Raw genomic sequence first — 54,317 nt, forward strand, 5'->3', positions numbered from 1 at the left:
CCACAATTTGTTTAGTAATTCCCCAATCAATGAGCATCTACTGTTTCCAACTCTTTGCTATCACAAAATGTGCTATAACAAATATTTTGGGGCTTTCTTCTTATCAGTAGCTTCCATGAGGTATAAGCCCAGTAATTCAATCTTTGGGTTAAGGGGTATGGAGAACTTATTTACTTTACATAATTACAAACTGTTTTCCGAAATGGTTGTGCTAGTTCGCAGCTGCATCAACAATTCTCCAGTGTGCCTACTTTCCAACGACTTCTCCAACATTGACTATTGTCACAGCTTGTCATCTTTGCCAATTGACAGAATGTGAGGTAAAACCTCAGAGTTGTTTGCATTCACATTTCTCTAATTATTAGAGACTTGAAACATTCTTTTAGGTGGTTGTTAATAGTTTGCAATTCTTCTGAGAACTTTTTGTTCATATCCTTGACTATTTATTGGGGAAAGGCTATGTGCCTCACACATGCAAATATATGCGTATATGACCACCTCCCATATATAACATATATGGAATCTGGTAACTATGTATTTTGGAGGCCAAACTCTTACCAATTTGAATACAAAGAACTTCCTCCCCATTTAACTACTTCCTTTATTTTTGGTGCATTAATTTTGTCTATGCATCTTTTCAGTTTCACACAATCAAAGTTAGGTATTTTGTCTCTTGCAAATGCTTCTATCCTTTTGGTTAAAAATATATCACCTGCCCCGAGTTGTGAGAGGTATATGATTAGTTTCTCTTCTAATTTTCTTACAGCATAATTTTTAATACTGAGTCACACATACATTTAGAATGTATTGTAGAAGGAGGTGTACAGTGTTAGGCTGTCGAATTTCTGCTAGACTGGTTTCCCAGTTTTTATCAAATAGAGTTTTTTCCTTGAGTAATTTATATTTCTCATTTTCTCCAGTACTAGGTTATTGAGTTCCATTGTTTCTGATTCTCCTTTTCTACTCTGTTCTACTGATCTACCTCACTATTTTTTAATCAATACCAGACGTTTTTAGTAACTGTTGCTTTATAAGACAATTCGAGGTCTGGAAGTGATATTCCCTGGGTATCCCTGCCTTTTTTATGATTTCTTTTAATATTCCAGATCTTTTGTTTTTCCAAATGAACTATTTTATCAAGTTTTATAAGACATTCTTTTGATAATCTGATTGATCTAGAGCTTTAAAAGTGTTAATTAACTTTGGCAGTACTGTCATTTTTGTAATATTGGCACTGCCCAGCCATGAGCACTGACTGTTCCTCCAGTTCTTTATTTCTTTAAGGAGGGCTTTGTAATTGATTCTATACAAGTCATTGGGGGGGGGGGTTTGGTAGATGGATCCCAGGTATTTTATGCATTTTTTTCATTACTGGAATGAGACTTCTTCTTCTATTACTGTCTCTTAGATTCAGTTATATAGAAATGCAGTTGATTTTTAACGGTTTATTTTGTAGCCTGTTACTTTGCCGAAGCTATTATCTCAATTGCTATCTTTGCTGGTTCCCCAGGATGTTCTAAGCACATCATCATATCACATCATCAGCAAATAGGGATAGCTTTATCTCCTTTACTCATATTTATACCTTTAATTTGTCTGACTGCTGTTGTTATGCATTTTCAGAATAAACATTTATTAATTAAGCATTTACGATGTGCCAAGCACTGTGCTAATTGCTGGGGACACAAAAAGGAGCAAAAGACAATCCCTGCCCTCAAGAAGCTTACAGTCTAATGGGGGAAGACGACATGCAAACAATTACATACAGAGCAGACTATATATGGTATAAACAGGAAACAATAGTGGGAAGGCACTGGAATTAAGAGGGGTTGAGAAAGGCTTCCTATAAAAGATGAGATTTTAGTTGGATCCTAAAGGAAGCTAAGAAGTGGGCAGGCGGAGTGGAGGAGGGATAGCATTCTAGGTATGGGTGAGAGCCACGGAAAATGCCCAGAACCGAGACAGGTCAGGAGGCCAGCGTCACTGGATTGAAGCGCACCTGGAGGGAAGTAAGGTGTAGGGACACTAATAAGTTAGGAGGGAGCCAGGTTATGAAAGGCTTTGAATGCCAAACACAACACTTCGTATTTGATGCTGAAAGCAATGGGGAGCCACTGAAGTTTACTGAGTCGGGGAACGATACGGTCAGACCTATGCTTTAGGAAAGTCATTTTAGTGGCTGAATGGAGGATGGAATGGGGAGAGAATGAAGGGAGGCAGACCCACCAGCAGGGTATAGCAGTAGTCCAGGGATGAGGTGATAAGAGCCTGAACCAGGGTAGTTGCAGCATCAGACAAGAGAAGGGAGCGTATTTGAAAGATGTTGCAGAAGTGAAATCGACAGGCCTTGGAAAATGCTTGGCTGCTAGGTGGCATGGTAGATAGAGTTTCGAACTTGGAGTCAGGAAAACCTGAATTCAAATCCAGCCTCAGACACTTACTAGCTGTGACTCTGGTAATAGTCATTCAACCTATTTGCCTCAGTTTCTTCATCTGTAAAATGGGGATAATAGCACCACCTTTCCAGGCGCTATGATTATTGCTGTTGTAATGCTCAAATGCAATAATTGTAAGGTGCTTAGCACAGTGCCTGTCACACAGTTGGCATTATATAAATCCTGGCTATTAGTATTATTAGGGGGTGATAGTGAAGTGTGAAGGATACCTCCTGGGTTGTAAACCTCAGAGACTGAGAGGAAGGGATTGTCCTTTACAGTAACAGGGATAATAGGAGTGTGGGGTGGGGTCGGGGGAAAGGTAATGGTTAGATGTCTACTGGACATCCAATTGGGATATGAGAGATTAAAGATCTATTTCCTTTTTCTGAGATTACATTAAGATCTCCATTTGGTGAAATAATAAGTTTGGGTATCTTATATTTTTGAAAGCATTTCTCTGTGCTCTTGGTTTTGCTAGCATATAACTCTGCATCGTAGGTCCTAATTATTCTTTTTACGTTTTTCTGGCTTTGTTGTGTTTTCACCTAGCTCATTTGCTATTTTGATTTGATTTTTTGCCCTCTTCCTTTTTATTAGATTGGCTAACTTATATAAAATGTAATTCCCTCATTTGTCCCCTTTGTTTTGAACGTTGGTTCTTGCTTTGGCTGACAGCATGATTCTAACGCCTGCTTTTTTGGAATCACTTCATGGAGTAAATTTTTTTCCAGGCCCCCATTTTTATTCTGTGCTTTTAAAAAACTTTTTTGTTAGCAAGAGATTGTGGGCTTATTTTTTTTTAACTGAATATCACTTTTTGGTTTTATTGAATTGTTTAATTCATCACATTCATAGTTTTGAGAATAAGGTTTTTATTTTCCTCCATTTGTCTCTAATATTTTTTCCAAATTTTTTTTTCCTTTCCATTGTTCACAAAAGTATATGTTCAGTTATTTTAATCTTTTTAAAGGCAGCCATATTCCACTGGTTCTCTTCCCTTAACGCTTACATTCCTCCTCACCTCTGTCTCCCATTTACTACTCCTTTCTCTGGTTGTGGAGTCTTGCTTATTGGTTCCTTTTTCTTGCTTGCTTTTATCTGCTTATTTAATTTCTCCCCCTCGGTCAAGCAGAATCCCTCATTCCCCAATTTTTCCATTATATTTAAATTTTTTTTCACTTTTCTTTTCTCTTCGTTATTTATCTTCCCCTTCTCCCTATTCCAGACTTTTGGGTTTTTTTTGCTTCATTTCCCATATAGTCTTTTGTTTTCTTTATTCCTCATGGAATTAGAACTTTGGATTTCTTTTTGTCTGTTTCTCTTAAAACAGCTTCTGTTATTACTTTTAGATCCTACCCCTTGCAGCCCTAACCCCCTTTTATTTTGTCTTACTTCTGGAAATAACGATTCCTACAGGTGATAGAGAGGATACTACCCTATAGTAGAACTCTTCCTATGTCCCTGACTGTCAGTCCATTTTTGACCTTCGTCCTACTCTTAGTCATTTGGCCTTCATTTGCCTTAAAGTTTTTTCCTCAGGTCCAGGGCTTCCCAATCTTTTGGATGTCTCTCATTTCCAGGAGCTCTGATTCTCCTACTCCTGATGCAGGATGAATGGCCTAAGCACCAAATCCCTGCAAATAATATCCATTGAAGCGGATAAAATCCCCGTCTCTTCTTTCATAACCCTCATCAGTGGTACTCCCTCCCCCCACCGAAACAAGGTTTCCCCGTTTCTTAATCCCTGCCTTTGCCTCCTTGTCCATTCTCCTGTAGGTTCTTTTCTTCCTGAAAGACTGAAGTAGTTTTGCCCTTCATTGTTAGCCTCTGATGATTAGGGCACATTCTTATTTTCTTCTTCCGCTTTCTCTTTTTATGTGCCCTCCTACTTTGTAATTGAGTCTCCCACAAAACAAACAAACATTGGTTTGCCTGTAGGTAAGGTATTGTAAGGTTTGGTTTACAATGTTTTGGACTAGCTTCTCCATCACCACTTCTCTTTGACTTCTGTGTTCACCCTTGTCTCCTTGTGTGCATTTAGAAAGAAGGCCCCTGGGGCAGTTAGGTGGCATAGTGATACAGCACCAGCCCTAGAGTCAGGAGGACCTGAGTTCAAATCCGGCCTCAGACACTTAGCACTTAACTAGCTGTGTGACCCTGGGCAAGTCACTCAACCCCTCTGCCTAGCCAAAAATTTAAAAAAAGAAAGAAAGAAGGCCCTGAATAGTCACTGTTATTTTGTCATTTTTGGTTTGTATTTGTTTACCCTTCTTGTGTTTCTGTTGTCTGGGGCATTTTAAAAGGAAATAATCTCTTCAGGTCTGTTTTCTTTCTAAGATTATTTCAAATGCCCATTTGTTATTGAATATTCATCTTTTAAAAAAATTTATAGTTAGGCTTAGATTTGTAGGACAGGTCACCGTGCCATCTAGCTGCCCCAAGCTGAAGTTACAAACCTGGAAAACTGAAATAATGGTGATGACTTCGATAGCAACAGGCAAGTTTGGAAGATAGGCTGCTCTGGGGCAAAAAAGAATGGTTTTGGTTTTAGACATGTTAGGTTTGAGATCCTTGACTCTCCAAGGCTGGGCATCCCTGGTAAGCTTGGCCCGCAGAGAAGGGGTTTTGGCTCCTTTTCTCTCAGGCACACGCAGCTCTCTGGCCACCTCTGTGCTGCGCTCTATGCTGCCTTGTCTCCCACATGCACACTCCAGCTGTTCCTCTTTCATCCTCAAAGCTCAGGAGATCAGCGGGGAGAGGGATGGTTAACCCCCATATTCCATGAAGCAAAGTTCTTGGCAGCTGCTTGGGTTCACTGCTCCATGTGCTAAATGGAAGCTCTAAGTATTCAGGTTCTCCTCCAGTGTTGTGATGGAATGTGTTGTGTCATCATGGTATCCTGTGATGTTATGTTTGTGTTTTACCTTGCACACTATTTCTGCCTTCTTATCCTGTGGATTCAGCTTTGGTGTTCTAGACACAACTGATAATTTCTTTTTTTGTGAAGTTGTTAGGTTGGAGATGATTTAGAAAAACAACTCTGCCATTTTCTCCCATATGTTTACTTATAAATTATTTCAAAACAACTGCTGCCACTGGATGGCAATGCAAGTAACTCCGAGTCTCAGCACCCTCCATTGTGCACAGCAATAGCCGAAGGGTACGAACTGTTACCCTACTCATTTGTTGATTGGCATGCGATGGGACCTTCTATTTTGTCTTATTACACATATGTACTGTCTCCTCAATTAGGCAGATGATTAAGGGTAGGAAACATGTCTGGTTCTCATTTGTGTGCACAGCAGTGACCTGAACATAGTCCCATTCAACATATCTGATGATGAGATGCAAATAAGGTGGGAGCTGCTTACCAGATGCTGGTGCACTGCCCCAGTGAAATGGAAGACAGACAGAGCGAAAAAGGAAAGAACACAACAAAACGGGTCGGTTTCTTTTCCAATTCAGGAAACTTGACACGAAAACTGCAACTGTTCTGGGGAAATGAACCTAGTATATCAGACCCTCTCAGGTCTTTTAAGGCTTCTTTGCTTCACTGTTCTCTTCTTACCAGGAATTGTGGGGTGGAGGAGGGAGAAATAAAGAAAGAGAATATGTGGGGCTCAGAGTCTGGTTTCTGTGGCTGGCACACCTTAAACTGTAAGATCACAGAATCTCTGAGCCGAAAGAACTGTAGAAATCATTCAGATTATGTCTCCTCCTGTCACTTATCCCTCAACTACCTAGAATCTGCACTGCCCTTCTGCTTGGTGCCATACCTGGTCTAGAAGAGCAATACCTGTCTTCTGGACCCCTGTTGTTCTAGAACAGAACCTGCAGAGCACCTGGAGTCTCCTTCTCCTTGGGGAGGGACCACTGGAAGGTGGCGAAAATACAGTCAGCACCCCGATAATTCTGGCATCCTGGGATAAAGCTCTGGTGGCCTCATGCTAGTTATGGCTTTGGTGATTAGAGGCAGAAAATAAGGCAGAAGGCTGCAGCATCCATTCACCAAGACTGTGGTGCTATCTTCTCCATAAATACCAGCCGAGGAACCAACAGTTGATGGGCAGGGGCACTTTCAAGACTCAGTAGCTCAGTTCAACAAATGTTTACTAGTGTTTCTCTTGAATAAGACAATATCACAATGAGAAATAAGCCATCCATAAAGTGCTTTCAAGGTTCCTAGGTGCTTACCTCACAATTATTCTATGAAGCACAAGGATTAGCCCCATTTTAGAGATAAGGAAACTGAAGTTCAGAGGAGGTGAAATGTGACTGATTGGCCCAGGGTTAGATTGCTGGTAAGCATCAGGACTGAAGGGCCAATACTGTGTGATGACAAACAGTCTTCTAACTGGCTTCCAAACAGGAAGAGCTGGTACCTCTGGAGTGGCTGAGACAGAACTGAGAGTTTATAAACCCTTCTCTCATCTCTTTTCCATCATTCAATGTCAGGAAAATTGGATAGCTGTATCAAAAAAAAAAAGTAGTTTGTATCCATACTTAACACAGAAAACTCTTGACAATCTAAACACTGAAAAAAAATTTTTAAGCACTAAGCTGGACAGACTCTATAGTCTCTAGGCAAGAGGATGTCCCCCAGAAGGGTTACGGTGACTATGGGCTCAGACAGAATTTCTTTATCTGTGAGTGTTATAAACTTGTTCCATATTCCACATTCATGTCATCTACGCAGATGATTCTCAGATCTATTTATCCAGCCCCAATGTCTTCCCTGACCTCCAGTCTCTCATCTCCAAAGGTCAATTAGGCACCTGGAACTAGATGTCCCATACACATCTTAAACTTAACACAACCCCAACTCATTCTCTTTCCCTTCTTCCTAACTTATCTATTATTGTCAAGGTTAACTCCATCGTCCCAGGCACCCAAGGCTCACAACCTAGAGGCCCTTCTTGACTCCTTCCTCTCTCAGCCTCACATCCAATCTGCTGACTTTACCTTTGCACCGCCTCTCACATTCACCCCATCCCCCTCTGACACTGCCACAATGCTGGTGTGGGCCCTGACCTCACACCTGGACTACCGCAATAGCCTTCTGGCTGGTCGTCCTGCCTCCAGCCTCTCCCCATGCCGGTCCACTCTCCACTTGGCCACCAAAGGGATCTTCCCAAAGTGCAGAGCCAACATTCCATCTCCTATTCAATGAACTCCAGTGGCTCCCTACTGCCTCTAGGACCAAGGACAAAGCTCTCGGACCTTTCTCACCTTCTTACCCTTTACACAGTCTGTGACACTGTGACGCCAGCCTCCTTTGCTGTTTCCTGCTCACAGCCCTCCCTCCTCCACACTGAATTTCCCCAGGCTCTTCCCCAAGCCTGGAGCACTCTCCCTCCTGGCCTCCACCTTCTGGCTTCCCTGGTTTCCCTCTGACTCACGTGATTTCCTTCAAGTCTCAGCTAAAATCCCACCTGCTACAAGAAGCTGGTCACCCTTGCTGTTGTTGCTTTGGCGAGGCAATAGAGGTTAAGTGACTTGGCCAAGGTCACACAGTTAGTAAGGGTCAAGTGTCTAAGGCCGGATTTGAACTCAAGTCCTCCTGACTCCAAGGCCAGAGCTCTATCCACTGCACCACCTAGCTGCCCCCTCCGTTATTTTTAGTGTCTTTTTTCTGTGATTTACCTTAGATTCATGCTCAATCTATCGGTACAAAGTTGCCTGCATGTCCCATTACATTGTGAGCTCCCTGAGGGCAGGAACTGCTTCTGCTGTTCTTTGTAACTCTAATGATTAAAGATAGCAGTAGTGCCTACCACACAGTAAGTGCATAATAAATTCTTATCGACTTAACTTTCATGCCTTGGTAGCCTGAGAAACTTTCAAGGGAATTGAATACTTACAGGGGAGGAATAGAAATGAGTTAAAATTCAGATATTCCCAGGGCCTGAGTCCTGGGTGAGGGTAATATAAATCACAGAAATGACAATTTGAGAAGCTGTCAAAACAGAATGTGGTCCCTGTGATCTCAGAGCTATGGGTTCTGAGCCATTATTTTGCCTTTTACTTTTGCACTCTGACAGAGATCTGTTTGAAGAACTTAGAATACTTTACTAAGGTTGTGCATTACTGACAGTACTTGGACACTTAGAGATACTGGCTCCCTGACCTCGAGACATTTAATCTAACTGTCCCCTTCTTGGGCAGGTGAGCTAAAAACCTGAACACCTCCTTCTTGATAGAAACTACCTGCCATGTATGAGTGGCTGCCTTACAACGTGGTCTTGACAGTGAACAGGCTGACATATGCTGACTTCCTCTGTGATGTAATTCTTTGACATTTGCTTATGTCATAAGAAAGCATGTAAGTTTTGAGGGAGAAGTGGGGCCACACTTCACTTTTCCATTAAAAAAACAAACAAAACAAACAAACAAAAAACCCCAGGCCATGAGGGCATATGGAGAGAGCCAAGACATATTCATCTGCTACATGGAAGAAGGGTGATTTAGAAAGAGATAAAAATAGGTGGGTTCAGGCACTCTTGGCCCTCCTGTGGCACTACAGAACTAAGGAGCAAGGGAAAACAAGGGAGGAATTCCAAGGGACTAGGAATGTGGAATTAATGCCACGCTCCTAGGGAGAGGAGTGATCTGGGAAGTTGTGACCAGATATGGCTGGGTTCAGCATCTCCAGAGAAAGGGTGAGAGTGAGGATATTGACCTTGACGCTTGAGAGAGCACATATTTTTGGACCTGACAGGCTTCCTACCTCCTGGAGAGTTCTCCTGGAAAACAAGCCAAGGCTCCTCTTCTTCCTGGCATTGCAACCCACAGTCATCATTTTGTTCTTCCGACTCCCCAGCAACAGCGGAAGTCTGAAGAATCCAAGAGAGATGCAGGTGCTGATCCTTCTTCATGGCGCTCTGGCTCCTCCCTCATGGGGCCATCCTTCAGCCAGCACCCAGACGTCTTCTATCTGGCTTTCTTTAGGAGCAGCTTTGCCATGCTGCAGGAGCACATGCAGGACCTGGTCCGCTCCATCTGCCTGTGATATGACTGTCCTTGGCAACTAGCTGGCCCTGGATCCAGAAAACAATCTGACCTCTTCGTGTGGGAGACAAGGAGGGCCTCGTGCTCTCCCCCTGCCTGTGGCGCCTTTCTGCGTGGAGTTGGAATGCAGGCCTTTGTGCAGAAAGCAGCCCTTCAGTGGGATGGTGAAGGCCTGCAACTCCTACAGCCACATGGTGCTCAAGGAGGGGTGCTTCTTCAACCCCAAGGGCCTCTACTCACTGCTGACTGACCCGGCTCCCAACCTGCACATTGTTTAGCTGGTATGTGACCCCTGGTCCATGTTCTGTTCCCGAGAACACATAAAAGGCAAACTGATGTTGGATGATCGCATTTGACCGGCCCTATTACTTGATGAAGGTGATTTGCCAAAGCCAACAGGAGATCGATGAGGCCGCACAGCAACACGAGGGCCCTCTGCAGAGACGCTACCTCTGAATGCACTATGAGGATCTGGCCCGGGGCCTCTGCTCCAGGCCTCCCAGCTATACAATTTCTCACAATTACAAGTCTTGCCTCAGCTCCAGTCCTGGGTTCAGTTCATTACTCAGGGGCAGGGTTTGGGAAATCATTCCTTCTACCCAAATTCCAGGCACAGCCACAATGTTTCCCAGGCCTGGCGCTGCTCATTGCCCTATAAAAGGGTGACCCAAATGCAGGCTATCTGTGGTGACTGATGGGCTACCAGCCAGCTTTGTCTGAACAAGAGTTGAGGAATCTGTCACTGGATCTGCTATCTTCCCTCAGGCCCGCTCAGCTGGGCAGCCCAAGGGCTGACTGAAAGCCCAGCTCTATATACAGCAGCCCCAACCTCCACTACAGCTAACTGGAGGCTTCAGAGCCTACAAGAGCCCATGGATAAATGTTATAGAACACCACACAGGGAAAACACATTCTCAGTCCACATTCTGTCAGAGTAAGAGGTATTACCAAGAAACTGGGCTCTGCCACAAGCGGGAACACCATGGATATCGGCACATGTACCACGCGTTTATCTTTTAAAACCTAATTGTTTTCTCTTTAAACATTTTTTGCAAGAAATCAAAAGATAAACAAAATTCAAGTATGCCTCACTTTATGAACTAACATGTTTCTAAAATACTTGTTAATGAATCAATTCCATCTCAGGCTGTATTCACACCCTGTTTTGCTCTTTAGCTTTCTGTAACCTTCACTTTGGGATGCAGGAGGACAGAGAAGGCTACAGAGCTATGGTGTGCCCTGCTTCAAATTCCTCTAGTTCTCAATGGCTTGGGAGAGTGGAGACTTCTGAAAAGGTGGCCTGGAACACAGGGTTCTATTTTGCTTCAGGTTATTATGGCAGACTAGGGGGTCAAAGAGAGGAGGTTTAAAATAACAATAGGTAGCATTTATATAGTGCTTAAAGGTTTGCAAAGTGCTTTACAAATATTTTCTCCTTTGACCCTCCCCGCAACCCTGGGAGGCAGATGCTCTTGGAAAAGAAAAGTGACTTATCCAGGGTCACACAGCTAGGAAGTGTCCAAGGCCAGATTTGAACTTGGGTCTTCCTGACTCAGGTCCAGTGTAGAGCGTGATAAGGTGCATCTCTAAAAGTGTGGTTGTACAGCAGTGAGAACCTAGTTATGATTAGGTAACATGTATGCAATGACTTCATTCAGCAAGCCTGTGGCAATTTCTCCAGAAGGGTTCAATAGTACGTACATAAGACAAAGTAAATGATGATGGTAAGCCAGGGCCGGTGTTTGTTAGGGCAGGACTAACAAATGGACAAGAGAGCAAAAGATGCAAGGGCACCTCACGACCAAGTTCCCCTTTGCTGACCTGGGGCAGAGGCCGACTGCTGGATCTGCAGCTGAGAGATGTGGCTGACTAGATATATCAGAGACTGCTGAGAGCTGACTAGAGGTTACAGAGTAGGTTACAGAAAATTCCTCTGTTCCACCATATGCTGGAAAATGATTCAGACTTAGACTGGATTTAGATACCATGGATTTGAGGCCAGTTATCTATCCATTGAGTCCTTCTGCCTCTTAGCATAGATACGCAAATGAATAGTCAAAGAAATAAGATTCCAATTGTGAGCCATAGTGACAAACACAGCCAGAGGGTACCAGGTCCCTCTTTCCTTTCTTCACCCACCTTTTGCCCTCTCTGAACTCACAGAGAAACAACAGGAAGTAAGAGGGCTCCCAAGGTGAGGTCCTGAGGAGGAGCAGGGGGTTGCAGAGGTCTTACTGGCCCAACACTTCTTATTGAATGCCCCCTCAACCTCATGACCTGCACTGTCTACTTCCATGTCTTGGTTCATTGACTGTCAGTCCTGGAAAGGGTGTGAAGGGCCCACTAGTTTACTAATGCCTTGGCCAATACGGCCAGAAATTCTGGGCCAAGAAGCCTTGGGCAGACTTACTGAAGAGCCAGAACTTGAAGCAGAGAACCTTGGAGCTCAGCAGCCTCCTTGGCCTCTGCTCTCAGCTGGGCAGCTTGTGTCCCAAGAGCTGGTCTGGCCTTACAGACAAGGATATCAGCCGGGCCTAAGTCGTGCCCTAGCGGCCAGGAAAGCAGCTTCCTCGGGCTCTTTCAGTTTCTAAAGTTCATACACAGATAGGACTTGACACTGAGGAGCTTCCTATTTGGTGTTTTCAGTGACCGGCTCGGCTTCCAGATTGCATAATCTAGCGTCCCCTATAGGCTTCATGCAATATTTACTGGGAGGTTTTTTTTTTTAAATCTTAAGCACATTTACTTTGGGGATGTTCTCCTCTTCTAAAGACACCAGATTGCCTTTTTTCTTGGATTCCTGTACATCTAGTGCTATATTCTTCATTCCGAAACCGTAACTTTCTTCTATGTCTAGGTTATATCTGTTACCCATGTATTTTAAAGGAAATATCCTTCACTCTAGAAAGCACAGGTGTTTTCATAATCTTTTATACAAAGGCAGAATTTATTTTTGTATTTAAGGCTATATTCTTCTTCCTACAAATAACAACATCTAACATGTATATGGCATTTTAAAGTTTATAAAGCACTTTAACTATGTTATTATAGATGATCCTTACAACAACTCTGTGAGGGAGATGCTATTATTATCTCCATTTACATAAATGGAAAGTAGAATCAGAGAGGATAGGTAACTTGCCTGGGGTCCCACAGCTAGTGAGTGTCTAAGGCAGGATTCAAATTAGGGTCTTTCTGATTCTAAGGTCAGTGATCTGCCCATTAAGCCACGTCCCCAACTATTTCAAATCTCAGCCGTTTCAGATGGCATGTTTTTCTTCTGAAACTAACATCCTTCATCCCAGAGAACTTAAGAACTTCTGCACCATCCCAGTACTTAGCAAAGAGCATGAAATAGCCATTCAAGAACTTCTTGCTCTAATGAACTGGACGGAACTGGAATGAATGCTTAAGGACAATTCAATCATTTCTCATCTGAGGACCCACGAGGCCCAGAGAGTAGAGTTACTTACCTCAAGCTGCCCCACTGTAAGGAACAGATTGGGCATCCACAACCAGGGTCCAAATACCATCATTCCCCCACCATGCCACACCGCCTGTGGGATGTTTTCTGCTTTCTTGAATCTTGAAAAGGAAGCATTTCGCTCTCAGTTGTGGCTCTTTACAGAAAAAGGACCACTTTCTGTTCACTGCCAGCACCAAGTCCTGCACGAGCCTGAGAAAGCAGCTGTGCCTATATAAGCACTTGGAACAGAGGCGTTCCAAGGTTGGGGGAAATGAAGGTGAGCAGCAAAAGACTGACAGGATTTATTGAGGGACGAGATGCAGAAAGCCATTCTTGGGGGGTGCCTCCTCATTTCAGTAACATCTCAAACTAGAGAGTGGTGGGACCCTGGAGCTTCTCTGTGAGGAAAGGGTCGGCTGCATTCTTGTCCTCGTAGCCCCTAGTACCCAGCACAATTCTGGTAAGTCCTATGTACTTAATACATCTTTGGTGAGTGGACTCTATGTGGTCCCTTCTGGCCCTGAATTTTCTTTCCAAGGTCAGAAAAGATGGTCAAGTCACATGGGTTACCCTCTAGCAGAAGGTAACAATTGACGGGCCTTCTGTTAAACCAGTGTTTGCTGGATTCTCCTTGTTTTCTGGTTTCATGGCAGGAAAGAGAAGAACCTCCTAGAAGGGAGAAATATGTGCTATGCTTAGGAAGCTGCGTGTAAATTCTTCTCCTGCCACTATCCCACCTTAACATTTTTCTCTTCCTCAGCAGATGGCTGGAACTAAAGGACTTCCCAGGGAAGTGCGCAGAGCACACACCTTGACAGAGAACAGAAATAGCCCAGTTTCCTTTGCCACTAGCTGTTAACTCTAAGACATTAGCACTATCTCAGATCAGAAATTTTCACAAAATAGATGGAAAGGACAGACTTCTTTTCTGTTTCTTCATAACAGGAGAAGCAGAATAGAGAACTCAAGTTAGGAGGGGAAAAAGCCACAGAAAATGTGTCCTTTTCAGAACATAAGCTCTCTAGCACGAGATGGGTAGAGTCAGCTATTTACCTTAATATTATTAGAGTCTGTAAGAAGCATAGTGAGTCTGTCAATGCCCATCCCCCAGCCAGCTGTTGGTGGAAGCCCATACTCCAGGGCAGTGCAGAAACTGTCATCCATAATCATGGCCTCATCATCACCTGCAGCTTTGGCCTAGATGAGAGAAAAAAAGGGTGAGCCTGCAATGCTGAGCTGGATACACTAAAATTTTAGTGCCCATCCCTAGGGAGCTACCAACAACCAGACTGTATTATGGAACAAGGTTTTCCTATCATTTCTAGACATTTTATGCATGGAAGAAATTCATTTCTGGACAAACATACATTTCTCTGTGCCTACAATGTAGAGAGGCTGGGATTGAGCAGGACTTCTTCAAGAGAAGGCACAGATCACGATGCCCCCTTGCTGCTAATGGTCTCTCTGTCAAAGTCTTTATTTCCATGTGTTTTCCCTTAGAATAGAGCCACAGCTATTTGCTTAGCTTCCTACTGAGTTACAAAGGGAAGCAGGCAATAATCTGAAATGTGTGAGGGCCTAGATTCTGTGGAATAACTGATGAGGTTCTGTTGCTCGTGCTCACTCATCCCTACCTTGGCCTGCTCTTCGAAAAGCTGCCGCTGCCGCACAGGGTCATTCAGCTCGGTGTAGGCGTTGCATATTTCCTTCTTCATCACGAAGAGCTCAAAGCGCTCAGTAAGGCCGTTCTTGGAGCGATGCCTGGACAATGGAAACCAAAGGACAGTGGTGGGCTTGGAAATGAGGCTTCTTGTTGGCCTGGCAACTGGACCTAGCTCAGCCCTTTCATTTTACAAATAAGGAAAATGAGACCACAGAAATGACTTGCCCACACAGGTCACAATCAATGGCCTCTTTCCACTGCCTCATGAAGGGGTCCAATACAGAAAGGAGAATTGAAGTTTTAGTCCATCAGTAATTCAGCAACTGGTATAACTGCTCAACTTCAGCTGATATGTAGGCTTTGGCAGTCACAAAGCAAAGTATAAATGCACAGAGAGATGTGGTACCAAACCCCACAGAAAATCCACAACAAAGAATGCAGACACGTGACATACTTTAGGCCTCAGCCTCTAGGCACTGAGAATAGCAAAGGAGTCATGATGGACACCTGTGCCAGTCTAGAGATGACTATGGCTCTCTCTCTTCCTCTATCTCAGAAAGATCACAAAAAAGGGGAAAGGACCCACATGTACAAAAATATTTATAGCAGCTCTTTCTGTGGCAGCCAAGCATTTGAAATTGAGGGGATGCCCACTTACTGGGGAATGGCTGAACAAGTTGTGATATATGAATGTAATGGAATACTATTGTTCTATAAGAAATGATGAGCTGGGGCTGCTAAGTGGCGCAGTGAATAGAGCTCTGGCCTTGGAGTCAGGAGGACCTCAATTCAAATCCAGCCTCAGACATTTAATACTTACTAGCTGTGTGATCCTGGGCAAGTCACTTAACCCTAATTGCCTCACCAAAAAAAAAAAGAAAGAAAGAAAGAAAGAAAGAAAGAAGAAAAAAAAAAAAAAAAAAAAAAAAAAAAAAAAAAAAAAAAAAAAAAAAAAAAGAAAGAAAGAAAAAGAAATGATGAGCAGGCAGACTTCAGAAAAACCTAGAAAGACTTGCATGAAAGACTTGCTGAGTGAAGTGAGCAGAACCAGGAGAACACTGAACACAGTCATAGCAACACTGTGTGATGACTGACTTTGTCAGACATAGCTTTTCTGAGCAATGCAATGATCTAAAACAATTCCAAAGGACTCATAATGGAAAATGCTATCCACATCCAGAGAAAGAACTATGGAGTCTGAATGCAGATCAAAGCCTACTATTTTCTCTTTCTTTTGTTGTTTTTTGTTTTTTCTTTCTCATGGTTTTTCCCTTTTGCTCTGATTCTTGTTTCACAGCATGACTAATGTGGAAATATGTTTAATATGATCATACATGTAGAGGCTATACCAGATTGCATGCCGTCCTGGGGAGGGGAAATTTAGAACTCAAAATCTTACAAAAGCAAACGTTGAAAACTAAAAATTAATAAATAAATACATTAAAAAAATAAAAGTGTTTCAAAATCTGGCTCCTATATACTTCTCCAGTCTGATTTCGATGATTCTCCTTCATTAAGTCCCTGTTTCAAAGTGCTCTTAACTGTTGCCATGCCTACAATAGCCTCCCTCTCCTCAACCTTCTATGCGGTTGCACGCCTAAAACATTCCCCCTCTTTAACTCCACCACGCAGTGTTCCTCACTTGCTTCAAAGCAGAGCTTATGTGTTGCCTCCAATATGAGGCTTCAGCCGATCCCCCAGTTATCTGCACTCGTTTTCATGGAATTCTTTATAGTTCCACATTTTGTGTACACGTGGTATTGTGCAGAGTTGTTGTGAGGATTAGATGAGATGACATTTGTAAAGAACTTAGCACAGTACCTAGCATGGAATAATGCTTCCCTCTTGCCCTCTGCATCCTCCTAGTGAAGTGTTAAGCTCCTGAAAGGCAGGGGCTATTTGTTTTTTGTCTCTGTATCCCCTGTTCCTAGCACAGGGCCTCATATGTTGAAAGCACTTATAATAAATATTTGTTGACCTGAATTTGTTAATGCCCTAATCCTCTCCTGGGGAGCCATGCTGTATCTTACCACTTGGCCAGTGGGCTCATTATCTGTGGGTGGTCACAGATGAAGGTGGGGTTGATGCAGGTCACTTCCAGGAACTCACCTACAAGCTGAACAATAAAGGACACACTGCTGGAGAACAAGTCTGAATAATGCTTTCCTAGTCCCAATCCCAAGTCCCCACCCAAAGGAAGGCCACAATCTGCTTCTGAACATCTGGCTCATCCCTTTCCTAGCTATGGAGCCTGACTCCTCTGAAGATGTTTGAGCTGGATTCTCCTCACTGTGGGCTGCCGTCTTCACAGGGACTAGAAGGCGCCATCCATCCCTGGATGAGAGGGACCAGAACCCCAAGGCCATGATCACTTACCTTGTCAAGAAGCCTGGCTGTAGTTCGGGGAGCGGGACACTCCACACCTCTCTCCACACAGATGTCATCAAGAACCTTACGAGTTTCTGTTATGCAAACACACAAAATTAGGGGAGAGCTCCCAAGTTGCTGGGAGAGGAATTGTGTAAAGAACTATGGCAGAGCTACAGGGTTTTGTAAACCTTAAAAGCATTATATAAAAGTTAAGTTATAAAAAATTAAAGTTTCTGATCCAATGGTTAAGGTCAAGGAGAAAGAAACTGGAGAATTGTCTTTACCTTCTGTTTCAAAAAGACTGGTCTCAGGAAGCTTCAGGCCAAGAGCTTTCTCAAGCTCTTCCACCATGCTGATTCTCTGGAAGGGTGGTGTGAAGTCAATATCACAGGCCTGGCCCTCTGGGCCATCTGGGTGATAGGTGACCTTGTAACTTCCTGTAATGTTCTTCACCATTCCTGAGAGAGAAACCCACTTCTTAAAGAAGATCTACCACGATCCCACATAGCCCTTCCCCCTGACATGGAGTATAAGTCCTTGACAGCGCCTGTCAAAGGCATGGTGGATAGGTTACCTGAAATCATCTTCTCAGTGATCTCCATGAGATCATGGTAGTCTGCATATGCCATGTAGAACTCACAGGTTGTGAATTCAGGATTGTGAGTCAAATCAATTCCTTCATTCCTGAACTGACGTCCAATTTCATAAACCCGGTCAATGCCACCAACCACCAGCATCTAAGTACAAAGAAAACAAGTCATACATGGCAAGGCTTGGTTAAGTGGACCTGTAAAAATTCTGCCAGGGAACTGTCAATAGAATAATTATCAATGACCATATGAAAAAGGGTTCAAAATATATAACTGTCTAAGAAATGCAAATTAAAACAACTCTTGAGTGATTACCTTATATCCCTCAACTTGCGGAAGATAATAAAAGATGATAATACACAATAGTTGTACGGTACGAGGAAAAACCATGCATGCTTATACAATTTTGGTGGAAATGACTTGGTCAACGTTTTGGGAAGGCAATATAGAATCATACAACTGAATTACAAAAATATTTATACCTATTCATCCAGTTACCCCACTACTGGAATTATACCCCCAGGAGGTTACAAAAATATTTTGCTATTTGTGAAAGCAAGAAATATGGGGAAAAAAAAACAAAATTAAAATGATGTGCCCTATTATTTGTGAAAGACCTGACTTTTCCTTCTCTCTTAATCCCCATATCTCAGTAGTTGCTAAGTCTTGTCAGTTTTACCTCCAGCATATCCTTCATATCTCCCTACTTCTCTCTAATTACATAGCCATCACACTCATTCGGGCTCTCATTACCTTGTGATGTATGAACACGATGGAACAGTGCTATGTTGCTGCACCATATAAAATGAAAATGATGAAGAGGTTTTTTTTAAATGGCAAGATTTATGTGAAAAGATGCAGAGTGAAAAAAAAAGAGAACCAAAAAATTTACACAAAAATTATGTCAAAAAAGACAATAAGAGCAAAAGAGGGGTGGGGAGGGAGGGAGATTGACTCACAAGGGGGAACAGAAACAGCACAATTTTATTAGTATTGTGTTAAAGTCAACAGACATCTTTAAAAAACAATTGGCAATTCACAAAAATTTATGGCTAAGGGTACAATCACTTTTGGTTTTCTTTATGCTGGGTTTTCTTATTTTCTTTAAATATTTCAAATCTTGTTTTCAACAGAAGTTGAAATTTTCAATAATTATTAAAGATCTTCCTTGCACAAGCCCACACTTGCTTACAAAGCTCAGGATAACCATGAGTTTTTTATAGACCAGGATTATAGTTTATGGATACAGAGAAGTCTCTACGTTTTAAACATCTAATAGACTACTGGGCATACTGTGGGCACAGTCAGTACTTACTGACTGATACATATCATTCTTCTCCCTAAAAATGTATGGTTGTTTAGAGATATTACCTAAGATGACAAAATACACAGGTATACACAAACCCTTTGCACAAAAAACCTAAAATAAGCTCTAATGTAAGGGAAAAGATATAGCAGCAAACGTGTATACTAGCCCATTTGGTGTCCCACGTAGATTGGACAGAAGGAACTAAGCTGTCAACAACTTAGAAAAAGAAGCAACAACCAGATCTTAAGGAAAAATCCTAAAAGGAGATACATCTCTTTCTCCTTCCTCTGGACCTCACTTTCTTGTCCTCACTCTCATTTTCTATTCAATCAATAAAACAATCAACAACCTGCTATGTGGCAGGCACAGTACCAGGTGCTCAGGACACCAAGAAAGAAACTAAACAGGCCCTGTTCTCAAGGGACTTACATTCTGTCAAATAAAACACCATGAATACATCTAAATACAAAATGTGTACCAAGTAATCAGGGTGGTGGGGGAAGGCAGCAGGTGAGGAGGAGAGGATTCTGGGCCTATGTAAAGGCAAGAGATGGAACATGCTGGACAACGACCTCTAAGTCAGCCAGCTGATCTAGAACTGAAGAATGGGTGAAGGGGAATCATGTGTCATGAGCCTGGAAACAGAGGCTGGAGCCAGATGGTAAAGGATTTTAACAGCCCCAAAGAGGAGTTTTTCTTTTATCCTAGGGGCAATACAGCGCCACTAGAGTTTTCTGAATGGAGGAGTGACATGGTCAGACATGTATTTAAGAATTCTCACTTGGTTAAGTGTGGGGAAGATGGATTAGAAAGGAGAGATTTCAGGCAGAAAGATCCATGAGAAGGCCAGGAAGGCCCAACCCAGGGCGTAGGCTGTGTAACTAGAGAGGTGCACAGATAAGAGTGAGATTTGGTGAAGAACTGACAAGCCTTGACAATGACTGGATTCTGAGGTGAAGGAGAACGAAGAGTTGAGGATATCTTTAAAGTAACAAACTTGTGAGCCTGGAATGACAGTGAAACCCTCACCAGCAACAGAGACTTTGGGAGAGGGGTGGGCTTAGGATGAAAGATAATGAATTCTACTCTAGATGTGTTAAGTTGAGATGCACAAGAGACAGCCATTTGAAATATCCACGAGGCACTTAGTGATTCGAGAGTAAGTTCAGGAGACAGAAGCGATGGAAATACAGCTCCAGGAGCTATGTGCAAGGCTCCAGCCCACTATGGTCAAGCTGATTTCTTCACCGACCTGCCTATGACCCACTGGCTCTTTCACTAAGGAAGAGGGGCTATGGTTTTCTGACCTTGTGATAGAGCTCTGGGGCAATTCTCATAAACAAGTTCATGTCCAGCTCGTTGTGGTAGGTGACAAAGGGCTTGGCCACTGCTCCTCCTGGAATGAAGTTCATCATAGGAGTTTCAATCTAGAAAGAGAAAGAGAAACTTGACCACAGTACAAAGGAGAGCACAGGCATGTGACGTTTTTTATTCGTTCTAAGCTCATCATTTCCTGAGTTAGGAAATAAGCATCATGGACCGCATAGAAGTGTTTCTCATAAAATTTTGGCTCTTTTGCCACTAATCTTGTAGCCCAGGTCCGCCTAATTCATGAGAAAGTCAAGCCAGTCCCCTCCTCAAGCGAGCATCCTTGCTCCCTGTGTGAATGCCACTCTGCAAAGTCAGGTCCTGTCCTAGTGCTTGGGCAATTATGGAAACATGCTGGAACTAGGAGAGTGGCAGAGAAGGTACTACCTCAGCAGGAACTGGAGGCTACTGACATGGAGCAATCCTCAGGATGCAGCAGGGAACAGCGGGGAACACACACGTTAGCAATGTCTGAACAAATGTTAGAAAGACTCCTTCCTTACCTCCAGGAAGCCCAACTCATCTAGGAAGCTCCTTATGTAGGTAATAATCTTGGAGCGGGTGATGAACTTCTGTCTCACAAAGTTATTCAGGATCAAGTCTAAGTATCGCTGGCGATAACGTGTTTCCTTCAAGAAACAAACAGTAGTTAGTAAGCCATCACATCTTGATATATACAATGCAGAGGTGAGACTGAAGGCCTAAGAAACTGAAAACTGAGAGGCGGTAAAAGAACAAAATAAGCCTGAAAAGGGCTGGATTCAGAGGGAGGAGGCGCCGGGAGCTCACCTTGTCTTTGAGGCCATAATGAAGGTGAGGCAACATGTGAAGACACGGTGACAGGAGTGTAATCTCCTGGGGAATGATGCTCAGCTCTCCCTTCTTGGTCTTCCCTGGATTGCCCTGAACCCCAATAATGTCTCCCCGTCGAAGTTTGTTATTTACATGAAAAAATTCTTCTTCTGATTTATAATTCCTGAGGGGAAGGGACGTTCAATTCAGTACACAGTAGCCCAAGTTCATGCTGACCTGTGCTCTCATCCTAGCTCCCTCACTAATATCCTAAACCAACGTCGAAGGTGATTCTTTGTAGCATCTTTTGCAAAGCGCTTTATAAAATGTAAAACCCTATATAAATGCTAGCCATAATTATTACAAACCAACCGAGGGCAGGACTTTTCCCTCTACTGTTTACTGATCTCTCCATCCATGCATCCAATAAACTCTAGTTAACTGAATGACCTGAGCTCTGCTCACCTCCACTCACCTCTGCTCAACCCCGTCCAACTCTACCTAAGCATCGTTTTAGAGAACATGGTTGGGAAAATAAAACCAAGGGCAGCTCCAACCCTTCCACGTGGTGGGCTGGCAGCTTGACATACCTGGACGTGGCCTTGACCTGCAGCTTGACTCCCTCTCCTCGAATATCATAAAAGATGAGCTTTTTCCCTGCAGACCGTTTTGCATGGATACGACCTGTAAGTAGCAAAAGCCCCGAAAGCCCCGCTACCTCAGTACCGCCCTTCCCTGTGACCTTGATGCCAAGGGTTCCCGCCCTCTGCTGAGGAAGGCACAGAGGGGAACATTTTCTCCATCTGAGGTCCCAGAGAAACATTCTCCGTCATGCTCAGGAGGGCATCAGCTGCCCTTACCTGGAAGCAGTGACCTCAGTCCGAGGCCCCAACTGATCAGTCCCACTCACCATAACCTAAAGCCGTTCAGGAGATGCCCCAGTCTTAAGGGTATGGACGACCACTGTCTAACTAATGAGCATAATTTCTCAAACCAGGGTCAGCACCACCAGCATACGTTAGGCAAGGACTGTGCTGCAGACAATGCTCCTTTCCCTGGATTTAGATCTCTTTCATAGACTTTTTTTCACTTCTCCTCTTACCATATCTGATACCTTAGGATTGCCTAACCTTCATCTATGAAGAGGAAGAGGAGGGATGTTCCTACAGACAGCTTGCTTTCTTTCCCCAAATCAGCCTTCAGACTGTAAGGGACTCTTTAATTCTCTATTGTGTCCATTACACCGGGTCACAGCAGACTTTATAATGGGAAGAAGGGAACAGATCTGTATATGGAGCCTACTATATGCCAGGCCCTGTGCTAAGTGTTTTATCTAGGCCCAGCAGTCTGTGCACTCTGCAACCAGCTGCCTCCACAATGTGAGTTCAATGCATACTGTTAGCGGACGGGAGAGGATTACGTACCTGCCACTCTCAAGGTGACATCAGTCAGATGGTCCCCTGGTTGCAAATAACTGTACTGCTTGATAAAGCGGGTGAGTGAGGTGTCTACGTGGAACTTGTGTGGGTAGGGGTCCTCTCCATTGATCTTCAGCTGCTGGATCGCCTGGCTGCGGATCTTGTAATATTGCTGTGATAAAACATATCCAAGGCAGAAGATGAAATGTTACCTACAGGTAAAACAACACGAAGGGGTCTGACATGGTATAACACTGGAAAGGTTGGTAGGAGCCAGGTTTCAAAGGGCTTTAAATGCCAGACTGAGGATTTTGTATTTTATCTAGAGGCAAGAGGACCCCCAGAGGTATCTTAATAAAGGGGGTGACATGGACAATGCCTTTAGGAGAAAACATAAATTGCTCTATGTGGCACCAGAAGCCTCTCACAGTCAGGTCTGAGCCATCTTTCTGGGCAGCTCCTCCCCCTGCCCACACACTTGACGTTCCAGACAGCTTCGACCACTCCAGGCCTTCTGCCTCCAGCCTCCACACCTCTGCAGAGACCGTGTTCTCTCCCCTCTTCTCTCTGCCTCATGGAACCCTGAGCTCTCCTCAAGCCTCAGCTGAAATGCTACCTCCTCCAAAAGGTCTTCCCTGATTCCCTCAATTTTAGTGCTCTGAAACCCCTGCCAAGTGCACAAAAATTTCACATTTATCCACGATTTATTCCTCTGTGAACACGTCATAGCTTCCTAGTAGACAGAGGGCTCCTTGAATACAGAGACTGTCTTACTTTTGAATCTCTATGCCCAGGAATCGGCACATAATAAGTGCTTGTGGACAGACTGTTTTAGGAATAACGTGGCAGATGGGATGATGGACTGGCTCGAGAAGAGACTAGAAGCTGGAAGATCAATCGAACCATCACAACAATCCAGATGGAACGTGACGAAGGCCTGAACTAAGGACAAAAATTGTCCCCACTCAAGGGAACCCAGCTCCGACGAAGTCCATATTGGGAGTGATCGATCAATGAACACTAGCTAAGCTTCTACTACATACCAGATACTGGGGACATCAATTACAAGAGTGAGGCAGCCTGTGCCCTGAGGTTGTTTCTATTCTAAGAGGTATTTATGGTCTCTCTCTGCTTTACCCTGAGTCCAGCAAAGAACGCATTGTCGTTGTTTTTTTAAGGTGGTTTTTTTTTACCCAATTACATGTTAAAACGATTTGTAAACATTTTTTGAAAAGTTTTGAGTTTCAAATTCTAACCCTCCCCCACCCCCATGAGATAGTAAGCAATGCAATATAGGTTATACATGCGCAATCACGTAAAACATTTGTGTGTTAGTCATTTTGTACCAGACTGGAAAGAAAGAAAAGAAGGAAAGAAGAAAGAAAGAAAGGAAGATGGGAAGGAAAAAATCCAGACAATATTAGTTCTATCTCTGCAAGTGGATAGCACGCTTCATCATGAGTCCTTCGGAATTGTCTTGGATCACTGTGCTGCTGAGAAGAGCTAAGTCACTTATAGTTCTTCATCATACAACATTGCTGTTACTGGGTACAATGTTCTCCTGGTTCTACTCACTTCACTTGGCATCAGTTCATCTAAGTCTTTCCAAGTTTTTCTGAAATCATCCTGCTCATCATTTCTTATAGCATAATACTCCATCACGATCATATACCAAAACTTGTTCAGCCATTCCCCAACTGATGGGCATCCCCTCAATGTCCAATTCTTAGCCACCACAAATAGAGCTGCTATAAATATTTTGTACAAATAGGTTCTTTTCCCTTTTTTTTTTAATCTCTTTGAGATATAGACCTCACAGTGGTATTGCTGAATCAAAGAGGATGGCACACTTTTATAGCCCTTTGGGCACAGTTCCAAATTGTTTCAAAGAATACATTATTAAGATCAGCAATTCTCAACTTTCTTCTCCAGTAGATTGCTTTGGGCATCCTTTTCAGATCTGAGGGTCACTGTTTCAATTCTAAAACAGATACAGCCTTAACCTGCTCTTCAGCTTTTGCTTTTCCCCTTCTTAACCTTCTGCTCTCTGTCCTGTATGTACACTGCCAGTCACTTTCATTTTTTCGTCTTGAGATCTTCTACCAATCATGTAAAAAGATTTACAAATCACTGGCTCCCACTCTGAAAAATTCATGTGTCTTGGTTTATTTATAGACCTTGTTTCTCAATATGTAGGATGAGAGAAAAAATGTCCATACTGGAGAAAACTCATCATTTTAGAGGGGAACAGAGTTGTTTATTCACATGAAGCTCAGTTTGTGTGATTTAACAAAAATATTCTGGAACATCATTTCTGTTGGTTAATTTCTACAGCACACACACACACACACTCTAACACTGCAATTTGCCCCTTCTTTCCAATAAAATCAATGACATCACCACTGTTCACATTTTATTTTAGCGCAGTGCTTGGCACATATTGCTTAATAAATATTCATTCATTCATTCAATTAATCAATAGGCTTAACAACATCTCAAGGGACCAGTGACAAGTCAAAAAGCTCTTGCCCTGCTTATTTCTCTGAGTCGCTCTCTCCCAGGACTTCTCAGAAGAGATTAAAAGAATATATTCTGTCTTCTACCTTGACTTGTATGGCTGAGTGGAGTCAGAGTGGTGGCCAGCTCTAACACTGGTGAGCTGAGGCATAGGAAACTCACATGTGGATCCAGGATCTCTTCGTCAGTGGGCACACCATGGTCAACAGAGTGATTGGTGGCAGGGGCTTGACTCAGCTGCTTCTCACTGAGCTTCTCCTCATCCTTCAAATGTCTCTTCAGCTCACTGTGTAAAGGTGATAACAGAATTCACTGTGGCAGCTGCCTGGGAGAAGCAAGCACTGAGTATCTTATACATCTACTTCCCAAGGCACTCTAAGCCTAGCAGTTTTCCATTAGAAAAGATATCACTTAACAATTCAGTCACTTAACTGCAGAGGGCACAGACCAAACAATCAGTGGGTTAAAAAAAACCAAAACCATTTGGAAAAGACTACTTAGTTTTTAGTACTCAGCCAAAACCTATCAAGAAAGCAAGGTAAAAGGAGACTCTAAGGCTGAGTATGAAGTCCAAAATTTTTTTAAAAAATTTGTTTCTCTAGTGATCAATCCTCAAATATTTTCAAGTCAAGATTGCCTCTGTAGGTCCTTTACCTCTGCATTCCCAGAAAGGAAGTTCTATTTATTAAGAGAAACCGGTTGTACAAGAAAACTAGACAATTTCTAAACAGGGTAATTACCCTAAGTTCTATACTGTCTGCAGGGGAATGCAGACAGTATGGCGAATTCATCTTGCTTTCAAAATCACAGAGAATGAGGTCCTTATTTTGAAGACAATTTTAGCCTTAAACTATAAGAAAACATATCAATTCAGGCTTGGATTGTTAAAATTTGAGGGCCCAATGATTGAATCTATATTCATCATATCATCCTGACCTAATCTACCAGAGAACATTTATTTAGGCACGTGAAGCATACTCCTTTTAAGCAAAGTAGCCTGATTCAGAGAACCACAGAATGTTAAAGCTAGAGGTAATATTAGAAATAGTCCAGCATAATCCCTTCATTTTACAGAGAGGCTAAGAAGTAAAGTGACTTGCCTGAGGTTACACTACTGATAAATACACGGCAGAGAAAGTCATTGATTTCAGGTTTTCTGAGTGTTCTGATTCCAAGTCTATGTGTCTTCCTATCAATTACTGGCTGTACCACATCAGCAATTTCCTCAATTGCTATTTCAGATAACGACAATTTGGGGATTCACTACTTTTCTGCTGGTTATGAAGGCAATTTGTTTTTTCTATATATTTCTCTTTAAAACCACATCAAGATACTACCAACGACTTCCCTAATGGTTTGGCAATAGGGTTAGAAACAAAATGCCTAAGCATTAAGAATAAGAAATTCCTAAGTAACCGCTCAGGAAAGGAAAAGCCACAATCACTGCAAATACTGCTCCTTCTAGGGGCGATAATGATCTCAGGGTCACCCCCAAAACAAAACCTTCGCGATTCCCAAACAGCTAATTTGGGGCCTGGGAGGAAAGGGAGTTTGAATTCCTTAAGCAGTAGAATAGAACTAGCTCCTGGTATTGCTAACAAGACTTCTTTTTTCTATGGCAATGGGCCTACAGACAGCTTAGAGCTCTCTGAATCAGAAAAGAAGATCAGTTTTGTTCATATCACAATAGAGAAGGTAACAGCCACACCAACCTCCTTTTATCAGAAAGAGCACTGTCCTTGTGAAGCGGGGTGACAGGTAGGAGATGATCCAGCCGAAGTTCCCGCCGACCCCACTTTGTCCAGCAGGCTTGGTGCAAAGGCCCCCGAATAAGCTTAACCACAGCTTGCTTCAACATGGCAGAACACCCTAGGACTAATGGTTACTGCCACCTAAAGGGAAACACAGACATGCTGAGTCAGAATGGGCACTTGGTCAATGCATAAACAGAAAGTCCCTTTCTGGCCTAAGGAGACTCTTGTTGCCTCTTGTACCACAACAATTCTGTGACTGACAAAGGAGTTTTCAGTCCTAGACTTCTGAGGGGAGGCCCATTTGTGGCCAAGTTTCAATAAAGTTATAGTTCAATAACAAACTGAGGATAAGAAAATTCAGGAAACTGTCTTCCTCCAGCACACTGTGGGGGAAAAACCCACTTGGGATATGACAGTAGTTCATGAAGTCTCATTACTGCCATGTTCTCTCCTTATTTCAAATCTCTGGGAGAAAGGGGAATGAAAATTTTACTATGAATTTCACTCCATGGACCACAGCCAAGGCCAAAACTAAGCCTTAGAAATTGGCCAACTTCTCTCCCAGGAAAAAGGAAAAGAAAATTTTAGAAAATAACTAAGGATGGTTTGGATTAATATTATTTATATGGAAAAGGAAGCTCTCATAGTGAGAAGCAACAAAGCTCAGTGTCTAGGTTTGCCCATGAGCCAAATGGGCATGAATCTTTTTGATGTTCTGGACAATACCTGACATACAGCTGGTACTTGTTCAATGTTATATAAGGGAGTTAAGAGTGGTTTTGAGAAATAGATGAAAACTATGTTGTAATCTGTAAGTTTCTCTGTGAAGAGACAAATCATGAGAGACAACTGCCACCATATACTAATACTCAGTCTGGAGGTTCTGAGGTTGTACAAGAATATGAGACTAAATCAGAGAAAGTCAGATCTAATTAAAATACCTCATTTTACATACAAGTAAACTGAAGTCAAGAGGTTTACTGGTTTAAGGTCATACAACTACTTAAATGGCAGAGTTTGATGAGATGAACTGAGACTCAACCCAAGGTTTTCTCACCTCAAAGTCAGTGTCTGTTTTATTCTGACATTTTAAGATGACCTCTCACTCACTTTACAAATTGACATATACTATAATCAAGCTATTTTGATGCATTCCTCGTCCCCAAGGCATCTGACCACATCTAAAAATTAAATTAAATTCTAAATTATGCCACTAGATGAATATAAAACATAAATATCTGAAACCATTAGGAATATGAATGAATTCAGGAGATGAATTAGGTTTTCCCTAGTTCAACTTTTACCATAACCTCAACCTCACCCTAATATCTCTTCAGCCCTAAACCAAAATTATTTGTAACCTTAACTTGCAGCGTGAGGTGCCCCATATGTATTCATAAGGCATCACATATAGCTGGCTCAGTTCCACTATGTTAAGGCTCTAAGCCATGTCCCTACTGATTTTCTAAAGATTCAGAGCAATGAGAATGCCCAAAAGGCTTCATCAGAAAAGAGTTTAGAGTTTTCCTTTCTCATTTTTCTTCAATATAAGTAATGGTTTTTATTTCTTTGATCTTGATATAATTACGAATAAGATTCTAAAGAGCAAGGGTTTTAAAAGCACTGCACAATTCCCCAAAGGTAATCCAGCCCACTTTCTTCCTCCTATTCAGTTCTAGACCTAGTTCATTGTACATCTGCAATGTCAGTTCATCCTAGGCCTATCTTTCATTGAAATAATGGAGTATTAAGGTACACTGATTTAATTTCCAGGATCTTGAGTTCTCCATGGAATTTCTCTACATCCTTATCCTCAGCAACAGATGCAGGCGCACAAGCTGCATATTTTTTTTTATCTTCAAGGCAGCAGGAGGTTTTTTGCCAAGTGCTTATGAGCATTACAATGAGATGCTCAAGTAAATATTTCAAGAAATATTGCCTGTTGCCTCTGGATGCAGGATAAAACCGACTCTCTTTCGACTCCAAGCCCTTATTTCTTACCAGTAGGCAATTACTGCTTCTACCTCAACACTAGGTTACTGAATCCGTTTGGTGATTAAAGACAACAGGATATATAAAAAAAATACCGTTGACCCAATTCACACAAAAGTTTTCTAATTTAGTAAAGAATAGTCGGCCAAGGTGCTGCACACAAACTCAATGGATATGCCTAAGCTTGAACATTTGTCTGGAGAGCAACAAGTACCTTCTCTCCCTATGATACCTATTCATCAAATTAATACTTAAGCAAAAGAAAAATTAGTGGCTGATGAGTGAAAAATAGACTGTCTTTACATTTACAACTCAGAAATGCCAATATTAGGGAGGCTGGCATAAATTATGGAATGGCTGGACAGAGGTTCCAAACTCATTTACAATTCTCTTCTGAGGGCTGTTTTGTGAAAAATGGAATTTAACCTGCTGTTAAAAGGGAAATCCTGCCCGGATCCTCGGGACAGCAATGACTCCATCTATGAAGATCCAAACCCCTATTTAGTGGAGTCTAGGACTCACTTGGGTCTCCTCTAAACTTTTTAAAGTGTCAGAGTTCAATAACAAAAGAGAGTATTTCACTTTTCCCGAGGTCTTTTCTCCCCTCCCACCATAAGCTGAACGAACACAGGAAGAGACCAGGCGTTAGGAGGGGCTGCCCCAGACAGCGGAACCCCAAGAGTGAATTCCAGACGAGCCCAGTGCGTCACGGGATTTGTAGTTTCCGGAGGCGAAAGGTGGCTTCTCCGCAGCGCGTCAGCGCGGGCAGAATGACCCCAAGCCCGAGCGGCTCCAAGTCCCAGTCCCTATGGACCTACGAGCCCGAACGTCTCCGTCAGCGGCGCTTGCCCCCTAAATTCGTTCTCAGTTTCGTTCCGTTGCTACCTTCAGTTACCACCGCTCTTCACACTGCAGTCATCTTTCCCCGAGAGCCAGGCAGGAAAGGGAGGACGTCTCAGGGAGCCACTTCCGGGTCACGCCCATCAAGCCCGCCACTTCCGGGTGGAGGTTTCCATCCAGAGCCCATCCATCTGGCTGTAGGGCACGGTAGGCTACTGTCTCTTTTGAGGCCAGCTGGACCACGCCAAGGGAGTCGACCGCTCTGCGCGTCAGGTTGTCCCTGCCCCACTCGGTGCCTCAGCTTCCCTTTGCTGCCTGTCCTGAGGGGGGCGAGGCGCGCGCCCAGGCTGTTCGCTCGCGGGCTAGGAGTGGGCATAGTAGGTGGGGTGAGCCTGGCTTTTTTGTATGAACCGAGTGAGCGGGCACGCGCACGGGCTTGGGCGGGGGTAAAGGAGCTGGGCGAGCGCATGCGTAGATGGGGCTGGGGACTGGCGAGCTCCATGATCTGCGTCTGAGGGCGTGAGGCCTTGGTGCTGGTGGGGTCAAGGGTGAGCGCAGGCGCATAAAGGGGTGCTTCTAGCCTCCGGTGGTGGACTAGGCCTGGAGCGGATCGCGCGTGCTCGTGCTCGCTCCCCCGCCTCCTCTCCGAAGATCCGCCGGGTCATGGCAGAGGGCCTAGAGATGGGCAAGGACCCCAACGACCCGACCCACTCGCGGACGCTGTTCATCCGTGAGGACGGCAGCTCGATCTCGTTCTATGTGCGGCCGGGCCCGGCGAAGCGGCGGCTGTCCACGCTGATCCTGCACGGCGGAGGCACCCTGTGCCGGGTGCAGGAGCCTGAGGCCGTGCTGCTGGCCCAGCCCGGGGAGGCGCAGGCCGAGGCCTCGGGGGACTTCATCTCCACGCAGTACATCACGGACTGCGTGGAGCGCAACGAGAGGCTGGACTTGGAGGACTACCGCCTGGGCCGCAGGGAGCCCGAGAGCCCCGAGGCGGCCGAGGAGGCCTACACAGAGGCCGAGGACCTGGCCATGTCCGCTACGTGAAGGACAATGCCCGCTCCCCGAGCGCCCTGGCGGGCGTCGCCCTGTGGAAGGCCATGGAGAGGGCGGCCCTCACCCCGCATCCCTGGCAGTCCATGAAGGACCGGTACCTGAAGCACCTGAAGGGTCTGGAGCAAAAGTACCTGGAGGGGGATGAACCTGCCAGCCCCTCTCAGAAGCCCAAGAGAAAAGCAGAAGAAGCAGAACCTGCAGACGGTGGTAATAACCGCTTTTATTGGACAGTATCAACTAACAAATGTAGCTGTGGAAAGAAAACTCTTCCTAATTTTGCCACCTCCACCAAGGATCCGTGTTTGGGATACCTTAGAAGGCATTTGTTTTTCTTTTTTGGCATCTGGGAAAAATTGTTTGGGCTCTGATTGTATGGAAGCCAAGTTTCCCAGGCCACTTCTGTTCCTTTGCACCCGTTCTGAGGATTTCTCCCCAAAACCAAAGCGAGCAGATGCTCTTTAAGTAGTCACTGTGCACAGAGCACTTGTGTCGGGGAATAATCGGGATGCAGAGGGGTAAAAGGAATTCCTCCCTTGATGAACTTACAGTGTAATTGAAGAAGAGGATGAGATATGTTTGTACGCAAATAATCATGACTTCAAGTGTATAGGGTAAAGTGTAGTTGAAGGGAGGAGTGGAAATAGAATCCAAAGACCAGGACTCGAATCCTGCTCTGCCACTTGTGCCACCATTGTGACCTCAGGCGAGCCAGACCGCCAGCTTTGCCGGAGGGTTACCTTGTAGCTAATCTTCCCACTTCCCCCCCCCCCCAAGACTCCTATTTGGCCTCAAGCACCAGAGGGGCTGATCAGGCACTCCACCCAAAGGAAGCCACTAAAATGACAGCGAGAGTAGAGTCAGTTCCAAGATGTTTAAGTCCTTGAACAACTCAACCTTGTTGCCTTTGTTGGTTTTGCTCAGTGCCTTAGAGTCGAGTGCTTAGCCAGTCATGAGCCATTACCTCACTGGTGGAGTTTGTGAAGTGGTAGAACAGCTGCCCCTTGGCCCCGTGCTGCTGGATGGCAACCTTGCTACTCCCTCCTCATTCCACGAGGGGGCAGGCTGGGAAAGAAAGGCTGCAGGGAAAAGGCTATAAATGAGAAGCAGGAGGTCGACTTGTGAGAGGCTGAAAATCAGACTTCTCTCCCTGTGTGTTTATCCGCTTGACGTGAGGTATAGTGGAAAAACGCTGGTTCTGGAATGGGCAGATGTTGGTTCTCTGCCTGTGAGTGTTGTGGCGTTGGCTAAGTCACTTGGCCCTCCGAGCTATCCTTTCCTCATGAGAAAAACACTAAATACTACTACTGCTTTAACTCATCACCCAAGACAGGTGGTAGCCAGCACTAGTGTGTTGAGGTTAAATTCCCCGAGGGAAAAATTGCCAAACCAGCCTTCTCTTTCCTCCTCTTTCAATAGAAAATCTGTGGTGAGCCCTCTAAGGGAGAAGCTTATGTCTTCAAGCCCTAAAAGGCTGCTTGGGCAATCACTGTGCCTAAAAGAAGCCACCAAACTCTTGGGAGGTCAAAGCAAAGGAACGTACATATGTCTCTGGTTTCTAATCTTATATTATCAAGAATATTTGGATCCTCATTTCTTGATGGTGATAACATAGCACTTTACAGATAAGGAAAACTAAAAGGAATTTACATTTTTTAAAAAGAAGAACTCCCAGTATTCCTGTGTTTCTCAATAGTTAAAGGATTTGGGGTCCCTTGTTCTTGGAAAAGCCTTGATTTTAAAACAAGATAAGATTTTAAAATGATTAGTTTATTTGAGAAAATTGACATTTAGAAGCATTTCTAGCCTTTCCCTTAAAGAGAAGAATGTGTTTGCTTTCTATTTCAGAGCCCAGGAAACCTGGTGTCATCATAAGCTGCTGTTGTTCAGAAGTGAGAGTAGAGGTTCTTACTATTACCTGTCTTTGCTTCCTCAGGTGTCAGTTGAATCGAAAGATAGATTTCTGGGCTCCATCCTTGGATCGAAGCACCTGGGGTGGAAATAGCTAATACTTGAGGTTTACTTTCTGGGGAATGTTTTGCTTTGGTTTTTTGGTGTTTTTTTTTTACTTTTATAGAACCCCAGAAGAAAAAAGCCCCTGATCTGCCTGAGGACGACAGTGCAGAGGAGCAAGTGCAAGAGAATGAAACAACAGAGGAAGACGTTTTGTGCCCTGAAAACCAGGAGGTTGAGAATAGTGAGGTTTGTAGAGAGTGTTTTCTTTTTTCTTTTTTAATTAATTTATTTTTAGTTTTCAACAATCACTTCCGTAAGCTTTTGAATTTAAAATTTTTCTCCTTCCCCAAGATGGTGTGCAGTCTGACGTAGACTCTACATATATGTTCCTATTAAACATATTTTCACATTAGTTGTAAAGAAGAATTAGAACCAATAGGAGAAACCGTAAGAAAGAAGAAACAAAACAGAAGGAAAAAAAGAGCAAATAGCATGCTTTGATCTGCATTCAGACTTTATAGTTCTTTCTCTGGATGTGGATAGCATTTTGCATCATCAGTCTTTTGGAGATGTCTTAGAGCCTTGCATTGCTGAGAAGAGCTAAGTCTGTCAAAGTTTGTCATTGCACAGTGTGGCTGTTATTATGTACAATGTTCTCCTACTTCTGCTCAGTTCACTCAGCATCAGTCCGTACAAGTCTTTCCAGGTTTTTCTGAAATCTGCCTGCTCATCATTTGAGAGTGTTTTCTTAAATACTTTTTTCCACCTCCCGGTCATCTCCTTTGTTCTGCTGCTCAGCACAAACCAGAGATGTAGACACAGATACATGAGCAGTTAAGAGCATAATTGAAGGTGAGGAGTCCCCAAGAAAGTCCTGGGCAGAGAGTCTGTTAGGACTAGAAAATGGAACTGCTCCAGTTAAGGGGGGGGGGGGGAACAATACAGTAGGTGTGTTCATTTATAAAATACATCTCCTTTGGGCACTGGTCCCAAACTTGCTTTTACTCATTTGTTTATTTAAATTGGGCTTTATGTTTTTAGAAAAGCAACTTTAATGGTCTTCAAGAATGTAAACTTAGCTTTAAACAATAAGAAAGAAAATATGTCAGCTTTTTTTTCTTTTTGTCAAGTATAGCTTTGTGTCACTATGTGTCTCTGCCATGTTCAGTACAATTTCTAATATGTATTGACATTCCACATTGAATGATAGTATGTGGAAACATGTATGAACTTGAAAGGGAACCAGGGCAGGAACAGGAATGGTGATTGGACCTGAGGTTTCATTGGAATAGGGATCTCTACTCACATAGATCATCATTTTCTTGAGTGCTGCCTTGAGTACTTAGACATTTGGTGACTTGCCCAGAGGTGGGGCTTGAACCCACATCTGCCTCCTCTTTGAAGTTAGCTCTATATCCACTATCCCACACTGAAGATTAGTCATTAAAATGATCCCTGTTAGTCTGTTTTTGAGACATAACAATAAAAACATAAATGTTTTAAATTAATTTTTGAAAATAATATAGTTAAGTCTGTGGGAACTGGTTGCTTCTTGCCAGCCAGTGATCTGCATTTGACTTTAGTTTATATTTCCACTGTAGAAGCTGTTACCACTCCTCCAAGTATGTGGTTTATATTGATTTTTCCACCATGTCCAATGGATGGGCATGTGCTCAATTATAGTCCAGTCAGACTTTAAATAGCAGTCCAGCTCACCATATTGAACTGGAATTAGGAGAATTGTTTTTTTCCTGATTCTGCTGGTCGCTAGTGACCTGAAGTAAAGTCATTGCTATGGTGAGCCTCTTTTTTTCATCTGTAAAATCAGAGAACTGCACCAGGTCATCTCTAACATTCCTGTAACAACTGCTTGGGGTCCTAATTACCTTTCTCCTTTGGTTGCTTTAGATAATGTGAACTACCTCAGCTTTCTCATTTCATTACTTTCAGGTTCATGATCAGACCCCTGACCTTGAATTAACTGTGATTAAAAATGGAGAGCTGACCAGTCCTGGAAAAAATAAGTCCAGTTTGAAAGAGGCTCCAGAGGACAGTGAGGTCATTGAAGACTCTGTTTTATTGGAAACGCAGCCTGAAGCAGAGGAAAGCGGTTCTAGCCCTTCTCTTTCACCTGAAGTGGGAGCTGCCATCAAAGTCATCAAACACTTAATGGAGGAGTTTAGTGTGGATCTAGCAACGGTCACACAAGCTTTCTTGAAAAACAGTGGGGAACTGGAAGCCACTTGTTCTTTCTTGCAGACAGGCCGGCGATCTGATGGATATCCAATCTGGACCCGACAGGATGATGTGGATTTGCAGAAAGATGATGAGAATACCAGAAGTAAATTGATAAAAAAATTTGGTGCTAAGAATGTAGCGAGGAGGATTGAATTCAGAAGGAATTAGGGCAGGATGTCAGGGGAAAAGGCCAGACTCTAGGGTTCGTAGAATGAGCAGTTGTCGGTGATGGGGGAATGGCAAAGACTGACACTTGATTACTAACCCGTACTGTTATTGCTCTGTTAGAAAGCACTTGTTAACAAAAGTGACCATTTAAGAAAATTTAAAAGTAGGCAAATAGGGAAAATGTGAAAATAGCTCATAGTCATGTAGTGCTTCAGAGTCCAAAAAGGGCCTTTCATCCATTCCCTCTGACATCTGATCCTCACGTTAGTCGTGTGAGGTGGGGACTATAAGTGTTATCATTAAAGATGAAATTGAAGATCAAATGAAATGTCTTCCCCCCCTCCCCCACTCACTGATACTCAGAATTAGATTTTGGAGGTGGGATTTCAGCCACTTGGCTCTCATGTCCAACTCTTTTCCTGCTGTATCGTTCTGTCTTCCAGGAGTTGTTTGAAATATTTATTAGTGTAAAGTCTTAAGTCAGAGAATTCCAGTTCATTTTAACCTGTAATCTCTGTTCCTCTGGCAGTAAGCTAGTTCTATTTCAGTGGTGGGATAAAATATAAGTTTGTGTTTTGCATAAAAAGAAAGAGAACCTCTAAACTCTTAGAGTATGTTCTGTGTAGTTATGGATTCATGGGATCATAGACCTAGAGCTGGTTGAGGCCTTAGAGTCCATTGATTCCAGTCCCTTCATTTTATAGAAGAAGGAACAAGGCATAGAGGTTTGGTGATTTACCGAGGCTCCCACCCCTATTAAATGTCTTGAGAAAAGATTTTAATCCAGGTCTTCCTAACTCCCAAGTCTGGTGCATTATCCATTACGTGGTGATACTCCCAGTAAAAGAAGTAGTAGGCTACAAGGGGAGGAAAAAGCCAACTCCTCCACCATGGGATTCCCACTGCCCTTGTTAGATGTAGAACTCCACAAACCCGATGGGATTTTGGATCTCAGAGGCCGTCTGTTTCAATGCTGTCATTCTGCAAATGAGGAAACTGAGGGCTAGGGCGAATAAGAAATAGGGCCATACTAGTTTAATAAATGGCAGGTGGGATTTGGACTCAGGGTCTTTGACACCAGAGGCAGTGTTCCTTCCACTGTACTGCACTGTCCTTTGGCAGAAAGTGATGTAAATTGGTTGAGCCTGTGAAAATCTGATGCTATTAAAAGCCAGTTATAGGGCCTTTTAAAACTGCTTGATTTTTACAGGGTTCAACAAAGTGATGGAGACCAGGGGTTTTCACCTTTTTCTGTGGCGTGAACCCCTTTGGAAACCTGGTGAAACCTTTGAACCATTTCTCAGAATAGTGTTTTTAAATAATTGACAGAAATGCTAAATTTCATTTAGAGATTAGGGAAAATAAGGGTGTAATTTTTTTCCCATTCGAGTTCACAGATCACTGAAATCAGTCCATGGACCCCACTTAAAAAACCTTTGAAAAGACTTAATTGAATTCATGCATCTTGCTAAACACCAAAGAAAACAGCAATTAAATTTGATTCCCTGACTTCTTTGAAAATCACCCACTGAGCTGTGACTTGATCCAACCATTTTTGAAAGCGTTTTAAGAGTAATATGAAGAAAAGAGCCAAAACATTCGTACTTATGCCCATAGATTACATTGCTAGGAATATGCTTCAGGTACAGTCATGTAGCATTTCTTAAGTGCCTACTGTGTGCCAGGCCATGTGCTAAACTCTGGAGATAAAGAATAGCAAAGGACAGCCCTCATTCTCATCACTTACAGTGAAAAAGGGAAAGACAGTATACACCCAAATGCATAGCAGCAGCTTTTGTAGTAGCAAGGAGCAAGAAACAGATGCCCATCACTGAAGGAACGGTGGCATAAGTCGTGGTGCATAAACGTAATGGAATATTACTGTGTTGTGAGAAATGAATAGAGAAATGTGGTAAGACTGATACCAAGAGAAGAAAGCAGACATAGGAGATTAGTATACACAATGACTACAGTAACAACAGAACCATTGAAACTAAACTCACTTCAAAATTATAATAATATATAGAATAATAGAATAATATATAATTATATGTAATATAATAATAAGCTTGGCCCAAAGGAAAAAAAGATAAAAGTTAACCTTCCTCCAGCCCTGGGACTATGCATGTGGAACACTGCATAATGTCAGACTTGTTTGTTATGTTGGTTAGTTTGCTGTTCTGTTTTTCCTTCTCTTATTCTGCTATAAGCAATACCTGTGTACATTGAGAAATGTAGGTGATATAAAAACAAAGGAGAAATAAATTTATTTTAAAAATTTCTCATCCATTTTGCTTTTTTCTGTAGGGACATATATGTTGTTCTGACAACATGTTTATGACATTTGATTGTCTTCCTGCCCTGCTCAGTCCTCCTTCCCATCTATCCATGCACCTAATCAGAAGATGTAGTCTTACTAAAAAAGAGAACTCAAGACCTTAATTAATTTCCCTTGTTATTGATTACTAATGGATTTATCCTGAAGACCACTTGAGACTTAAAAATGTATACAGAATTTTAATTTCATGCTTTGACCTTCCCTTCCTTTATTTGAAATAAACTGTAACTGATTCTCATATTCACATACTTTATTCATTCTGTTGATTTTAATTCAAACAAGTACAAAAACCTTATCCTAAAGGAGGTTTTGATGGCAGTTTTTTGTTAAAGCCTCATACCTTGATATTCTGGGGCTGATCAAGTGCCTTGGTGGTGTGAGAGGGTGGTTTATCAATCATAGTTCCTCTGCATACAGAAAAGGCAAGATTTACTGGTTTTAGGTTACCAGCTGAGTAGCTAGGCTGATGCTATGCACCATAAAGACATGGCACCCTCAAGTAGCCAGACCATAAATGCAGGCAACAGTCTGGTTTTATAGATGCATACTTTCCACCCCTTTTTGGGTGACATTTCCAGGAGATGAGACCCTCACTGGGATTCATGAAGAAAGAGAATTTGATGGCTGAGGATTGAATGTTTTAGTCAGCTAAGTGTGTATCTCTGGAGAGACAGCCACTTAATTTAAACATTCTGGAGGAATGGTTTTTTTTTCCTAATTATGTTCTGAGCTCATTTTACAAGAACATGTTTTCCACCAACAATTTCAATTTGTCAATTTCTCCTTTTTGTCAGCCTATTGATTCTTGTGTGATTATTTTGTCAGTTCAGATTGAGAAGACTTAAGTCAAAGCCCCCTTTATCTTCTGTGTCTTCTGCTGTATAATCACTGGTTTATTTAGCACCCCTAGAAATGAGGTAGAACCTGTTACATTGGGAAGCCAGTAATGTTCAATTTCATTTCCTGGTTTCCTAAGTTGTGCACAACTAACTTTGAAGGGATAAGGCCAGCTTAACCTATCTCGAATGCGCATTGATGAGGCGGGAGAGAAGATGGAAGCAACTCTGTTTATTTTTAGCAAATCACTTACTTATATAGTAAAATAACAGGAACTCTTTCTCAAGTTACGTATAGCCCATGCTGTGCTCAAGGACAATGCATGCACATCCTGTGCACTTATCTGACTCCAATCCCAGAATAGACTGCTAATGACCATATGATAACTAGGGGAGTTAAAGATTGTTAAAGATCCATACAATGGAGCACCGAACCAGGCGACCTTTGCTCAGAGATCAGCACCGGAGAGGGTCCTTCCCCCCCCCCCATCAGGGAGACCTCATGAACAGCCTGTGGCCCTCTACATCCTTACAGATCCCCAACACCAAGTCATGGGATTATCATTCAAGTATTTATTAAGCACCATGGCCTTCCAGACACCATGCCAGACATTGGGGATAAAAATGCAGGAGGAGGACGAACCTTGTGCCCAAGAAGCTCACATTCTATTATGGAGATGCAATAGGTTCACAGATAAGTAAATGGAAGACATATACAAAATAAATGCAGACTGATGGAAGATGTCATGAACAGCTGGAAGGATCAGTCCAGTCAGTCACACGTTAGGCACTTACTAATGTAATCCATGCAGAAATACAGGCTGAAGCCAAATTGTGGAATGCCAAAAAGTTAGCTTGTACTTTATCCTAAAGATAATAGGGAGTCATTGAAGTTTCTTGAGCAGAGAAATAATATGGGTAGACTTGAATTTTGGAATATCAGATTTGGCAACTGTTTGGAGGATGGTTGGAGAGGGGATGGTCTAGATGCAAAAAAGACAATTAGGAAGCTGTTGCAGGTCAAGGTAAGCAGCAAGGAGGGCCTGGACTAGATTGGAAAGAAAGGGACAGGTGGGGAAGATATTGAGCAGTCTAAATTGATAAAAACTTGGCAACTGACTAGATATGTGGGGTGAAGAATGGAGAATGATGCTGAGATTGTGAACTTGGGTAACTGAAAGGATGGTCATGCTCACAGCATAAATTGTTGGTTGGTTGGGTCTTCTTCATTCTCAAAGAGGACCAAAATGACATTATTATGTTGAAGTCATGGTGTGTCTGACTGTGGCTGATCAGACCAACGTGAACTTGGAAGGCTCTAACACAGGTCAAGCACAAATAGTCCATATGAACGTTTGGAGAGGAGATGTCTCTAAATTTGTACATCTCATACTTCTTTTGAGCTACTACAATTCTACATCGTTCATAGAGCACAGTGCTTTATTTGGTGTGGGCATGCCATGCTGCTCCTTTTGACAGTATCTCCCATGTCACAGAATTCTAAGGTTCTTCAGAGAGACCTTGAGTGTGTCCTTGTATCACTTCATCTGACAATGCGAGTGTCTGCCTTGCATGAGTTCTCCATGACAGTCTTGGGCATACATACATCTGCTATTTGAACAACACGGCCAACCCATTAGAGTTGCGCAGTGTAGCTTGAGAAAGGACCTGAGCATAAACAGGGGAATTGGGAGGAAGAGTATGGACAATGATCAGTTCTGGTTTAGACATGCCAAATTTGAGGCGCCTATGGTACATTCACATGGAGATGTCCAACAAGCAGTTGGAGATGCAGGATTGGAGCTCGGGGCAGAGATGAGCGCTGGGTGTATACATTTAGAAGTCATCTACATAGGAGATGATATTTGAATCAATGGGAGCTGATGAAATCACCAAGACAGAGTGCATCAAAAGAAAATAAGAGGACCCTATACAGAGCCCTAGGTTACATACATTGGGGCTAAATATAGATGACCAACCTGCAAAGTAACTGAGAAGAATCAGATGGATAGGAAGAGAACCACAACAGAGTAGTGTCACAAAAATCCAGACGGGAGAGAGTATTCAGAATTAAGGTTTATCATTTTTTCCTTTAAATTGATACTAATTAGCATTATCTTTTTTTAAAATTATTTATTTAAAGGCAGAGGTCAGTAAGCACTGGCATATGTACTGTATTGTATCATGCTCATTCGAGGTTATTTTTGCTTATGACCATCATATGGTAAGGAACAGCTGGGTGGTGCCATGGATAGAGCACCAGGCCTGGAGTCAGAAGGATCTGAGGTCAGATGTGACCTCAGAGACTTACTAACTGTATGACTCTGGGCACGTCACTTAATCCCTATTTGAATCAGTTCCTCATCTGTAAAATGGGGACATCCTGGAGAAGGAAATGGTAAACCACTCCAGTATTTTTGCCAAGAAAACCTCATGGGCACACCCATGGGGTCACATGGAGTTTGACACAACGGAACAACGACAAATCCTATGATATGTGTCTTCCAGCAGCCTGCCTTCCTCACCACATACCTTTGTTAGGAAATTGTGGGAGAGGAACATAGGAGGGAATGACTGCTAAATGCAAACCTCTTGACATACATTAAGGGCTTGGTATGCATCTTAACAACTTAACTTTCCTCCTCGACATAGGAAAAGGTTCCCAGGGTAACCCAGCTTTTTCTGATATAGCCCTCTGTCAGTACTGGCAGATCACCATCAAAATAGTACTATTACTGATTGTTTTTCCTGGCCCATAGGTTTAGTGTACCTGAAGCAGCTAAATGGTGCAAGTAGATAACGCCTGCATTTGGAGTCAATAAGAACTGAGCTGAAATACAGCTTCAGACCTTTGTGTGGCCCTGGCAAGTCATTAGACCGCTACTTGCCTCAGTTTCTTTATCTGTAAAATGTAAAGCAGTAATAGTACTTACCTACCAGGATTGTTGTAAGGGTAAACTGAGATAACATTTGCAAAACCCTTTACAAACCTTAAAGCTGCTATATAAATGCTAGCTAGCTATAGCTATAAAAGGAGAAAGTGATTTGTTTAACAGATCTAATACTGAAGAGAGGTCAAAAGGATAAGGGCTAGAAAGCCTACTGGATTTAGCAATAAAGAGATCACTGGTGACCTTAAAGCACTATTGGTCTAGCAGAATGTGGAAGCCAGATTGCAAGGGGTTGAGAAATGAGTAGGAAGTGACAAAGTGGAGGCAATACCATAGCTAGCTTTTTGTCGGAGTTTAGCTTTGAAAAGGAGGAGAGGTAGAAAGAATGATAGCTTGAAGGGATGGTGGGGTCAAGAGAAGGTTTTTTTTTTTTAAGATGGCGGAGATCTGGGCATGCCTGTCAGTAGCAGAGAAGGAACCAGTGGATAAAGAGAGATTGAAAATTAGGAAGAAGGGATGATCAAAGGGGCTAGCTTTTAGAAAAGAAAGAATAGGATCGAGTAGAGGGGCTGGTGTCGGCAAGGAGAAAGTCTGATCTGAGAGTAGAGCAAAGGAAAAGATCAGAGATGCTACTGCATTGATATGAAATATGGAATAGAGGAGGAGAGGGAGGTTAGGACGAATAGCCTTCATTTTTTTTTTTAGTTAAGTATGAGGCAAAGTTGTCTCCTGAGAAGCAGTTGGGAGAGGTTATGAGATAGGTGCCTTGTAAGGAAAAGGTTTGGAATAGCTTTGTTGTTCAGTTGTGTCCAACTTTTTATGACCCCATTGGGGTTTTCTTGGCAAAGTGCTTTACCGTTTTCTTCTCCAGCTCATTTTATAGATGAGGCTACTTAGGCAAATGGGGTTAAGTGACTTGCCCAGGGTCACACAGCTAGTAAGCTTCTGAAGCAAAATCTGAACTCAGGAAGATGAGTCTTCCTGACTCTAGGCCCAGCATTCTATCCACTGTGCCACCTAGTTGACCATTCATTTGATCAACTTAAGGAAGGTTCTGGGGATGTAGCAGATTCTATAGTGAAGACCAAAAGTGATTTTCTATGACTCGCAGAAATTTCTGTAGTTCATATCAACTTTATTTACAAGAAATCTTTTCATATTTCCAGAAAGCTTCTTCTGTTTTATATTCTTTTTGCTGGTAGCCAGAAAGAACTAATTCTTTTTCTTCAGGGAACCAGGGATAGGGCTGGTTGTGTTATGGGAGTTTCCCAGCTTGGGTTCCTAGAGAGCTGAGTCACTACCCTGCACAGAGGTGGCCCAGGCCATAGGGTTGTCTTTTCATTGGACTGACGTAGCAGTGGGATTTGGCAGCCCTCAAGGTGTCTGAGGAGCCTTTTTTTAAGGACCATACTGCTCACCTCCTGGCATGAGGAACGGGCTGGAAAAGGTACCCTAAAAATTATCTGCTTTTATGTTGTGCAATTACTAACTTTGATAGACTTAGCTCTTCTCAGCAATGCAAGGATCTAAGACAACTCCAAAAGACTCATGATGGAAAAATGCTATCTACATCCAGAGAAAGAACTATAGAGTTTGAATGCAGATTGAAGCATACTATTTGCTCTTTTTTTTTTCTTGTGTTTTGTTTTGTTTTGTTTCTTCTTTCTTGTGGTTCCTCCTATTGGTTCTAATTCTTCTTTATAACATGACAAATGTGAAAATATGTTTAATAGGAATGTATATGTAGAGCCTATATCAGATCGCATGCCATCTTGGGGAGTGAGGCTGGGAGGGAGGGGAAGAAAATTTAAAACTCAAAAGCTTCTGGAAGTGATTGTTGAAAGCTAAAAATAAATTAGTTAATTTTTTTAAAAATTAGCTGCTTTACCCAACCCTGGTCTGCTTACCATGGCAGACAGGGACACACTTGAAAGTTGAAACATGAAAAAATTTACGAAAACTTTTGTGAAGATGATTCCACTCACCATTGGTATACGGAATATGTACATGCTTATGGGCAACAAGAAATATGGTAGACCTGAAAGACAAACAGCTCTTGTTGTGAGAGAACTCAGCAGGTATCATATACAGACAGCAGCCCTGAGAGAAACAAGGATGGCAAATGAAGGTCAGCATACCAACATTGGAACTAAATATATGTTTTTCTGGAGTGGCTGCAGTGAAGGGGAATGCCATGAAGCTGGTGTAGGTTTTGTAATCAAATCTAATCTACTAAACAAGCTTGTATGGCTCCTAAAAGGAGCGAAGAACAGGCTCGTGACAACGCGATTACCACATGCAGGAATTCAGTGCCTCCCACCTTGATGAACCCTGATGAGGTCAAAGAAAAATTTTATGAAGATCTGGAGACCCTCATTGACTGTATACCTCAGGTTGAAGTCAGTCTCTCTCTAGTTGAACTTCCAACTGAAGAAGAGGTTTTTGAATGCCATTAGGCATTTTTTGTGTGGCACAGTGCCCAGTGCTGATTCTTTTCCAGCTGAGATTTACAAGACTCATATAAAAGCTGATTGAAATCTTCTGGGTTATATGGCAAGAGGAGATTATCCCATTAGAGATCAAGAACACCTCCGTTGTCCAGCTCTATAAAGGAAAAGGAAATAGGTTGTCCTGTGACAGTCATGGGGGGGGAGGGGTGAGACAGATCTCTCTTAGTCATTGCCTGCAAGAATTTTGCCAGAGTCCTCCTTAATAGGCTGATCCTTCGCCTGGAAGATGGTCATCTAGTTGAGAGCTTCAGAAAGGGCTGAGGAATGGTCACCATATGTTTGCTGCCCAACAACTCCAGGAGAAATGCGAGGAGCAGAACAGAGGTCTGTACACAACGTTCATCAATCTAGCCAAGGCCTTTGAGACTGTTAATTGTGAGGGCTTGTGGAAGATCAAGGTGAAGTTTGGTTGCTTGGAGAAGTTCATCCATATTGTACGCCAGTTTCATGGCGGCATGTTTGCATGGATTCTGGATGATGCTCTCATGCTTTCCCAGTCACTAATGGAGTAAGGCAGGGCTGTGTGTTTGCTCCTACGGTTTTTAGCAACATATTTTAAGCATTGTCGTCAGATACCTTCAATGAGGATGAAAATGGCATCAAGGTCATCTACCGCACTGATGGGAAATTATTTCACTTCAAAAGGCTACAAGCCAAGACTGAAATGGAGGGAGAGTTGGTGTGCCATTTTTGTTTGCAGATAATTGTGCATTCAATACAGCTTCTGAAGCTGAGATGTCACAGAGTATGGATCAATTCTCTGCCGCTTGTTTTGGTCTGATAATTAATTCGTTATGCCTAATAGAGAAATTTTGAATACCGTTGAATAAGTTCACTTACTTGGGCAGTACACTTTCCAGGGATGTACACATAGATGATGAAGTTGACACACACACTGCCAGGGTTAGCTCACCATTTAGGAGGCTCTGAAGGAAAGTATGAGAGAGAAGTATTCGGTTGCCTACTAAACAGAAGGTCTACAGAGCCATTGTGCTGACCTCACTGTTACATGCCTGTGAAACCTGGACAGTCTACCAGCACCATGCCAGAAAACTGAACTTCCATTTGAATTGTCTTCGGAAGATTCCGAAGATCACCTGGTAAGATAAGATACTGGGCACTGTGGTCCTTCTTGAGCGGACCTGCCAAGTATTCAAAATATGCAGAAAGCATAAATTCAGTGGGCTGGCCACATAGTTCAAATGCCAAATGACTGTTTTATGGAGAATTCAGACAAGGCAAGTGCTCACACAAAGGTCAAAGAAGTGATGCAGGAACACACTCAAGGTCTCTCTGAAGAACTTTGCTATTGATTGTGAGACATGGGAGACACTGGTATTGGACTGCCCAGCATGGTATGCCTGCATCAAAGAAGGCACTGTGCTCCAAGAACAAAACAGAAGTGTAGTAGCTCAAAAGAAATGTGAGATGCATAAATTTAGAGACATCCCCCTTCCAAGTATTCATACATACTATTTGTGCCCAACGTGTGGTAGGGGCTTCCAAACTCATTTTGGTCAGATCAGCCACAGTCAAACACACTGTACATTGACCTCAACATCATGATGTCATTTTGGTCCTCTTCAAGTACAAAGGACAACAATAAATCAACAGATGTGGGGTGTGTATGTGTGTGTGTGTGTGTGTGTGTGTGTGTGTGTGTTTTCTCATTAGTGAGTGTGTGAGTTGTCATTAATGAGTGTATTTTCATTAGTGAGGTTGTTGAGTTAGAGGGTATGACCAACCTTAGGGCTCTTGTAATATATTATCAGCTTACTTTCCAGAAAAATTATGCCAATTTTCATTTGGGTCCAAAATGACTAGTCATTATGGATGATATGTAATAGAAAAAAGTCCCAGATGCTGTTCTGGTGAAACCAGGTTTTCCCTTGTTTTCCAAAAGATACTGGGTCTGAAATCGAATGAGATCTCACAAAAAATTATTTGGGATCTGATTCATTTTTTTTTTCAGAAACTAACAACTCTTGGGAATCTTGTACATACATAAAGGAGCATACTTTAAGATGGTGTGAATAGGTGAATTCCACATCAACCAAATCTTCTAGTTAAGATGCCTGGGTAAGTAATCAAAGACCTGTTGGGCTTAGAAAGGGAGTCTCCAAGAAAAATAATTTCAAAGTCATGATGTCAGCTCTCGAAAACCTTCACACAAATGAGGAAGCAGTTATTAAAAACTCAAAGTCTTATGCCATGTTCAAAAGCTTGACTAATTTGGGTCTTACTCTTGTCTGTAATAAAAATTGGTTATCAGGAAGTAAAATTATTAAGATGACAGCTCTAATTCCCCTCTACATGCTTATCCTTGTACAAAAGAAAAAGATGTCATCCTTCTTCAAAGATAACGCCTGTCTTAAAAATTACCACACTAAGGATTTATTCCTTGCCAGCTTTCATTTTGTTGAGCGCTGTGACTCTCAGAGTCCTCTCCTACTCCTTGACTTATGGCTAAAAGGACAGATATCTATTTGGCATAGGGATAGAGTAGGCAAGTATTTTAAACTATTGTTATACTTCAGCCTTTTGGGTACCAGTTTAATTGGTGTGGTCACTTTAGAGATCACAGCCACTCAAATTTAGATAGTCTCCAGGAGCTGCTATGGTAAAAAAAAATTCCAACACCCTGAAGCCATGCCTGCTATTGAAACTCTGAATTTGGGCTGTTTCCTAGCCTGTCACTGAGCCCCAGGTCAGCCTTGTAGGGGGGAGGTCCCTAAATTAGAACTGTGCCCAGGTCAGGAAGTGATGTCTTAAGCCTGCTCAATCTTTCCTCCACTCTCTTTTCCTTCATTTGTCTGGGCTGAGTCAGTGTCTGCCATTTCTTATGGGATTGAAGGGAGGTTTGTTCAATGTCATTGAAAACTCCCTGCTTTAGGCTTGGGCCCACAAGTATGAAATCTGACACTGGCACCATTTCTTATCCCATTATTTGCTGAGAAATGATGGGACCATTTGCCATGATCTTAGGTTTTTTTCTGTTGTTGTTGTTGTTTTTTTGTCATTCCCTCTTTGAGTCAATTCTGATGAAAGTAAAGTTCACTCATTTCTCCTCACCTCTACCCTTTCCTCCTCCACTGTAAAAGCTTTTTCTTGCCTCTTTTATGTGAGATAATTTACCCCATTCTATCTCTTCTTTTCTCTTTCTCCAAGTACATTGCTTTCTCACCCATTAATTTTATTTTTTAGATATCATCCTTTCATATTGAATTCACACCTGTGCCCTCTGTCTATATATACTCCTCACTACCCTAATAATGAGAAAAGTGTTATGAGTTACAAATATCATCTTCCCATGTAGGAATGTAAACATCTTAACCTTATGAAATGTCTTATGATTTCCCTTTCCTGTTTACCTTTTTATGCTTCTCTTGAGGCTTGTATTTGAAAGTCAAATTTTCTATTCAACTCTGATCTTTTCATCAAGAATGCTTGAAAGTCCTCTATCTCATTGAATATCCATTTTTTCCTCTGAAGGATTATACTCACTTCTACTGGGTAGTAGCTTGGTTGTAGTCCTAGCTCTTTTGGCCTCCAGAATATCATATTCCAAGCCTTCCACTTAGTTTTTTTATGTTAAGTTTCAAGCCATCGTCTACTCTCTCCTCTTTCAAACTCATCAAGAGGCTCCTTAATTCCTTTTCGCTTTCTGTCATCATAGTGGTATCATCATTGGGATTTTTGTATTTCTCCCAATAACCTTAATTATAGCCTTTGGTTCATCCAGTCTCAAATTTTGCATGATGTGCTCTGTATATAAGTTAAATAAATAAGATGACAATATACACTTTGTCATGCTCTTTTCCTAATCTTAAGCCAATCAGTTGTTCCATGTTCAGTTCTAACTATTGCTTCTTGACCCATATATAGGTTCCTCAGGAGACAAGAAAGGTAATCTGGTACTGCCATCTCTTTGAGGACTTGCCACATTTTGTTATGATCCACGTTGTCAAAGGCTTTAGTGTAATCAATGAAGTAGAAGCAGATGTTTTTCTGGAACTCACTTGTTTTCTTCAACAAATGTTGGTAATTTGGTCTCTAGTTCCTCTGCCTCCTTGAAAACCAGCCTGCCCTTCTGGTATTTCTTGGTTCACATATTGCTGAAGGCTAGCTTGTAGAATCTTATAACTTTACTGGCATGTGAGATGAACTCAGTTTTCAGTAATTTGACGTTCTTTGGCATTGTCCTTCTTTAGGACTGGGATGTAAACTGATCTTTTCCAGTCCAGTGGCCACTGTTGAGTTTTCCAAATTTGGCACTTTGAGTGCAGCACTTTAATAGCATCATCTGAAATTCTATGACTTCCACTAGCTTTATTGTTAGCAATGCTTCCTAAGGCCCATTTGACTTCATTCTCTAGAATGTCTGGCTCTAGATCAGTAATCACACCAGATTTCTTCTTGCCTCCACATCCTTTTGCCCTCCCCCAACCTAGGATAATAGGTGGTACTTGATTAGGCAGAGAAAGAGGAGCTCTCCATAGTTTATCTTTGGTGAGGAACATGTCAGTCTTGGGCAAAATGTCAAAGTAAGTCAAGTTTCTTTTTGGTATCCTTTCATCTCCTTTTCTGGTCTCCTAATTCCAGAGGCTACTCTCCTCCCCCTCCCCCACCTCCCACCCCAAGTACCTAGTGCCTGCAAAAAAAAAAAACCAAAAAACATCCAGGAACTCTCTTCTCCCAAAGCATAATCAACTAGCCAACCCAAAGTATGTTCCAAGCCTGTCAGAGAAACAGGCTGCACTGCAAGGCCCTGGGTCCAGAGGCATTAGAATAGAAGGCTCCCCTGAGAAAGCCACATGATAGGGACCATGGAAGTTTCAAGGAGCAGGAAAACAGCAGACAGTGACCAACCTGGGATATGCCAAGCCAAGGTCCCTACCACTCTGGCCTTAGATTCTAGAGATGATCTAGCATGGTGAACCTCAAAAAGCCAGGGAGGCCTAGGAGGCAAAGGTCACCATAAGAATTCAAAAGATCCAGGGTGGAGGCAGGTAGGTAGTGCAGTGAATAGAGCACCAGCCCTGAAGTTGGGAGGACCTGAGTTCAAATCTGGCCTCAGACCAAACACTTGACACTTACTAGCTATGTGACCCTGGGCAAGTCTCTTAACCCCAATTGCCTAAACAAACAAACAAACAAAGAAAAGATCCAGGGTGAAACCAAGCAGAGCTGTCCACCTCACTAAAAAATACAATAGGGGGTAGAGCCTGGCCCTGGTAAAATACCCCAATGTAGGAACTGATACTGGAAAATGAGTAAATCAAAGAAAATAACCAACATAAAAAATTATTGCAAATCTAGAGATTTCCCCCCCCACACACACACACTTTTCTTTACCTCCCCTTACCACCAAAGGAAGGAATGAGTAACTTCATTAAAAACTGCAGAGACTCGGAGAAAAAAGTGGATTTTCCACAAGGACTACAAGAATACCATGTATTGGTGTTCTGGTGCATGTACAAACTCCATCAGTTTGCTAAGATGGCATTATCCACATGGAAGAAGCTTAGGAAGTTGTTTCTGTTAGAACTGTGAGGACTGGTGCATGAATGGACATTCTGCATCTGTTCCTATTTGGCCTGTTGCAGAGGATGGGCCTTTTTCCATTGGCTACGTTCTTATCTGAAGGATCAAGATTATTCCTTTATTAACAATTTCCTGTGAGGGAACCATACTATAAGGGAAGTCTTTGAGATCATATCCCTCTTCACCCCTTACAGAAACAAGCCTGATTCTTTGGCTTGGAGTGGAGGGAATAGAGTCTTTGAACTTAGGAATTTCAAAGGCAGGGGGCATGAGCCATGAATATCCAGGAATGGTGGAATCTGGCCCAGAGCCCACATGGATGAAACACCAGTGTTGGGACAAGGTGGTGACTACAAAAGTAGCAGCAGCTTTGGAAGGTCTCAAGCCAGAGATGGTAAGGGGGACCTGGCACCTGGTCAGAAAGAGATTACAGGGTACCCTGTGCTAGCATTGGATGCAGGACCAAATGATGTTTGGCAACTCCATTGTCTACCCACTTCTGGGCCATAGCTTATGGATGGAGAGGAGCACTTTTGGTCAAGAAGGGAATGAAAGCCTTGAAGGGCAGTATCACTTCTAGCCCCAAGGAATCAGTGACACTGAGGAACAGTATTGTTTCTGGTCCTAAGGGAGGAGAAATCAAATGGATTCAAAGAGTATCCCAAAGGTGTATCAATTGCAATCCTATGGGATCAGAGGCTCTTCCTGGGTAGGACAAGAGCACAGACCAAGAGAGCAGTGCCCACACTTTTCCCAGATCACACTGCCTTGGAAGCACTGAAAACCTCAAAATCCCCAGAACTAGCTCTGAAAAGAACAATGTGAAAAACCTGAAGCTTGAGACAGTGCCCCTCCCCCTTCCCAAGCCAGGAACAAAGCCCAACATTAACGCAAAGTTCCAAATGAAGAAATAGAGTGGGGGAAAGAATCTGACCATTCAAAAGCTACTATGGTGACAGGTAAGAACAAGGCACAAACTCAGAATAAGCCAGTGAAGGTAACACAGCTATAAGCAAAGCCACAAAGGGAAAAAAAATGTAAATTGGACACAAACCTAATGAGAATTCCTGGAAAAGTTAAAAAAAAAATTTTAAAAACCAAATAGTAGCAAATGAAAAATTAAGTAAAAAAAAAAATGAAAGCAAAGGAAGAAAATCATTTTAAAAAACAGTTAACAGCTTGGTAAAAAGAGGCACAAAAATACTAAAGAAAATAACATGTTTAAAAAACAGAATTGGCCAAATGGAAAATGGGGTACAGAAATTCATTGAAGAAAACTATTACTCGGAAATTAGAATTGGGTAAGTGGAAGCTAACGACTCCATGAGACATTAAGAAACAATAAAACAAAGTCAAAAGAATGAAAAAAAAAGAAAATGTGAAATATCTCATCAGAAAAACAACTCACCTGGAAAATAGACCAAGGAGAGATACTTTTAAAATTATTGAACTACCTGAAATCCCTGATCAAAGAAAGAGCCTAAACATTATATTTCAAGATATTATGAAGGAAAACTGCCCTGATATCCCAGAATCTGAGGGTAAAATAAAAATTGAAAGAATCTAACAATCAGTTGAAGGAGTTATAGCCAAATCCCAGAGATCCCAGGTCAAAGAGGAAATATGTCAAGCAGGCAACAAGAAACAATTAAAAATATTGTGGAGCCATAGTCAGGATCACACAAGAGTAAGCAGCTACCACATTAAAGGTGTGGAAGGCTTGGAATATGCTATTCCAGAAGGCAAAAGAGCTGGGATTACAACCACACATCACCTACCTGGCAAAACAAAATGTAATCTTCTAAGGGGGAAAATTAATATTTAACAAAATAGAGGACTTTCAAGCATTGCTTGCTGAAAAGACCAGAGCTGAATAGAAAATTTGACATTTAAACACAAGACTAAAGAAGCATAAAAAGCTAAATATAGAAGAGTAATCATAAAGGTCTCAGTAAAGTTAAATTTTACATTTCTATATGGGAAGATGATACATGTAACTACCACTAAGAACTTTATCATTATTAGGGTAGTTGAATGGGGTCTACATAGACAGAGGGCATGGATGTGAGTCAATTTTATTGGAATGATCTCAAAAAAAATGAAGGGGGTTAAAAGAAGTTTGTAGTGGGAGAAGTGGGGAAAGAGAGGTAAAATGGGGAAATTTTTCTCACATAAAAGAGATGCACAGGGAAGTGGAGGGGGAAGCAGAGGGGTGGTGGGCAATGTTTCCATCTTGCTGTCATTGGACTTGATGTTTCAAAGAAGGAAGAATATACACATTCAGTTAACCAACTCAATAAAGAAATAGAAAGAGAAGGGGATAAGAGAAAGGGGGAGGTGCTAAAAGGGAGGGCAGATTAAGGGAGGCACTGGTTAGAAGCAGAATACACTTTTGAGGAGGAACAGGATAAAAAGAGAAAGAGTAGAAGAAATAGAAGAAAATGGGATAGAGGGAAATATACAGTTGGTAATCATAACTGTGAATGTGAATGGGATGAGCTTCCCTATAAAACACAGGTGGACAGCAGAATGGATTAGAAACCAGAATCCAACAATATATTGTTTACAAGAGACACACTTGAAGCAGAAAGACAGAAACAGTGTTGAAATAAAGGGCTGGAACAGAATCTAATATATTTCAGCTGAACTAAAAAAAAAGGCAAAGGTAGTAATCATGATGTCAGACAAAGTAAAAGCAAAAATAGACCTAATTAAAATGGATAAGCAGGAAAACATTTGCTAAAAATTATAGACAATGAAGTAACATAAAAAAAATTATAGCAAATTTCTCTGCTAAAGGCCTTATTTTTCAAATGTCTATGAGTATAGGACTGAGTTAAATTTATAAAAATAAGAGCCTTTCCCGAGTTGATAAATAGTCAAAGGATATAAATAGGCAGTTTTCAGAAGAAGAAATCAAAGCTATCTATAGTCACATGAAAAATGCTATAAATCACTACCAGAGAAAGGCAAATTAAAACAATGCTGGGATACCATCTCATACCTAGAAGAAATGACAAATGCTGAAAGTAATGAGGGAAAATAGGTATGCTAATGAACTGTTGGTTGAGTATGAACTGCTCCAACCATTCTGCAGAACAATTTGGAACTACGTCTAAAATGCTATAAAACTGTCCCAAAGAGATCAAAGAAAAAGGAAAAGGCACTATATGTACAAAAATATTTGTAGCAACTCTTTTTTGTGGTGGTAAAGAATTGGAAATCAAGGGGATGCTCATCAACTGGGGAATGGCTGAACAAATTGTGGCCTATGATTGTGATGAAATACTATTGTGCTGTGAAAAATGATAAAGGAGGTCGTTTCAGAAAAACATGGCAAGACCAAGACTGATGCAAAGGGAGTAAGAAGCACTGGGAGATCATTGTGCACAGAAATTGCAATATTTTAATGATGATAACTGTGAAAGATTTTGTTACTCTGATCAATACAATGACTCAAGACAATTCCAAAGCACTCATGATGAAAAAATGTCATCCACCACCAGAGAGAGAATTGATGAACTTTGAGTACAAATTGAAGTGTAATTTTTTCTTTATTTTACTTGCTTTAAAAAAAATATGACTAATATGGAAATTTGTTTTCTGTGATTTTACATGCATAACTGATATCATATTGCTTGCTTTCTGAGGGGGTGGGTATGAAAGGAAGGGAGAGAATTTGGAACTCAAAATTTGAAAAGAAAAATGGTTGAAAGAAAAATGTAATTGGGAAATATTTAACAAAATAAAGTACAATAAAACACAGATAACATTAAAAATTAATTGGAAACTAAATAATCTAGTCCTAAAGAATGAGTGGATCAAGGACAAATCATAGAAACAACCAATAATTTCATTAAGGAGAAGGACAGTAATGAAACAACATTCCAAAATTTGTAGGATGAAGCTAAAGCAGTTCTTAGAGGAAAAAAACTATATAGATAGATAGATAGACAGACAGACAGATAAATGCATACATCAATAAAAGAGAGAAAGAGCAGATCAATGAATTGGGCATGCAACTAGAAAAACTAGAAAAACAAATTCAAATCCCCAGCTAAAGACCAAAAAGGAAATCCTGAAAATTCAAAAGAGAGATTTTAAAAGTTGAAAATTAAAAAAAAAATTGAAGTAATAAATAAAACTAGGAGATGGTTTTATAGGGAAAACAATAAAACAGAGAAACCATTTGTTAATGTTATTTAACAAAAGAAAGAAGAGAACCAAATTACTAGTATCAAAAATGAAAAGGGTGAATGCACTACCAATGAAGATGAAATTAAAGCAATTATTGCTATTGTTGTGCCCAGTTATATGCCAATTAAACTGATACTCTAAATAAAATGGATAAGTATTTCCAAAAATATAAATTGGCCAGATTAACAGAGAAGGAAATAGAATACCTAAATAATCCTAACTTAGAAAAAGAAATTGAACAAGTCATCAGTGAGTTCCCTAGGACCAGGACCAGAAGGATTTACAAGTGAATTCTACCAAACATTTAAGAAACAATTAATCCCAATACTATATAAACTATTTTTTTAAAAAAGGCAAAGAAGGAATCCTACCAAATTCCTTTTATGACATAAATATGGTGCTGATACCTAAACTAAGGAGAACAAAAACAGAGAAAGTAAACCAATTTCCTTAATCAATATTGATGCAAAAATTTTAAATAAAATACTAGCAAGGAGATTACAGCGATATATCACAAAGATCACATATACTATGACTAGGTAGTATTTACACTAGGAATGTAGTACTGGTTTAATATGAGGAAAACTATCAGCACAATTTACCATAAAATAACAAAGCTAACAGAAATCATATGATTATCTCAATAGATGCAGAAAAAGCCTTTGACAAAATACAATACCCATTCATACTAAAAACACTAGAAAGCATAGGAATCAATGGAGTCTTTCTTAAAATGGTAAGTAGAATCTATATAAAACCAAAAGCCAGTATTATTTATAATAGAAATAACCTTGAACCATTCCCAATAAGATCAGGAATGAAGCAAGAATATTCATTATGCTAGCTGTAGCAATAAGATAAGAAAAATAAATTGAAGGAATAAAAATAGGCAACGAGGAAACAAAACTATCACTCTTTGCAGATGATATGATGGTATACTTGGAGAACCCTATAGAATCGACTAAAAAGCTAGTTGAAATAATAACTTCAGCAAAGTTGCAGGATATAAAATAAACCCACACAAATCATCAGCATATGTATATACAACCAATAAAACCCAG

The 54,317-nt window shown here is 41.9% G+C and overlaps 2 protein-coding genes and 1 pseudogene across 7 annotated transcripts; 2 read left to right on the forward strand and 1 right to left on the reverse strand.

Moving 5' to 3' along the window:
• Window positions 1-8,650: 8,650 nt before the first annotated feature.
• On the forward strand, window positions 8,651-10,606 carry LOC110192435 (carbohydrate sulfotransferase 4-like; annotated as a pseudogene).
• Window positions 10,607-13,198: 2,592 nt separating this feature from the next.
• LOC110192445 (lysine--tRNA ligase-like) lies at window positions 13,199-29,658 on the reverse strand. 6 transcript variants are annotated; one of them, XM_020963596.2, is made up of 15 exons: window positions 29,571-29,658; window positions 26,652-26,831; window positions 25,102-25,225; window positions 22,429-22,594; window positions 21,595-21,688; window positions 21,002-21,188; window positions 20,716-20,841; window positions 20,152-20,271; window positions 17,520-17,682; window positions 17,230-17,403; window positions 16,952-17,037; window positions 16,606-16,691; window positions 14,547-14,673; window positions 13,966-14,109; window positions 13,199-13,581 (listed from the first exon to the last, which is right to left on the reverse strand). In XM_020963596.2, exons 2-15 carry the CDS (start codon window positions 26,795-26,797, stop codon window positions 13,486-13,488), a joined length of 1,839 nt encoding a protein of 612 aa, XP_020819255.1. In that variant the 5' UTR covers window positions 26,798-26,831; window positions 29,571-29,658; the 3' UTR covers window positions 13,199-13,485. The 6 variants fall into 6 exon arrangements, with proteins under 6 accessions (XP_020819255.1, XP_020819258.1, XP_020819254.1 ...); XM_020963599.2 differs by lacking the exon at window positions 29,571-29,658 and adding an exon at window positions 29,325-29,429; XM_020963595.2 differs by lacking the exon at window positions 29,571-29,658 and adding an exon at window positions 29,313-29,401.
• Window positions 29,659-29,722: 64 nt separating this feature from the next.
• Window positions 29,723-37,225, forward strand: TERF2IP (TERF2 interacting protein). Its single transcript, XM_020963604.2, is given in 4 exon segments — window positions 29,723-30,555; window positions 30,558-30,788; window positions 32,656-32,780; window positions 34,485-37,225. Coding segments are annotated over 4 exon segments (1,179 nt in total). The 5' UTR covers window positions 29,723-30,188; the 3' UTR covers window positions 34,941-37,225.
• The last annotated feature ends 17,092 nt before the right edge of the window (window positions 37,226-54,317 follow it).

Source organism: Phascolarctos cinereus, unplaced genomic scaffold (assembly GCF_003287225.1).
Source record: "Phascolarctos cinereus isolate Bilbo 61053 unplaced genomic scaffold, phaCin_HiC Scaffold_2;HRSCAF=192, whole genome shotgun sequence".
Taxonomy (NCBI): domain Eukaryota; kingdom Metazoa; phylum Chordata; class Mammalia; order Diprotodontia; family Phascolarctidae; genus Phascolarctos; species Phascolarctos cinereus.

Excerpts from the sequence above, each read along its gene's own strand:
- LOC110192445 (XM_020963596.2), bottom strand. The coding sequence starts at position 26,797 with ATGTTGAAGCAAGCTGTGGTTAAGCTTATTCGGGGGCCTTTGCACCAA. Across the intron at positions 22,595-25,101 it reads AAGAGATCCTGGATCCACAT|CAATATTACAAGATCCGCAG; the intron begins GTGAGTTTCCTA and ends GTTTTATCACAG. Across the intron at positions 13,582-13,965 it reads CAGACTCTAATAATATTAAG|GAGGTTCTTCTCTTTCCTGC; the intron begins GTAAATAGCTGA and ends TCTCCCTTCTAG.